This window comes from Elephas maximus, chromosome 9 (assembly GCF_024166365.1).
Source record: "Elephas maximus indicus isolate mEleMax1 chromosome 9, mEleMax1 primary haplotype, whole genome shotgun sequence".
Taxonomy (NCBI): Eukaryota; Metazoa; Chordata; class Mammalia; order Proboscidea; family Elephantidae; genus Elephas; species Elephas maximus.
The window spans coordinates 49,691,887-49,746,986 of record NC_064827.1 but is presented as its reverse complement, the minus strand read 5'-3'; the positions used below and the strand labels follow the sequence as shown (position 1 = coordinate 49,746,986).

The window sequence follows — 55,100 nt, the reverse complement described above, 5'->3', positions numbered from 1 at the left end:
AGACCCATCTGACATCAGCAGTAATATTCTTCATTCCACATCCTCTTCTGAATTCTGCTTGTAATTCTGGCAGTTCCCTGTCAATGTACTGCTGCAACCACTTTTGAATTATCTTCAGCAAAATTTTACTCGCATGTGATATTAATGATATTGTTCAATAATTTCCACATTCTGTTGGATCACCTTTCTTTGGAAAGGGCACAAATATGGATCTCTTCTAGTCGGTTGGCCAGGTAGCTGTCGTCTACATTTCTTGGCATAGATGAATGAGCACCTCCAGCGCTGCATTTGTTTGTGGAAACATTTCAATTGGTATTCAATCAGTTCCTGGAGTCTTGTTTTTTGCCAATGCCTTCAGCAGCTTGGACTTCTTCCTTCAGTACCGTTGGTTCTTGATCATATGCTATCTCCTGAAATGGTTGAACCTTGACCAATTCTTCTTGATATAGTGATTCTGTGTATTCCATCTGTCTTACTGTTCCTGCCTCATTCAATATTTTCTCCATAGAATCCTTCAGTATTGCAGCTTGAGGCTTGAATTTTTTTCTTTGGTTCTTTCAGCTTGAGAAATGCCAAGTGCGTTCTTCCCTTTTGGTTTGCTAACTCCAGGTCTTTGCGCATGTCATTATAATACTTTACTTTGTCTTCTCGAGCTGCCCTTTGAAATCTTCTCTTCAGCTCTTTTACTTCATCATTTGTTCCATTCACTTTAGCTACTGTATGTTCAAGAGGAGGTTTCAGAGCCTCTTCTAACATCCATTTTCGTCTTCTTTTCTTTCCTGTCTTTTTAATGACCTTTTGCTTTCTTCATCTATGATGTCCTTGATGTCATCCCACAACTTATTTAGGGTTCGATCGTTAGTGTTCAGTGCATCAAATCTATTCTTGAGATGGTCTCTAAATTCAGGTGAGATATTCCCGAGGTTGTATTTTGGCTCACGTGGGCTTGTTTTAATTTTCTTCAGCTTCAACTTGACCTTGCATATGAACAATTGATGGTCTGTTCAACAGTCGGCAGCTGGCCTTGTTCTGACTGATGATGTTGAGCTTCTCCATCGTCTCTCTCCACAGATATAATCGATTTGATTCCTGTGTATTCCATCTGGTGAGGTCCATGTGTATAGTTGCAGTTTATGTTATTGAAAAAAGGTATTTCCAATTAATAAATTGTTGGTCTTAACAAAATTCTATCATGCAATTTCTGGCATCATTTCTGTCACCAAGACCATATTTTCCAACTACTCATCCTTCTTTGTTTCCAGCTTTTGCATTCCAATCACCAGTAGTTACCAATGCATCTTAATTATATGTTTGTTCAATTTCAGACTGCAAAAGTTGATTAAAAAAATCTTTAATTTCTTCATCTATGGCATTAGTGGTTGATGCATAAATTTGAGTAATAGTCGTATTAACCAGTCTTCCTTGTAGGTGTATGGATATTATCCTATCACTGACAGTGTTGTACTTCAGGATAGATCTTGAACTGTTCTTTTTCACAATGAATGCAACACTGTTCCTCTTCAATTTGTCATTCCTGGCATATAGACCATGTGATTGTCTGATTCGAAATGTCCAGTACTGGTCGATTGCAGCTCACTAATGCCTAGGATGTCTATTTTCAAGTGTTCTATTTCATTTTTGACAACTTCTAATTTTCCTAGATTCGTATTTTGTATATTCCACATTCTAATTATTAATGGGTGTTTGCAGCTGTTTTGTCATTTTGAGTCGTGCTACATCAGCAAATGAAAGTCCTGAATGCTTGACTCTATCCACATCATTAAGTTCGACTACTTTGAGGAGGCAGCTCTTCCCTAGTCATATTTTGAGTGTCTTTCAACCTGTGGAGTTTATCTTTCAGCACTATATTAGAAAATGTTCCACTGCTACTCATAAGGTTCTCACTGGTCAATTTTTTTAGAAGTAGATTGCCAGATCCTTCTTCCTAATCTGTCTTAGCCTGAAAGCTCCACTAAAAGCTGTCCACCATGGGTGACCCTGTTGGTATTTGAAATATCAGTGCCATAGCTTCCAGCATCACAGCAACATGCCAGCCACAATGGTATGACAAACTGACAGACAATAGGTGGAGGAGGTCTTTGAACCTCCCTATTTGTGGTGCAAACAGTTAATGCGGTGGGCTTCTTACCAAAAATCTGGCGGTTCATTGGCTAGAGTCCACCCAGGGCACCTTGGAGGAAGGGCTACTCGGACGCAGATGGGGTCACCATGAGTCAGAACCAACTTAACAGCAACTGCTTTTTTATTTTTTGTGGAATAGGGAGTTCAAAACAATCTCTTCTAGATCTTAAGGAGCAAAGACTCCAGCTAACATCTGGGCTACAGTACAAATCAGACTTATTCCAAGACCAGCCCTATATACAAGTCATCCTAAAATAATGCCTATCATGAAACTATACTTCTCTTCTCCGAGTTGATGTTTCCACCTGTAGAACCGCTCTCTGTGGCTAGACAATAGTAATGTAATCTCTAGAAGGCCACTGTTAAGTGCCATCTGGAAAGGGAGAATGGCATATAAGACATAGTGCCCCAATTCCTAGCCTGCAAGACTGTAGAAATTACACCATCTCTGAAGTGGGGGAGTTGGAAAACAAAGGGAAGCTTCTGGACAGTAAGGGATCTTTTGTTTCTAGCATGTTGAGTTTGTCCTGTAAAAAAAATATATATATAAAGCACAGTAAGATACCATTTTATAACCACAGGATTATAAAAAAATAAAACATGACAAATCCATCTTTGGGAAGGAGAAGAGCAGTAGGAACTCATATGTTGCTGGTAGGAGTGTAAATTGCTACAACCACTTTGGAAGAAAATTGGTATTATCCAGTAAAGAAGAACATTTATGTACCCCCATACTCAGCAGTGGCACTTCTTGGTAGGCCTAGACCAGTGGCTTTCAAACTTTAGCATGCATGAGAATCAACTGGAGAACTTGTTAAAGCAGAGATTGCTGGACTCTCCTCCCAGAGTTTCTGATTCGGTAGGTTTGGGATGGGACCTGATAATTTGCATTTCTAACAAGTTACCAGGTGATGCTAATGCTGCAAGTCCTGGTATGACATATTGAAAACCACTAGCTTACAGAAACTCTTGCCTATGTGTATCAGGACATAGGTAAAAAAATATTCACAATATCATGGCTTGTAATAGCAAGTACCTGGGAAAAACTTAAACAGTCATTGACAGGAAAATAAATGAATTACAGTGTACTAAAAAGAGGTACCATAGAACAGTGAAAATGAATGAATTAAACTGAAATCAAACCCATTGCTGTCAATTCGATCCCAACTCATACCGGCCCCATAGAACAGAGTAGATCTGCCCCGTAGGGTTTCCAAGGAGTGGTGGTATTGAACTGCTGACCTTTTGGTTAGCAGCCGAGCTCTTAACCACTGTGCAGCCAGAGCTATCCAATATCATAGATCAATGTTAACCATAATTTTGAGCAAAGAAAAATAACAAGTTGCAGAAAAATATATACCTTATGATACCACTAGTAGAAAATTAAAAAAAAAGAAAAAGTAGCTCTATACAATAAACTGTTTAAGATTACATACATATGCAAGGAAATAAACCGAAATTCAGGATGGTGGGGAAAGAGTACATTCAACTGGGGAGGCATAGGGCGCCTGATGGTTCCTCAGTCAGGTGGTAAGTTCACAGATGTTTGTTACATCATTCCTTTGTATGTAATATTTTGTTTAAAATATTTTCCAATTATTTTATACTTAAAAAATATTTTATTGCGATTTTATGTTTATTAATGTTTCATTTTTTGTGTGCATGAAATATTTTGCTTTTTAAAAGGAGTTTTATTTTATTCCAATTTTATATTATTTTAATTTCCCGCAGAGTCTTGGCAGTGTCAAAACCAACAATACAAATATAAAGATGCACTCCTTTTTATAATTTTAAATCAGAAAAAAAAAAAAACCTAAAAATACATATATGGACAAGGAAACTTGAAAGCTGCTATGTTAGGATAGTATACTTACATGTGTATTTTTCTTCTTTAAACTTAACAGCACCTTTTTATAATCCTGAGGAATTGATTAAAATCTGGTGAGAAAAAATGAATAAAGGTGAGATGTTGGGGGAAAGAAATTAGGGTTTTAGGAATAAAAGATGGAAAATGTGTTAGGAGACACATAGGCTCAGTGGGCAAAATGAAGGCGAGGGTGCTGGGAAGAGAACAACTCTGAGAAGGACAAGGGCTAACTGGTTCTCTTTGTGAGCCCAGTACCTCTTCTCAGGAGCAAAGAAGCCGCATACTGGGGGTGATGGGGTTGGTGTTTGTGGGTTTGGTGAAAGTAGCCAGGAGGAGACAGAGAGGCAGTTGTAAGGTCCAAGAGGGGACAGCTTTGAAGCTTTTGACTCTAGAACCTGAGTAGACATTTCAATCACCTGGAAATTGAGAAGTTGATTGAAGGTAGTAAAGAGTTGTGAGGGGCTGAATGATGATGAAATCCACTCTGAGGGCAGAGAGAGGTAAGTTGAGATTAGAGCGGGAAGCACCAAAAAGGAATCCTAAAAGTGGAGCAGTGCCTTATCATTACAAAGCTCTGTTGGTCTAAGGCTGGTGAGGAACAAAGAGTACTGTAGAGACCAGACGGTGGGGGCTGTGAAACAGAGGAGTCCGAAGAATTACTAAGACAGGTGATAAGTTTGGCAGGGAGGACAAATGAACTTGAGTCGGAAGATAGGAGAGTAGTTGTGGTGCTCGGGTTGAGTTCCTTACCACAGGCTGATAAGCAAGGAATTGAGGTTAAATGACTCCTGTGTTCTGGAAAGGAGCAGGAATAAAGACAGAGCTCCAGGAAGGCAGCCAGGGGTAGTGGGGACAGACTGATGTGTACTGAAATGTCCCTTACTAGCTTTAGGATCTTGGGTGAAGTATTTAACCTCTCCTGGCCTCTTTCCCCATTTCTAGACTGGGGATAACAACACCTTCTTAGAAGTTGTTGTTTTTGTTCTTGTGGGCCATCAAGTCAATTCTGACTCAGCGACCCTATATGAGAGTAGGACTGCCCCGTAGGGTTTCCTAGATAAACTAAAACCAAAAAATTAAATGAGATAACAAAGGAAGGTGTTTACCAGAGTGCCCGGTTTAATGAATGTTAAGTCTCAAATACCACTATAGGACCAGCCTAAAGGTGGCCAGCATTATGGCAGGTAATCAGAGCAGGGATGCATGTTCCACAGGCTGGTTGATGGAGCCATGAAAAGGGTCAGTCAGAGACAAAGAAAAATGGGAATGACAGTGTGCTTGCAAACACAAGCCAAGCAAAACCCACAAACAAAAACTATTGCCCATGCCAGTGTCACAGTGCAACTCAGACACAATGCTGAGGAAGAATTTTCAGAAGCATTTCTCAAAGAATTTTATTTCCAGTGAAGAGTGTCAAATAATGCAAGGTGCAAAAACCCTCTTTGAAACTTGATAGGACTTTCATCCATTTGGGTGATGTATGGGCCTTTTCAAGGAGCCCTGGTGGCTGCTAACTGAAGGGCTGGCGGTTCAAACCTACCCAGCGGTTCGGCTGGAGAGAAACCTGACAATGTGCTTCTGTTAAGATGACAGCCAAGGAGAAAACGCTATGGGACAGTTCTGCTCTGTCACATGGGGTCGCTATAAGTGAGAATTGACCTGGCTTCACCTAACAACAGCAATAAATGGGCCTTTTCGGAGAAAAGTATATGGACAAGATGACAGACCAGTTAAGCCTTTTGGATTTTAGTCCTTTCAGTTTTTTAGCCTAGCCCTACAACAAAGGTTTATTAACAGCCTCATTGTGGAGCAATCTTGGGTGTCTCCTGAGAGAAAGGATGGAGGGGGGAGGCCCTGAAATCAGTGCCTAAGGCAAAAAAAAAAAAAAAAAAAAAACACATGCAATCAAGATTATCCTTGAAAAGCACTTAAATTGTACCTAAACTCACAAGTTAACAATTAGCTTCTTGTGTTTATCTTTGTGCATTTAACAGGTAGAAATTCAATTACAGGCAGGTGTCCCTATTACAGTCCTGCCCCTCCTGCCCCTCTTCCCCATTCAAGCCAGGCCATTATCCCTATTATTCGCAGCAAAGGGGCTTGACTCTCTCATTTTTTTTTTTTTTTTGGAGGGGGTGATCCAAGTACCTGTATTTGAATTCATATGCAAGACGGTGCTCCAGTATTTATCTCTCATCTTTTTCTTACAAATATTTTACAGTTGATGTAATAAAGGTGCTGCTGAGAAGCAGGAAGAAGGGTTTGGCTCCTAGACCACACAGCCTATACTTACCACACAGCCTATACTTGGAAGTCACAGAAAATACTTAAAGATGAACTGATGAAGTCATTAAGAAAGCCCCCACATTTCTCCTTTTGAGCCATCAACACAAAAAAGAAACATATTTGCACTGACTCAGAATACATGATATTTTGGGTAGAGTTGAATATAAGTTGTATTTGTATTACCCACAAAGAAGGGATTTCTAGGCAATGTAGTGGTAATGGCTCAAACACAATGGCAGAGAGTCCTGGCCACTCTTTGAGAACTCTAAATTAATCCTAGTTCTTATAAATTCTGGTTCACAAACAATTGATATCCTATCATCTCGATATAAAAATAAATCCTTCATATGCTTATAAATTCTGGTTCACAAACAATTGATATCCTATCATCTCGATATAAAAATAAATCCTTCATACCCTCAACGAATACTTTTGGGCAATATATTGTTAGCTTCGTTTTAAGTTATATATAATTTAAAGGAAGACGAGGTTTTCTGCACGGTACATGTTTGTATCTCCTCAAAGAACCCAGCAGTGCTTTATCCACAGGAAGCACTCAATAAATGGTTATTGAATTTAGAATGTTCTTCCCAATCTGTGAGGTTTAATATATTTCCAATTCACAATGCCTATGAATTTTTCAGCATTACTAAGCCTTTTAAAAAAATCCATTTGGGGATGTGTTTAAGAGTTCACAGCAAATACGATCTCATAAATGATTGAGAGAAAACTGTTAAGTGAAGCATGCTTAGTCAACACACCAGTAGCCATTGATAAAATGTCATTTAATTTAATCATTTAAATTTACATTGTTAATGTACAAGAGCATTTCTTTCAAACCACAGGTTAACACACACTAAAAAGCAATGCTGTTAGAGGAACAGAGAAACTTTGGAAACCTCTGCTGTCTGAAATAAAAGCAAGGCACTCTCCATTGGCAGCTGGTGGATTCCTGATTTCCTCCCACAGAAGGCATGTTCACACTGAGAGAGCTCTTCTGCAAGGAGAAGAATCACCTGCTTTAATTCTTGTTGTCCTCTACTGAGCTAGTGTGGTCATCCGTTCTGTATACACTTGTGTGTCAACATTAAGACAAAAATAAGAAAAAATAGTTGAACTGATAAATGACTTGGTAGGCTCCCGTAATAACTTTGGAAGACGGAAGCATGCTGGCTGTAATGTTTATTTTCAGCACTAGTGTATGACCTCTAACTAAAAAAAGTTCTTCACTCCTTTCAACCAATAGATACCGCGGCTAAAATGTCTTTTCCTTAAATCTGGTAAGTGTAAAAGTAAAAAGTAACAGCATTTCTCTAGGGCTCTGGGGTTTTGTTTTGTTTTGTTTTTCCTTTACAAACACGACAAAAACAAGGATTAACTTTCCCAATACAAATGGTGTACAAGAGGGTTATATGTATGCACAATGTCTCTAATTTATTCAAATTCAATATGAATTTGGTCTGAAGCTACCTTGTGTGAAATATTAGCTTTCCTGATACTGAATACTGATGTTTTCATATAAGCTCAAAAAATTAATGCAAAAGTACTACTTTACTTGTGGTTATCTTCAGGTATAATGTAAATATTAATGGTTATGTTTAAAAGCCTGTTTTCCTATAATGCAGTAAGTTGAGTAGAAAGGCCAGTAAAAGGGGAATGAGTTCCTAGCCTTGACCTTGGGTAAGTCCTTGCCTTTTGCTAGGCCCCCGTTTTTTCCTCTATGAATTTGCCATTTGGACTAGTTGACAAGTCAGGCCTCTTCCAAGACTAACATTCCAAGATCTGAACATTCCCAAATCCTATCATCTTAATATAAAAATAACACTCTTTCATAAAAGCTCACACAAACATAATACGTGATCAAATATCAGAATGGACTCTTGAAAAACAACACATATATGATTTGCTATCTGGGTTATCCTTTGCCGCAATTAGGCAATTCATTCATTTGGCATTTGTTTGATTGTATAATTTAATGGTAATATAAACAGCGTAGTTTTGTTATTTTTCCTTTAAAAAGACTAAAGCAAAAATGATTTAAAGCTAACAAAAACTACTGTGACATCAGTTTGACATTCAAAGTTTCTTAGCAAAACGACCAAAGGTATTTTGACTTGATACAGAGTATATAATATAAAGATTTTTAGACCTAAAAATCTTCAAACATTATTTGAGTTTAGCAAAACATAAGCAAAATTTTAATATCAAAGTGCTAAACAGTACTGCCTTAAAAGTCACTGCAAATGAGCCATAAAATAACTGCATGGGAAGTGACATTTATTGTACAAATGGTTAATAAAAAGACACATTATAAATATATATATGTAACCTGCTATATTTATATATATATATATATATATGTGTGTATATATATATATATGTTTATTTTTCTACTTGGTGTACCAAGTCACTGTGAACACCCCCACTTAAGTACTCTGTAACTCAGCATCCAAGAGCTGGTGGTCTTGCAATAAATACAGGCAAAGCTATTACAATATAACGTGCATACAAATGTTTATACAAATAAGGACACTATGCAACAAATTATCTCATAAGAATATGGCATTAACAGTATAAACATACAAAAGGGAGTACGAACACGGAATGTTGAAACAAAGCCCACTAATCCTTTCTAATACTCACATTCATACTATTTTTTTTTTAGTAAGACTTGCTTGCTCTCCAAAATTGTCTCTTTAGCTGATAGCAAAAATTAAATTATATATATATATATATATAAACCTTACTATCCCTGATGTTTACCCTGTATGATCCAGTTGCTACTTATTTGCATGTTCTCATCAAGGGATCAAATACTTGCCTGACTCATCTAATGTTCCTGTGGCTTCTGAATGGATGTGTCAGTCAATTGCTATAACTAAAGCCAAGTTTAGGGAACTCTGGCAAGGTTGATAGAATGCAACCAAAACAGTTGTGTACAATCCATTTTATGATTTGAGCCCCCTTCAGGACAGCCGGTCAGTCAGGGCAGGGATCTGGTTCCATCAAGATTGGCCAAAAAGTCTTGGATGGACCATACCTCAGATGGGTTCTACAGGGCAGGTGGACAAAGCCTTTGCTAGAAAAATTAGCATGTGTCATTTGTTAACATGACTGCCTCCTTTTTATTTCCATATAAAACAAAGGAGAGTTAATAAACAAGACGCAGTAAGACAGCACTTTAAAAATTGCACTTGTATATGGAAGCAAACAGCCATTATCATTTTGCTATGTCTGACTTCTGGGTCATCCTTCATTTTTCACCGTTTGTTAAAATAAAGGAAGAAAGAAATTAAGAAAAGGGAATTTCTGCCTTGTTTGTACCACATACGTACCCTTGATACCAGAAGCATATTCTAAAGGGATCAGTCTCAAGACACGTCCTACCCTGGTGAACAACCCTTGGCTGTTCTTGTTTTTAAATACAAAGCAACTCTAATTGTATTCCCCAGAAAGAGTTTTAAAACAGTTATATTATCCTTTTTTTCCCCCTGCTGGGAGAGCATCATCCAAAAGTGCTTTGTTAGCAATTTCTTAGAAAACCCTCATGAACTATACCCCCCACCCTCCTCCCAAAGCCTAAATATAAAACACAACCCCAACACAATACTCTGCAAGTTTTCTGGCTTTATGTTGTAAGGAAAAGTGCCAGAAGGAAAAAAAAAAAGTCTTTGTTTTCTGCAGGAGCTGCTTTTTCTCCTAAGGAAGGACAGAAAATGGTAGGTGTCCAGACTCATCCCTTTGCTGCCTGGCAAGCAGGTGCTAGCAGATGAGGCAGCTCCCTGCTCAGGAGGCTCCCGCTCAGAAAGGCAGGGTGTCCAGGAAGAGCTTGTCGATGATGGAAGGCGGAGACACCAGGTCTTCCAGCTTCAGGTAGAAGATGCGCTGGAGGCCCAGGGTGCAGATTTTCCGCAGTTCTACCAGGGCACGCAGGACCTTGGGTTCGGTGGGCTCCAGAGCCTGTCCCTTACTCTGGTGGTCTTTTAAGCTGCTTGTGATCTTGTTGCATAGCTCCTCCACTCTCTTTGGTTCTTGTAACCCATGTCGTTCTACAGAGGGATGGAAAAGGGCAAGTTTAGGAGGCAGTTCCATCTTAACAGGCCTGTGTCCAGTTCTGCCACGTGAGATGGCAATTTACAACCATGGTGCTCTCCCTCTTAGAGCAGGGCCTTTGGTATCAGGCAACACCGTGGCCTCAATTCCCATCCTGTCACTAGCTGTGTGCCCTTGAGTAAGTCTCTTAACTCCTGAACCTGGTTTCCTTATGGAGCCCCGGTGGCACAGTGGGTTAAGTGATACAGCTGCAAAATACAATAATCATACCCAATTCAAGACACACAGTTCCTGGCACATAATCACACTGAATGAATGACAGCATGGTTATTATTTTGCACACATTCTTCTCACGAAGACTCACCAAAGCCCAGTCAGTAGGCAACTCTTTTTCCGAGTGTCACGGAAATATATCCAGGCCAGTGAATTAACATTCCCATCTGGACAGACTCACTTGGTAGGGGCTGTAAGGTCTGTTTGCGAATGCAAGGGCTGCCCCCATGACTCAACACAAAGTGCACAGTTGTGTCTTCATGCTAACCAGCATCGAGAGGAATTCAGCTTTCCTTTTCTTTGTCCCCTCGCCACCCCGCGAAACACCTATTGACCTATACCTGGCACTCCATAGAAAATATACATGTCCTCCTGCTGTGGAGACGGCAAATTCAAAGAGAAGGTGGGAGGGGGCAAGAAAGATGTGGCATGGACATTTTACAATGTATCAAGACTTGAATACCAGAAACTTACATTTTACAGAACAAAATATAAGGTGATCCCCAAGTTAAACATTCTGATCTCTTTTTTTTATGTATAAAGTTAAGAGATTTTTTTCCCCCAGAGTCACATAGCTATTGAGAGCTAGGATTTGAACCCAGGACTGCTGAAGCAGAGTGTGTCCCCTTGGCCCAAAGTGATGCTGCGCCTCCCTGTCGTGAGAAAGGAGCCTGGACATCCAGTGCAAATCACTTTGCCCTCCCTCAGCATTTAGGTCTCAGAGCCTCTTTTCTAAGTGAAGAGCTTGGTCCCTGTTAACTTAGTCAAAGTTTTCATCTCCCAGTATAATTACATGTAAAATAATAATTCTTAAATGATATACGACATCCTTCCAATGGGGAATCAAGTATCAATTACTATTTTTTCCTATACTTTTAGCTGGTGATGTTTTTGTTAGGAAAAAAAGTTATTTTCTTAAAGCAAAAGCCAATCAGAAAAATGAAGCAACTATCTAGACATATTTCTCTTCTCTGGCCCCAAATAAAAAGGAGCCTAGGAACTAGGAAGTCTGCATTCTTCCCCCAGCTCAGCTACTTGTGTATGACTTAGGTGAGATCCTCCTTCTCTAGGGCTTATCTGTAACGGGAAGAGGTTGGATTTAAAGACCTTTAAGCAGTGTGCTTAGAGGTCAAGAGGTCAGCAGTCAAGAAATCAAATGATGCATTGCATTGAGCAAATCTGCTGCAAAAGATCTCTTTAAAGTTTTGAAAAGCAAAGGTGTCATTTTAAGGACTAAAGCGCATGGTGGCCCAAGCCATGGTGTTTTTAATCACCCCATATGCACGTGAAAGCTGGACAGGGAATCAGGAAGACCAAAGAAGAATTGACGCTTTTGAATTATGGTGTTGAGGAAGAATACTGAACATACACCACGGACTGCCAGAAGAAAGAATGAGTCTGTCTTGGAAGGTATCACATACTTTGTACATGTTATCAGGAAGGACCAGTCCCTAGAGAAGGACATCATGCTTGGTAAAGTAGAGGGTCAGTGAAAAAAAGGAAGGCCCTCAACGAGACGGATGGACACAGTGGCTGCAACAATGTGCTCAGACACAGCAGCGATTGTGAGGATGGCGTAGGGCTGGGCAGTGTTTGTACAGAGGATCGATATGAGTTGGAATCGACTCAATGGCACCTAACGACAACAACAAGAAGCAGTTTGTGATCAGCTACCAACATAAAGGTTAGCAGTTCAAACCCATCCAGAGGCACTGCAGAAGAAAGATCTGGTGACTGTTTCCTCAGAGATTACAGTCAATGCAAATCCAGTGGAGCACAGTTCCACTCTAACACACATAGGGTCCCCGAAAGCTGGAACTGACGTGATGGCAGTGGGTGTGTTTTTAAGGTCCCTTACTCTAACACACATAGGGTCCCCGAAAGCTGGAACTGACGTGATGGCAGTGGGTGTGTTTTTAAGGTCCCTTCCAGTTCTGATGTGTTATAATTAAGGCGCAACCATTAAAACGGCCAGCAACATTTCAGTGGATCATAACTGGCAGATGTCTCATCTCGATGCCACATAATACAGAAAAAAGGGCACAAACCTGAAGTCAGGCAGACCCGGGTTCCAGTTCTGGTTCTGTCACTTCCTAGCCATGTGACCCAAACTTTCTAAGGATCAATGTCCTCTTAGGACAATGGAGGTTATAGGGTGGTAGATATGCAAGTGTCTGTTGTATCCATCTTCATCCCTCTGTGTGTATCAATAAATTAAAAGAAAGAGTGAGGATTATGATAAAACCTGCCTCCATGGGTTATTGTGAAGCTCAGCTAAGACGATGTCATTTAAAAGTGGTTGTCAACTGTAGAGTGCTATACACATGATACAGTCAGCCCCAAAGACAATGTCTGACACATGGTCAGTGGCTGGCAACTGTAGAGCCAAACGAAAGGCAATAAAATCCCCTAATTCCCAAGCTTTGCAGTGCACGGTTTTGCTTTCTCCAGGAAGCTGTTAGCTAATCATCCCGGGCACAGCCCATCCTCAGTGGCTTATCTTTACTAAATACATTGTCCCCAGGTTTCAGTCTTAGACGAAGCACCAAAAGTGAACTTCAAGGGGAATCCTGCCTGCTGTGGTGTTCTGCCTAAAGTTTTTTTTTTTTTTTTTCTCTTTCCAAAAACAAAAAAGCAAACTGAAAATTTGGCAGTACATTTCAAGAGCTATAAAATGTTCATAGCCTCTGACCAAGTAATCCCACTCTTGGGAATTTACCAAAGGAAAAATCCAACAGAAGAATAAAACTGTATGCATGAAGATATTTGGTGCAGCATTATCTATTACAGAAGACAAAACCCAAAACAAAACAAAACAAAAAAACCTGGAAACAAATTAAAGATTGAAGAATAGGGGTGATGTTAACTGAGTAATGATACATCTATATAATAAAAGATCCTGCAGACCATCAGAAAGGACAAATACGGAGGCTACGAAGCAACACGGAAAAATCTTTCTGATATTAAATAGAATAGACTATTAAACTGTATCTAAGCTGTGATTACATCTATGCAAAAATTACTTCTGCATAAGGATGAAAGGAAACAGACAAATGAAAATATTCGGGGGTTGTTGGATAGCTTTTGTTCCTTTCTTTTAAAAATTCCAGTGCATGCTGTTTGTACAATAAACAATGTTAAAATAGAACAAGCTAAGATTTGGTCCTTTGTGAAGCCCTCTAGTGTTTTTTTTTATGATAAAAGGTACAGTATAGTTATAACATGATCAAACAATCATCTTGTTAACACTAAATTCTATTAATACTGAGATATATCAAATTAGATGCATAACCTAGGGAGAGCTGCTTTTCCCAGAATAAAATACCCATCAATTGATTTAAGCTTGCCCTTCCCTTCAGTGCCTCATGGCTGACATACTAGTCAAGATTCCATATTCATTATCAGGGTAAAGAAACTGAGCAATGTGTTGGCTGCATTTCGGGAGGCGGTTGATTACAGAACCTTGTAACCAGACTTTCTCATGGCCAGACTCACAGAAGGTGCCTCGGAGTTCTCCCTGCTCTCCAACCAGTTGTGACTGTTCAATAACCATGGCAACCATTATTTATTCAGTGAATTCAAGTGGAGATCGATACCTCCTGCCAGCTGGATCAACCCTAGGCCTGGAATTCCTCTAGGAATTCAGAGACTTTCCTGTTAGAAGCCAAAGGCACCTCAAACCTTCTTTGTTGTTTTGAACAGCTACTGGATTTGTGGCTTCTTTACTTTTTTAAAGGGCTGAGATAAAATTCAGTCTCCATGCAAACCACTGCCAGCAGCCTGCAAGATTTTCAATTCACTAGGGGAGTCGCTAAGTGTCTAGGACCTTCCTAGTAATTTGAAATTCCTTAAACCCCTGTCATTGACATTTTAGTTTAAGGGATGTCCCTTTCTTTTCACAGCTTGGTGAAAATGGCTGCAGAGCTGCTATTGAGAAAGAGTTCATAAATTCTGGGGCAAATGAGACATTTGGGTTTCCCTCCTTCCTAGAGAATTCTACAGAGAAGCTGTTAGTTTAAGATCTTTGTTCTTAAACCATTACACAAGACAAGCTTCTCGGTATTTGTTGTGTTTTGGGCTACATAATTTTCATCCAGTGCTTCAGTATTTTAACACAGGCATTATGCATTCAAAACTTTAAAATACAACTTATAGAAATGGTAAAGTCATACTCATAGCATAAATGAATTGGAAGGGACTTGAGTTATTTAGTTCAAACTTCTGCCTAAGACAAGAATCTCCACGATAAGATATACAAAGCAAGTGTCCACCACCAGCCCATCTGGGAGTTCACTACTTCACACTGATAATAAAAACACATCTAATAGCGTTTTATACTACGCTTTTACTGAGATAATTTTATCTCACCCTTATAACGATCCTATGTATTAGGCAGGGCAAAGATTACTTTTAATTAATAGACAGGAAGGCGAATGCTCAGAGAGTTCAGTGTCTAGCCCGAGGTTAAAATTAGCAAGTGGCTAATTTCTTTCACTCCAGTCCAGATATATTTCCATTATACCAGGCTGCTTTCCTGCCTCAAATGCCTCCAATTGTTAGAAAGTTCCTTCTCATCCTGAGATGAACTCAGCCTCCCTGTAACTCCCTCCTACTTTATATGTACTTAATTACCAACTAATTAATTAATTAATCAGTGAACTCTTTCAACATATATTTATAAAGTACTTATTCTGTGCCAAGCAGTGTTATGCCACTGGGGTTAGAGCAGGAAACCAGACAGACACACAACAGAGCACACCCCTAACCTGTGTGTGGTGTCAATATCTAAGGACACTGTTGGATTCACATGTATTTTAGCTATCCATGTCATAGACATCTCTGCTGAGAAAGAGAGGGAGAGAAGACGAGAGCTAGAGAGAAAGAGAGGAAGAAAGAGAAAAGAAGGAGAGGGCGGGAAAGAGGAGAGATTGAGTGAAACCGAGCTATTTAGGTCTGTGCTCAGGTTTTCCCTCTTTACTAGTTAAGATCTACTCATCTTTTAGATCTTAGATCAAATATTTCTTCAAGGAAGCTTCCCTTTCTACCCCCAGTCTAGATCGTGTTCTATGGTACTCTCTTCTTTCCCTTTGCACGACATAATATGGTTTGCAATCATATATCTTTGTGACTATTGCCTGCTTACTTGATGGAATGTCAGTGACAGGGGGTCATGGGCTGTATTTGCCCTCCATTGTCTCTCTGGCACCAAACCAAGCACAGAGGAGGCACTCAATGAATATTTGTGAAGTGAGTAAATGGATACATAAATGAAGGATCAAGGACCTATGAAAAATGTGTAGATTGCTCAGAATAAATATACAGGTTGGGAGTCATTAAGAAACTAACAACAGCAAAGAACTCTACAAAATCTAAAAATGAGCCACAAAACCTCTAAGAAGTCAGTGAAGTATGACATTTTAATCCTGCTTTTTCAAAGGGGTCCCTAGGTAGTACAAATGGATAATGTGCTCAGCTGCTAACTGAAAGGTTGGAGGTTTGAGTCCACCCAGAGACACTTCTGAAGAAAAGCCTGGCAATCTACTACTGAAAAATTAGCCATTGAAAACCCCGTGGAGCACAGTTCTACTCTGATACATATGCGGTCGCCACGGTTCAGAAAAACCTATGTTTTCATGCACTTTGCATGAAAATTAAACATTTCAAAATCCTGCTAAGTGTCTGAATTCCTTGTAATCCTGTTTTGATGCAGTCCTAGGAGACTTGGACTGGAGAATTAAGGCACTTGAGTTATAGTTTCAGCTCTACCATCAACTCATTGTGAGACCTCAGACAACCCCTCCCTGGGCCTCAGTTTTCTCATCAATAAAACGAGCGCAGTGAACTAGACCAGGCATGCATGCATTGACTCAACCTCTCTCTTTGCCATTTCAAAATCTGTCTCTCTTCTCTCCTCTTGCTTCCAGAAAAAGCTCTTCCCACATGGGCTCTCTATTCTTCTTGCCTTTGTTTGAAACTCTGTGTTGCTCCTTCAAGTTGTCATTCTCTTCTAGCTGCTTCCTCCTGTCCATTCAGTGCTCACGTCTCCCTCAGCCTAAAAATTACATTAAAAAACTTCTCTTTGACCCTCATCCCTGTTAATATTTTCCCTTTTCCTTCTTCCCTTCAAAGCCAAGTTTCTAGAAAGAATTTTCTGTCCTTCCTGCCTCCACACTTTCAAATCTGACGTCTTTGGACATAGTCTGGTTTTTATACTGAAGAGCTGCTCTCTCAAAGGTCGCAATCATCTATTTCCGCCTAATCGTCTCATCCAGCGGGGTCTTCGCAGGACTCATCATACTCACCTTCTAGTAGCGTTTGATATTACGGATAAACCACTTCCTTCTTAAAATTCTCGTGGACAGTACCCATCACACTGACTCTACTACACAGGGATCCTGTTTCTTCTACTGCCCTGAAGACTACTTTTTCTCGTTTCTAGTCCTTTTAGGTCCATAATCTAAACATTCCCCAACGTCTACCTTCCAAGTCCTCTCTTCTCCCTCTCTTGAGAAATCAAACATTACTTCGATACTGATGTCTATAAAATGTACAACTATAAACCAAAAGTTTCTCTTGATCTCCTGACCTCACCATCCATAAGCATGCAAGACACATCTCTGCTGTAATCCATTCCAGGTACTTCCAAACTGATCAATCATCTCGTCTCTGTAGTATAACATACTCCCCAACGTAGCCTGAATGTCATGAAGACAATTTGAACCTACTACATTAGAAGCTTTGAAACCAGATTGCCTGGATATAAATCCTAGTTCTACCACCTGTTAGCTGTGTGACTTAGGGTCTGTTTCCAGGGCTAATAATGGTACCTGTCTCATGAGTCGTTGTGAGAATTAAATGAATTAATCCATGTGAAGTGTTTAAAATAGTCTCGTATATATAATAAGCAAAAAAAAAAAAAAAAAAAAAGCGATCCTGCAGGACAGAGTAGAACTGCCCCATAGGGTTTCTAAGGAGCAGCTGGTAGATTTGAGCTGCTGACCTTTTGGTTAGCAGCCGAATGCTTAACCGCTGCGCCACCAGGGTTCCATATAGTGAGCACTTAATAAATACTAGGAAGTATCATTTATGTCCAAAACTCAACTCATTACCCTCCCTTTCAATCAGCCACTCCTCTTGGGATCCCCTGTTAACGACAACACAACCCTCCCTGTCACATGGGCTATGATTCTCATCATCATCTCTATTCCTTCCCTTAGCCTATCATATTTAATCAACTGCAAGAACTCTGGTTATTATTTCTGCAGTGTTCCTTGCATCTCTCTCCTCCTTTCAATACCCACTGCCTCTGGACCAGGTCTTCAATATCTGTTACCTAGACTGTTTTAATAGCTTTAACTGGTCTCCCTGTTTCCTGTCTCTGCTGTAACCCATCCCAGGTACTTCCAAATTTATTTCTCAAACCGAAATAAAATAACACATGTGAAGCATTTGGCACAATGCCTGGCACTGAATATTTAAAAATAGTAGATATTATTAATTTCATAGAATCCCAATTACCAACAGCTTGTCCCTTGATACTCAAGTGTGGTCCCTGGACCAGCAGAATCAACTTCACCTGGAAGCTTGTTAGAAATGCAGACTCTCAGGCCCCACCCCAGACCTACTGAATCAATATGCAATTTAACAAGATCCCCAGTGATTCACATGTACATTAAAACTTCAGAAGCTCTGCTCTAGTCAATCCTAGTCTCCATAAGATGCTTGAACCCAGTCCATCAAGTTTTCATCTGTTTGTAAACCTCATTTCCCAAGGACGCAACTCATCCCCCAAGCCAGCCTGTTACAATTCTGAACAGTTCTGCCTATCAGAAGGTTTTTCGTATACTGAACTATAATTTGCCTTCCTGTAGCTCCTAGTTCTGTTTCTTGGGTTCACTCAAGAAATGTCAAGTTCTCTTCCTCATGGCAGGGGCACAGAGTGAGGAAAGGAATGATAGGAGCCAACAGTAGCCTCATCAAGGACAAGCAACTCCTTCTTTTCTTGAGCAGGCTTTAGGGCACAGGCCAACTCAGGGTCAACAATACAGTTTTAGCCGGAGGGAAAGGAAAAGAGGGTTCCTGGAGGGAGATGTGTGTACAGTTCAAACACAGGCAAGCTGGACTTCCTGATCTGAGCTCCACTGCCTTCTCCAGGAAGTCACCTCACTCCTTCTTTTCACGTTAGATATCCTTTCTCTACAGACAGTTCTGGAGACACAGAGCTCATGCTGGTCAGGAAACCACAAGTTGGTGAGCAGCCTGTGTCGACGCTGTAATAGTGCTTCTCAGTCTGCCTGTCTTGGAGTGATTTATTAGAGTATGTGTCTGTCTTTCTCTCCAACAAGGCCACAAACTCCCCGAGGGTAAAGGATTATGGGCCTGGCACATAGCAGATGCTCAATAAATATTTACTGAATTAATCTGAATTTAAATGAGGCAGTTCTCAGGAATTCAGGCTATTTTCTAGTAACAAAGTGGTAGTTTAAAAATAATTAATTCAGATTTTTCTAATTTGGGAGACTTTTTGATATTCACAATTAACTCATTCATTCAATCCGCATTTGCCATGTACCAGATACTATTAAATGCTGAAGTAATTATCAAGATGAATAAAACTCCCACTGCCCTGAAGAAACCCACAGTCTAGCTGAGAGCAAAAGACAAAAAGAAATAAATTAATACAACATGTATACACAACAGTAGGGATGTGTGAACATTTTTAGAGAGGAGAACAGTTAGCTCTTCCTGGAAGTGTGTAAGACAAATAACATTTAAGGATAATAAGAATGAATGCTTGTCTGACATTTTATTCTCGACAAACTACACATTTGCACATTTCAATCTTTGTAATAAACCTCCAAGTAGGTATCATTATCCCCATGAGAAATGAGAAAACTGAGGTTCAGAGAGGGTAAGGGACTTGCCCAAGATCACACAGCTAGGAAGTGACAGGGAAAGGACTTGAACTCATATCTCCAAGTTTCAAATCCCATACCTTTATTTATTTTTTGAAGTATATTGTCCTGCCAAGTTTTACACTTAGTTTTCCTTGCAATGTAGCCGATGGCTATATTTGATACAAAAGCAGGATAACTAGGTAACCATTTAGAATAAGCAGGCGAACTCTGGAAAGACAGGTGGTGGAGGGCATGGCAGGATCAGCCACCTACCTTGTCCCGCCATGCCATTGTTACACAGAGATGCACTGCTTTTTGCCCCTAGTTCTGACCTCCTTCCTCTCCCTCAGTCTTAGAGCCCATGTTCCAATAAGACCAGGAGAAAGACTACAGGCAGAAGAGAAAGGAGTCATTTTCTTACCTGACCAAAGATCTGAGTAGGGAAAAAAATGCCATGGGGGACCATTCTTCTAGCATCAAAACGAAACCATGACTAATACTACCTCAAGCTTTACTCCAAAAAATGAGCAATACTCTGGACTTCCCCTACACTGAACTTGTCCCTTTTAAGGGCCTGAGCACTAACCACTGTACCTCACCCATTATACATGTTACATCAGAGTCATTTATACATGACTTCCTGGTAGACCATGCACTTCCTGATGGCAGAATTCACACATGGCTCATCTTTGCAGCCCTAGAGACTAGCCCAGTGCCTGGTACATGGTGGGCCCTCAATATTGATTTAAGGAATGGATATTTATAAAATTATTATTCCATACTGAATTTTTGTTTGGGAGGGGCTTCTTACTTATTAAACATAATTACCTACAACCGATATCACCTCATTTCTATTACCCCCATGCTAGGGCTGTGGCGCTGGCAAAAGGGAATGGTTAGGGTAGATGAACCGGGGACCTAAAAACATTTGAAAACCACAGCTGTGGGGAACTCCCTACTCATGGTAGGGAAGGAGAGTGATCTGAAAAAAACCATTTCCTGCCTCACCTCCCCCACCTAGTTTTTCAAGAGGGGCACAGAGAGAGGAGGAGGAAGAAGGAAAAAGAATTAGGAAAAAAAAAAAAAAAGCCATGCTTGTGAAAACCACCAGTTCTGTCCCAGTTCTTAACAATTTTCCTGGAAGCAAGACTGGTTAAACTTCTAAGACGCCATTTCCCTTTCATGAGTTCTCCGTGGTTGAGGAGCAGGCAATTTGGGGATGGATTTTCCGATGCCAATAGCCCAGCTGATATTCCACAATCACACACTGTCATCAGTGGAGCTTATTCAGAAGTCAAGATTCCATGGGAGCCCATATTCAAATGAAAATTAATATCCACAGCAACGCACACTGCCGTTTCCTAGGCTTCGCCTTTTCTGCCATGTCCTGATGCTTTCAAACATGGCAAGCCCCCTCTCAACCAGCAAATCACAAACAGAATGCTGTGAGCTCCAGAAATGAAAGAAAAAACAAACAAACAAACCAAACCTGTTGCCCTAGAGCTGATTCCAACGCACAGAGGGGCCTATGTGTCCTATGGATTAAAACCACAGCACCTATAACAACCTGCTTGCACAGGCTGGCAGGAATGATGGCAGGAACTGGGGCTGCCCCGTCAGGGGAGGCCTGAAGATGACACTGTAAAGCACTTTGTAAGCGCTCAGTAAGTAGCAGCTTAACTACTTTAATATCATTGTCCTCCTTCAAGCCTCTCTTTCAAGCATCCGAGGAGATATTCACCAAACACTGCCTTCTAAAGCACCACCCTGTTTTCTCATGCTTCTGTGTCTGATTTCAGGCCATCCCAGGGCTTACGCAAAGGAAAGGGGGAGGCATGTGCATGATTTGAGGGAGTCTTGAGTCTGAGGGTGAAATTTAGGCAGATTGAGGGACTTCTCTGAATACAGTTTGGCTACTTCACAAACCTAACTTCCTGTAGTTCTCACAGCCAATCCACAGAATAGACATTATTATCCCCATTTTACAGATGGGGAAACTGAAGTTCCGAGAAATGAAACATGTTATTCAATAGCACATAATTATTAAATTTAGGACTCCAGATTAAAACCTGGGGGTGCCAGATTCCAAAGCCCATGCTACTTCTGCCATGCCAAACTTCCCCAGCAAGTCTCCACAGAAATGGGCAGTGGGCTGAGCAGCCCCTTACCCGAAAACCAACCAACCAATCCACAATACACACATGCTGAGATGGGGGCACTGAGGCCCAAGGGTGGGGTGAAGGGGCTTGTTCGAGGACACAGAGCAAACTGGAGGCAGACAGGATTGGCACTCCCCTTTCCCCTAATTCCCACTCGTGTCTTGCATTGAACTGTAATCTCTCCAGGCTGGGACCCCCTGGCCTTATACATCCTGGCCTCATGGCTGTCTATTAATTTCCACTTAAAGAGTAAAACAGAGAAAGATGTAGGCCTCAGAGATCCTCCTCTTAAACCACAGCTCTTCCACCTGGGCTGGTCTCTTTCCTGCACTAATGTGTGCTCAAAACCACCTATCAGGGTAGATCTTTCTAAAATACAACCCTGGCCTTGACACTCCTCTGGTCAAAACCTTCTGTGGATGCCATTGCTCTCAGGGTAAGTGCCTACCAGTCTCATCTTCTGTCACTCTGTTTTCTAGTCATTTCCTTCCTGAAACACATGACAAACTGTCATATTTTCAAAGGCTTTATCAAATTTTTATTTATGTCTGGAATTTCTCACTGCTTTCATTTCAGCCTGGAGACATCCTATGCATTTATCAAGAACCAACTCATGTTATCTCTTTAGAGAAGACCACCCCCTGCCTGCCTTCTCTCGGCACTTTGTACACACTCCCACATCTCCAGCACGGCACTTGACACCCTCTTATCACATGTATTATTCTGCATGCCCTGTCTCCTTCAGAGGTGTGTGTTATCATCTCTGAAAACCTGCTGGCATGCAGCACAGTGCCTAGAATGTGAACATTTGTTCATTAACTGGACTCAACATCTATTTCCATAGAGATGTGGCTATGTGTTAATTTTACTTACAGAAAGCCAGAACTGGCTCTAGTTTTGTTTTTTTTTTTAATTAGCCAGACTTCATATTTTCTAGTTTTGAGTGTTAAATTGTCCTGGGAAGAGCTGAACATTCTAGAAGTCCCTGGAAGCTCCCATCAAAAGAAGCAAGTTCCTCATCTAGGACCGGGGAGACAGGAAGAAGTCTGGTTCCACTTGGAATACTGAGGGAACAAGCTAGTGTCTGATTCCTAACTGCAGCGTATGCCATTGACATTTCTTTGCTTCTGTGTAAACCATCAAATCATGAACAGCCTAGCTCTTGAGGTACAGGGGGGACGCATCACTTGGGTAATAGGAGATGTCCCAAGAAGGTGTGTATAAACAACACTTGGGCAAACCAATGCACATTTTTGATGCATCAGAAAGAAGGGCCTGTCTGTGCCATAGGATACAGTTGGTTGGTTGTGAAATTCACCACCTGTCTGAAAAATATGTTTCCTACGACCAAGAGTGTATCATATCTGAACCTTACTCTCAGTCCAATAGCCTAACCTGAGTCTGGGTCTGATGAAAAGGATGGGGGTGAGCCCCAGGTCTGGCTAGACTCTTCTGGGCCTCTACCCTAACACTGCCTCATTGTCCACCCCACCCCTGCAAAAAAAAAAACAAAAACCCACTGTCGTCGAGTTGATTCTGACTCATATTGATCCTACAGGACAGAGGAGAACTGCCTCATACAGTTTCCAAGAAGCAACTGGTAGATCTGAACTGCTGACCTTTTGGTTAGCAGCCAAACCCTTAACCCCTGCACCACCAGGGCTGCACATTGCTCCCTAGTCAGACCTAAAAGGGTGGATCTCTGCAGGAAACTGTGAAGGTGTGAGGGGCAAAGGGAGCTGGGGCCTGGGGCCAATAGAAAAAAATATCAACCATAAAATCAGTTGTCATGGAGTTGACCCTGACCCTACATGTGTCAGAGTAGAGCTGTGCTCCGCAGAGTTTTCAATGGCTGATTTTTTGGTAGATTGCCAGGCCTTTCTTCTGAGGCACTTTCACATAGACTTGAACATCCAGCCTTTAGGTTAGCAGCTGAGCATGTTAGCAGTCTCTACCACCCAGGGACTCCATGATAGTCACAGGAGGATGGTATTCCCTCTCTTACCCAAAATGCCTATTTCCCTTGTCGTTCCCCACCCCCACCCCCTGCCAGTCTTGGGAAAGAGAGACATCTAGGAGGAAAGAAAACATTTCATTTTAAAAAATAAAATATTTTATGCTTGTTGACTATGCTTTATGCTTCTGGTTCTTTTAAAGACCTGTTGAGTTGAACTATTTTCACTTCTTACAAATATATCCATTTTCCTTAGTTGTCTGCTAATCAAGCTTACTAAAATCAAGTTGTATTTTCCATGCGTGTGGTTCTTTGACATTTCTTTGGGTCACTGGCCAAGGGCTGAGGAGGCGGAGGGGGTGCTCTTCACCTCTGTATCACCAGAATAGGCTGCTTAAGGTAATCTTTCTTTGAAACCCTCTGTAAAAGTAAGTACTGAAGCAGACAGTCCAACTGTGAACATAGCTCATACGGAAATTCTGATTTCCAGATGTTTGCTTTGTTCACAACGGTACCTCAGGAGACTAGGAATCCTCTTTTGTAGAATCTCATGGCAGCAACTTGCACGTGTGTACTTCTTTGTTTGAATTGGGTTAAACATAGCAGAATTCAGAAAAGTGCCGGTCATTTACCTAATTTTCTGGTGTGTGTGATGGTCTAAGCCAATCTACCTTAACACAGGAAAAGAGAGAAAAGAGGGCCCGACTGTTTCAGGTGACAGCAGTGTGGTGCTTACCTGTGACCATGCTCAGTGCTGACAGGCATGCTAAGGCTTGGATATCAAGGTTCAGGCTCTGCAAATTTAAGGAAAAGTCTTTAATGGAGTCGAGCCACTCCCCAAATCCACGAAGGCACTGAAGTCGATGCAGGACAAGTCCATTGCAGAACACAAACTTATCTTCAGCAGTGTTCGACCTGCAAGACAAAGTCGTGGGGGGCGGGGTTAGAGACACATTAGATGAGTCTATCCAACAGGATAACATCATAAGGCACAGGCAGTAGAACAGTCACAGGGCAGCACTTGGAACCCAGCGTGGCGCTGGGAAACACGCCCAGACACCTGCGATGGACAAGGCTGCTCCTGGGAATAAACAACCACCACCATTCATCCGTGCTAACTTCCGTGAAGAGAGTCAGCCCAGGGGAAGCTGGGGGTGTAGGGCCTGCTCTCTAGTAGTACAGTCAGTAGCTGGCTTGCTGTAGGACAAGGCATGAAGAAGGAGGGACTCAGAAGGACTATGGTGGGGCAGCCCAGTGCACTGCCTCTCCTGCAGTGTCCACGAGATTGCCCCTTCTATGCTCCTTCACCAGGACAGGTCCCTCATTCTCTTAAATGTCAAAAACCGATAAGGCTGGAGGTTAAAACCAAAGCCAACCAAACCCATTGCCGCCAAGTCAATTCTGACTCATAGCCACCCTATAGGACAGAGTAGAACTGCCCCATAAGGTTGCCAAGGAGCGCCTGGTGGGTAACACTACAGTGCCACTGTGCAGATTCTAAAGCACCAAATCCCTGCAAGGGCCAGAGGTCAATCGTAAACTAAGACGTGGCCTAAAATAAAAAAGAATCCTTATTTTGTATGACCATCTCTGCTTTTAACAGTGGGGCTGTGGATGGCTATTTCTAAATCTTTCCTGAGAATTTGTATTATGTCCAGAATCATCCCATTCTTCTTTCGTGAAAGGTGCCCTGGATGTAGAGTCTAATGGTTTTATCATTATACAATGTCCTTCCTAATAGTGTTAACTTCCAGTTGGACATTACCTTTTAGCTGTGTGGCCCTGCGTACTTCTCTAATCTCTCTGGTTTCCTTTTCCTTATCTTTAAAACAGAAATTCTAATTGCTACCTCCTGAGATTGCAGTTCAGTTGAATTCTTGCCTTCCATGCAGGAGACCTGGGTTTGATTCCTGGCCAAGGTACCTGAGACACAGCCACCACCTGTCTGTAAGTAGAAACTTACATGCTGCTATGATGCTGAACAGGTATCTGTAGAGCTTCCAGACTAAGATGGACTAGGAAGAAAGGCCTGGCAATCTACTTCTGAAAAGCAGCCAATGAAAACCCTATGGATCACAACAGTCTGATCTGCAGCCGATCATGGGAATGGTGCAGGATCAGGCAGTATTTATTTTCACTGTGCATGGGATCTCCATGAGTTGGGGGCTGACTCAATGGTAGCTAACAAAAAGATTGTTGTGAGAGTTAAATAAAATAAAGAATTTGGAAGCCTACACACAGTGCCTAGTACACAGGAGGAACTCAACACCTAACAGAATTAGTTAGCCGTAACTGATTGTGAATTCCATATGGTCCTTATTCTAATTTCAGCTTTCCTTTAATTTTCAAATCTTCTGCCATACATTTATCTCTTTACCCTGGTTGGACTTACAAGTCAGTATCTCTTTAACTATGCTTCTGGGATGAATAGCTTTATTCATTGATTCACTCGGCAAGTATTTACTGAGCACCAAGTATGTTCTATTTGTGCAGCCAGGCCCTGGAGAAAACTCAGCCAAAAGGACACACATGGTGCCTGCTTGCATGGAGCTTATCATCTACTTCATCTTTCCTTCATGTCTGATAGTCACACTGCTGGCTTCACTGAGGTGTCTACCAGATTGGCTGTGAATTATGTTGATTTCTGGCACTCTGGCTGTAACTCCATCCCCTCCTCTCCCACAGATCCTCCGTCCACAGAGGTGCCACCCGTGGCACCGTGATTCAACCTCAGAGTGTAAAACATGGACCCCGGACCATCGGCATCAGAATCGCTGGAGCAGGAGTTAAAGACCAATCTCAGAGTGTAAAACGTGGACCTCAGACCACCAGTGTCAGAATTGCTGGAGTAGGAGTGAAAGAAGCAGATTTTTGGTCTTCTTCCAAGGTCTACCAAACTAGAATAGCTGGGATGAGGCATGGGGGTCTGCACTTTAAATGCGCATTTCTGGTAACACAGTACAAGATGAGGGAGGAGGTGGCAGAAGGAAAGAAAGAAGTGAGTGGGTGGATGCAAGATAATTATTTTTCCTATAATTTTTGGTGAAATGTTGGCCCATGCTCCTAAAAATATAAAACTGAAAGGAAGCAGGGAAGATGGAACAAAAATGGCACATGTGGAATTTATGAGAAGAGCTTATATACCAGGCTCTAGTTTTGAGAAATCACTTCCTCTTTGCTTTTGGTATCACTGAGTATGGTAGATTGAACCAGATCTGATCAAGAAGCAATTCTCTCAGAGTAAACGCAGAATTTGGGAAGCTGTGGGAACTCTTTAGCATTCCATCTGGTATACTAGAACAGCGACTTATTAAATAGAAACCTATGAGGTAAATGCAATCTTCCAAAGCAAACACTTGTTCCCAGGAAATACCTTATGTACCATGAGAATCTTCCTAGAATCAGAAAATGTTGGTGCTACAAGGGACTTCAGAGACCACCAAGTCCACCCTTCTCATTTTACAAAGAAGGAAACGAATTTCAGGTAAGGTAAATGACCTGCTCAGCATCATATGGCAAGTCCACATTAGGACAGGGACTAAAACCCAGGGTCCTGTCTACCCGTCCAGCACCCTTCCCATTACCCACTACTCAGTTTTTTAGTGCCTGATCATATTTCATATCTGATTCTTGATCAAACTCATTACCTATGACTCCGTTACAAATGCAGCAGGTTTCACACCTTCTTCAAAAACATACAGGTGGACTGGAGGAAGATAAAATAGTAGTAATTACCTGATGGAAAGTCTAAGAACAAACAGCTCCAAAAAGGCTGATTCTATAAGTAACGTCTGATCTTCTTTGGGGAGATCAGTAAATCCTGGAATCTTTTCTGCCCAGCTTCTGGATACGTCAATGGAGGCTGTCAGAAGGTTGTAGAATTGTTGTACATGCTCAGCATCTGTGCCTGCAGCGGCCTGGTCAGTGGAACAGTACTAGGATGCAAATCACAGCACAGCAGCGTTATTATCCCCATCCAATGGGATAACAGCACAGCAGCGTTATTATCCCCATCCAATGGGATAACAGCACAGCAGCGTTATTATCCCCATTCAATGGGATAACAGCACCATTTGCAAATTGGCCCTTCCAAAACCGTCAATGCCCAAATCCTTACTTTTAGGTTCCACAGTTCATAAAACTCTTTCACATCCACAATCTCATCCAATTCTCACAACAGGCCCTGTGATAAACTAGAGCAAATTTTATTGTGCCCACTTGCAAGGACATTTGCTTAAGTCCCATTTGTGCAGTGGTTTTCAACCCTGACTGTATACTGCAATCATCTGGGGAGATTTAAAAATTGCTTGTGTCTGTGTCTTACCCTTAGAGATTCTAATTCAATTGGTGTGGGGTGGGGCCTGGGCACTGGGAATTTTAAAAGCTCCCAGTTGATTTCAAAGGGAAGCTAATGTTGAGAATCACTGCCCCAGGGATTTGTGGTCATGTGGGCCTCCAGGATCTACTGCTTCCACTATGACACGGCTTTCTCAAAAGGGGATTCTAAATGAACTGGGTGATTCTTAAAAGTATGTCCCTGGACCAGCAGCATTAGCAATACCTGGGAACTTGCTAGACATGAAAATAGGTCCCACCCCAGAAACTCTGGGTAGGCCCAGAAAATGGTTTTATTGAGACCACCAGTGAATCCCATACACTCTAAAGTTTGAGAATCAGAGGCTTAACCAGTGGGAAGAGAGAATGGTTTTCGCATACTGTGGATGGATTTCTGTGAGATAAAACAAATTGGGGTGGGGGAATTCAGGCAGGTGTATGCCATCAGACTTAGGATTTGTGGCTATTTAAATTAGTTAAAATCAAATCAAATCAAAAATTCAGTTTGTCAATCATACTAGCCATATTTCATGCTCAATAGCCACAGTGGCTAATGACTACCACTTGGACAGCATAGGTGTTGAAGATTTCCATCTCTGAAGAAAGTTCTGTTGGACAGCGTTGATCTAGAGGGTTCCAAGAGAAGAAAGGTACAGGCAGGACACAAAGTCTCTACCCAGTTTTTGAACATTCTGGTAGAGCTAGGGTTTTGCTCTGAATCACTGAAGGAAAAAATTTCCTCCTTCAGGCACGATGATTAATATAGAAAGACTATAATCAAGATAGGACCAACAACACAGAGACTTAAAAGATATGCAGAAATTCTCATGTAAATACACACATCAGTTCCCTCATAGGAACACAGCTGAGTGTGCGTTTGCATCCCTTCTCTCAGTCGATCTGCATGCAGCAGGGATTTTAATCCTTATTTTGCACATAAGGAAACTGAGGCTCAGAGAAGGTAAGAGACTTTGCCAAGTTACATAAGCAATAAATAGCAGAGCTAAGCATGGGCCCTCTGATTTCAAATCCTACACATTCTGGCTGTTAATATGTCTGATGCTACTAACTGGTAGCCCATGGTACAGTGTTTGAAGTCTTTAAAAAACATTTAGCTTTCCCCTAGTTGGCGGTCTACTGATATTTATTCTTTGGTCCCATGTTTCTGCCAACACCATGGTGACTGGCACATAACTAACCTTCAATAAATAGTTGTTAAGTATCGTTCAATGAAAGAACTGTCAGGGAGTACCTAGGTTTGCTGCAATGCCCTAACCTGCCTGGAGAAGAAAGTTGTTAGCAGCCAGGTACTTCTTTATTGTAGAGCTACTGAGGAGGGAGAAAATGAGGCACCTGTCCTTAAATTGGGTCTTTTTCTTTTTCTGCTGTCCCAAGAGGCGCTATAACACTGGACAGGAAGCCCAGCTCCTTTAATCCTAGCTTTGGCCTGGCCCCTGATTTGCACTATAACACAGTTCTGCCACTTACTTTAGTTATCTGGGGTAAGTTACTTCATTGAGTTTTCTCCTCTGTAAAATAGGGATAATAATACCCTCCTCAAGATTTTGTTGCGATGATTAAACGTGATCATGTATGTGAAGGCCCTGACACATAGAACATGCTTAACAAATGACGAGGATGGCGATACTGATGACAGTTACTGGACCTGGAACCATCCCTGTCCCTCAGGTTTCATACTGATAAACTGGGGAAGGGGTCGAACTAGTCAGTCCTGACTTTCTGGGAACCTATCACATCAGGTCCAGTTTGGAGGCCTGGCTTCTCTGTTCTCAACAATACCACCTAGTGCCGGAGATTGTGTAAAGCCCTGGCTCTTCTACGATATAGCGAACCCTGGGAACAAAGCCTGCGAGAAGGAAATAGTCTTCATTCCCAAGGATATGCGAGGATGTTGGCATGATTCTGGTGTCACAGAAACCTGCCTGTACCTCCTCTCAGCAAACATGCTATCGAGGGGACGAGAGTTTAAAAAAAAAGTAATTTTTTTTTTTCACTTTCTTCTCTTTTATGTTAAAAAAAGAAGATTACAGCCTAGGAAATCCTATGGGGCAGTTCTACTCTGTCCTATAGAGTTGCTATAAACCAGAATTGACTCAATGGGACACAACAACAACCTCCCTTATGAATCTAATGCCATACACTCTCCAAGGGCAGAATGGAATTCAGGGCAGACTTGCCTTTTAGAAGCTGACAGCATTGCACGGGAAACTCCCAAGTAAGTGATAATATGGAGTAAAGTACGCAGGTCACAGAGTCCTTGTGCGCTGACTTGCTGTGCAACCCTAGGCAAGTCCCTTAACCTCTCTGGGTCTGTTTCTGCCTCTGAATAGGAAGAGACTGGATTAGGTGATCCCTCAGGCTCCTTCTAGCTCTTGCATTTGTTGATCCTATATTGTTAATCACACCAAATAAGAAACTGTTGCCTAGAATTTGACACAGATTAACACTATTATTAATTTTTTAAGTAGTGTACTAAATAGAGAGAAAAAGACAAAGGGATGTAAACCTGTCCCCGGGATTGGGACCTAATAGCACCCTTCCTGCACCAACTTCCCTGGAATGACCATGGCTGGCAACTCAACAATCTCTCTGCTTCCAATATTTGCTCAGATCCAATAGAGTGTTGCTTTCACCCAGAGACCCCCAGCAGGGCTCTGCCCCTGCTAGGCGCATATTTCATGCATCCTGCACACAGAGAAACGTAGACCCTGCGTACCCCGGGGCATTTTCGCTGATGGAGTCCAGCAAGGAAGAAGGCCAGCAGGACCAGAGCGCCAGACTCCAGCCAGACCCTCTGGGCTTCACCTGCAGTGATTTGGGTTCATGTTCCAGAATTCTGGAGCCAAACTGGATTCAGCCTGAGCCACCAGTAACTTGGAAGTGACTACAGGGTAAGCAGAAAAAGAGAACCAAACATTTTGATTCTTTCTCTTCCTGGCCTAGCAGTTTATAAAACTGCATCCAAGGAACAGTGAACTTGAAGTTGGAAGAGCTGGAACATCAGCACTTCTGTGCTCCCCTACATGGCTCTGCCTCTGGACTAGGCAAGCTTGTGGTTCCTCAGAGGAAATCTAGAAATATTTGTTTACTGACCATTTCAATTGAAAATAGGCCAAATACAGAAAGACTTTCAAAATGAACCTTTTTCCTGTTTATGCTAATTTTTTTCCAGCCTATATGGATAAATGATCCATCAAAAATCTGGCTTTAACACTAGTCAGAGACAAAGCATTCCCTTTACAGACAGCCAATGCCTAAGGGAGGTTTCTCCCAAGTGCCTACATGAGAATCTAGAGCTGCAAACAGCAACGGATGTTATTCAAAATAAAACTAGTCTGCTCATTTCATACAGCAATAACAGAGCCACACAAGTCAGACTTCAGCGACAGCTTGGGCCTAAAATAAGTTATATGAATGGTTACTGAGTGAAACAGTGGTGAACATGGGCCCTGAACAATCAGCAATGTGAATGCTTTCATGGCAGAGTGGAACCTCTTACTCACCCCACCTCACTGGTAGTCCAGGCTACATATGTAAATACCTGAAGAACATGTTTTCTCCTCTTAGAACCTTACTTTTCTTTTGGTCTTTACATCTCTAAAAATTATATATGTGATAATCCTACGAGCCAAACTACATACACGTATTCTTAGATTCTTACACTTTAATGAGTGACACTTTAAAAATTGGCAATGAATATATTTCTCCCCACCCCCCATTTTTTTCTTTTCCAATCTAACTTCTCTCTCCTAAAAACAAAACAAAACTGCATTTGCTGCAGTTATATGTATTTGTTTGCTTTCTCTCCCCCACACTGGAATGTAAGCTCCACAAAGGCAAGGGCTTTGTATTATCTTGTTCAACCATGGGACCCCCGCTCTAGAACAGTGTCTGTTACCCAGCAGCCATTCAATAAACATTTGTTACATTAATTAATTACTTTTGGGAAAATTTTTCAGTGGCTTAAAACATCATTTATTATCTCACAACTCTCTAGAAAATTTATACCTCTAGTTGCTCATCCATCAACCCCCAGAAAAGCTGGGAAAGTCAAGGTAAAATTGGATTGTTCTTATTGAATTATGTCGGTGGTTCTCAGACCTTAAACCAAACCCATTACTGTCGAGTTGATTCTGACTCATAGTGGCCCTACAGGACAGAGTAGAACTGCCCCAGAGGGTTTCCAAGGAGTGGCTGGTGTATTCGAACCACCAACCTTTTAGTTAGCAGCCATAGCTCTTAACCACTGTGCCACCAGGGATCCAACCTTAGCATCCAAAAAAGAAAAATCACCTGAGGCATTTGTTAAAACTCAGATTCCAGTCTGCCTCCCTCTTCACAAATCCTGAGTCAGTAGTTCTGGGTGTGGCCCAGGAGTCTGCATTTTTAAACAAACACCCTGGCTCTTTCTGATAGAGGCAGTCTGGGCAACATGCTGTGGGAACTGTTGATCTGCACTCACTGTGGAACTACAGCAGGCAGAGGGTCAGGGAATGAGAAGGCTGGAAGGGATCATGGGAGCACCCTTAGTCTAACCTGCTCACCATTCAGACGAGGAAACTGAGGCACACAAAATGGCAGGAACTAGCCTGAAATCTAGAGAACTAGTGACATGAGAGTCTTCTAAGTAGCTTCACGAAACCACTCTTCTACAGAGTCCTTGGGCTTCTTTACTCTGCAGGCCTAACATGTGTTAGCCACATTGTTTCTTAGGCTATCTTGCTAACACATTCAGATGCCATTTGTTGGTGCCTGGTTTTATCTGAGCAGTATCTCTTGTATTTGGAGTGTGTTACTACACTAAAAAAAAAAAAGCGGCACCAATTACCAACAAAACATCCTAGTGTGCTGAAAAATATTTGATATGACCAACTAATGAGAACATTAAGTATATTTTCTCACTAGTAATTACACAGGCTCTGAAGCCAAACTAGCATCTATATATACTTGCATTGCTAAATTAAAAGCAACTGTGGGACAGAGAACAGCAACATTTCATGGAGAAACAAATCAAACATGACATGTTTTGACTGCGGTGATATACAATGATCTGAGCTCACTTTTGAAAGAGGGGAGTTTGGCCCAAAGGAGAAGCCAAGGCCCAGAGCCGGGAATACTCCACAGAGCTGGGAATACTCCACAGAGCCAGGAGCTGTCTTTCTGGCCCCCAAAACTTCATTCCCTCCTGGAGTTGGACCAAACTCCCCTGCTCCCCTTTCCTGCAAGCGGGGGAGGACCACTCACCTACTACCTTAAAGGCACAGATGCTGATGCATGAAGAGTCAAGCGTGCAAGTCTGGCAAACATGGTCTCATTTCTCTTTTGCCTGATTCATGGGGGGAAGCGAGCACCTGTAACTAACTGCATCAGTGAAATCAACTGACTCAAACTTAACAGGAAAAACTCCTATTTAAAATGTAATAAATTATGGATACACTCCCAGTGGGATTACCAAAAACCCAAACCAAACCCATAGTGACTCAGTGGCCCTATAGGACAGAGTAGATTGGTCTCATAGGGTTTCCAAGGCTGTGAACCTTTACAAAAGCAGGCTGCCACATCTTTCTCCTGCACAGCAGCCAGTGGGTTTGAACTGCCTATCTTCCGATTAGTAGTTGAGCGCTTAACCAATATGCCACCAGGGCTCCTGAAGAATGGGATTAACCCACTGCCATCAAGTCGATTCCGATTCATAGCGACCCTACAGGACAGAGTAGAACTGCCCCATAGAGTTTCCAAGGAGCACCTGGTGGATATGAACTGCCGACTTTTTGGTTAAACAGCTGTAGCACTTAACCACTATGCCACCAGGGTTTCGGAAGATTGGGATTAGGCAGGTGTCAATGAAGAGGGGAGTCCCTCGGTAGCACAAACCGTTAAAGTGCTCAGCTGCTAACCAAAAGGTTGGAGGTTCAAGTCCACCAACAGGCACCTCAGAAGAAAGACATGGCAACCTCCTTCCAAAAAATCAGCCATTGAAAACCCTATGGAGCACAGTTCTACTCTGACATGCATGGGGTCACCATGAGTCAAGAAGGATTTGATAGCTACTGACTGGTAAATGAAAAGGAGACATCTTTTTTTTTTTTTTACTTTATTCACTTCTAAATCATTTGCATTTAAAAAAAATCAACATATAGTATATATTACTATTGTTGTAATTTTTAAATATCGAACAAATTCTTTTTTTTAAATATAGTAAATTGCCATTAAGTAGAAGTGGCAGTATAGTGAAATAGAAACATATCACCATGGGTGAGATTTGGGTCTAGTCCTCGCTCTGCCACTGACCTTAGGCAAGCCACTGAACCTTTTTAAACCTTAATTTACGCCTCTGAAAATATAAGGTTTGGATTAGTTTTATGAATGTCCAAATAGAAAACTTAAAGGAGAAGGTATTTTGTAAATTGGATTTTAATAAATGACATTCTTCTAAAAAAATTGCTAAAACCATAAATAATTCCCTACAAAGCTGGGACTTCAATGAAATTATGTAAGAATATAAGTGATGGTTCCTGGCTCAAAGTAGGAGCTCAAGAAATTCATTCATTTATGTACTAATGCTTTGAAAGAGAAAAAAGTAAGTTCAATCTTGTTAAATAACAAGTTACTTAACAACCCATATTCTTATAATCATTAGCACTTAGGGATAATAAGGCAAACCCCAGAACCATAAAATCTTAAAGAGTCAGAAGGGACTTAACATCATCCAATATAAACTCCCTCCTTGTAAGGAATCCTGTTGTGTGTTCTCTTTTATTACTTCTTGTGTTGGTGAACTCGTGGTCCCACAGCTGCTGTTGTGGCCAAGACAGCTCATCCACAGAGTGAGCTGGAAGGGGCCTCCCTCTGTCTTCCCCTAGATCTGTCCTTGGGAACCACAGTGCTCTTTTCCCCAGGGAAGCCCTTCAGAAATCCCAGGAGTAACCTAGTCCCCCTGAGTCTTCTCTCCTTCTGTCTACATCTTTCCATTTCCTCTAACCATCCTTTACAAGTTTCTAGAAACACTATGACCCTCTTAAATCTCAGCTTGGAACTGAACTCAGTCAGAGTCCGTGGGACCATCACCAACTTGGTTCTGGTCTCCATACTGCAGGCTAGGGTTATTAACCACCCCTTCCTTCCACTACACACATAACTTTGTTGGTTCATATTAAGCATATATGGAATAAACTCCCCAGATCTTTTTAACACATACCACTGACAAGCGAAGGCTCTCCTATTTTTTCTAAATTCTAAATGCTGAGCTTCACATTTATTCTTGTTAACTTTCATCATGATGGCTTCAGCCCATCCTGTTCCAACCTGTCGAAATCATTTTGAATGTTGATACTGACATCCATCATATTAGCGATCCCGCCCAGCTTTCTGTCATCTGCAAATGTGATTAGTATGCCTTCTATGTCTTCATCCAAGTTTTTGATAAAAACTCACTGTATTTTTCAAAAAGTCTTTTAATTTAATTGATTTGGGTCCAATTTTTGATACTTTTGTAAAGCTCTCTAGAAGCAGGAGAATCCAAGCTATGAGGCTCAACCTGATTCCAAAACAATGCAGTCAAATATGCTTTGAAAAATTGAGGTAGGCCCCAAAGGTAGTATCAGTGTGACCCAGACTCTGGCATGGTCAATCTGCAGCTTTGGACAAAGCTAACAATTAAATTGGATAAATGTTTGTTGATGAGGATGATGACTCTAGTCTAACGGACTGAACGGTGCAGAGGCGAGCAAACACACTGGATCGATTTTTCACTGTGGAGACAGTTCCCAGCTGGGACAATTCAAAGTGCTGGGGGAAGGTTTGCCACTGAATGACTAATTAGGCCATGTAGACCAATAATTGGATAATTTGGGGCCAAAAAGTCACTCTGGGGGCCTAAATTCTCTGGACTGGCTATTAATAGCCATTTCAAGTGTCCTGGAACAAGGTTAGGTCTGTGCTGTAACCTTAGCTTACGCAGCCAAAGGAAGCTTCATTAATTCAGAAGGGCTGCATAAGGAGAAGCCAGGGGTGCCTCAAGGAAGAAGTCTTTATTCCTGAATGCTTTTCCAGCACCCTCACCCAATGAAACTGGAGAGGCAGCAAAGCTTTGCATTTAGCACAGACTTTGGGGTCCAATATACTTGGCTTCTAATCTGAGCTCTGATGCATTAGCTGTATGACACCGGGAAATCAGTCCTTCAGCCTTGCCCTGTTTTAATTTCCTCATCTGTGAAACAGAGCTCATAATACTTACCTCAATGGTGCTGCCGCACAGTTACCGGACATGTGGTGCTCATACTCATTAGCACACTCAACAAACAGTGGGGTAACAAAGTTTGATCCAAGAGGTAATGTACAGGGCACTGTGCTAAAGCTTTGACAAGTATCATATTTAATCTTCATAAACAACCTCAGGAAGTAAATATATTAGTAATTTCTATTCCTATTACCCCCAAATCAGAGATGAGGAAACTGAGGCATTAAGAGGTTTATAGTCACTTGCTCAAGGTCACCCAGCTAGTAAATGGTGATGCTGGGATTACTTATTTTAACCTAAGCCTGCATGATACCAAAGCCTAAGCCCTTAACCACTGCATTATTCTTTTATGCTAATATTTGAGACTTGACTTTAGTTAAGCGATGCTACTTGTAATCAGAACAAGAGTTCTCAACCTTTGATATTAAGGGTTTACTGTACTTATATGAAATGTTGTGATGAGGTAGGGAAAGGAGGCCTCATAGTCTGTAACGAAGGTGTGAATGAGGCAAAGGGGCATGGAGGGCACACCAATCACCCCTTTATTGCTGTCCACATTGTAACCTAAAAGAAAGGCACATAGCAGAGACACACTCAACAGACACACTCTTTGCCAGCCACTGAACCTGAAGTTTGAAATGCTGATTAAACCTGGGGAGAGTCAATCTGGTAGTAGCTGCCAAGCCAGATTAACCAACCTGGCACTCCTGGACAGGCAACCCTCTCATTTGTGTGCAAACTGTGTTTCTATGTTTTCTGTTCTTGGGGTGAGAACTATTTCTATAGCTCACGGTTGTTGAAAAGATTAAATGAGACAATATATACAAGAGTGCCTAGTATCTTGCTCATTTGTGTGCAAACTGTGTTTCTATGTTTTCTGTTCTTGGGGTGAGAACTATTTCTATAGCTCACGGTTGTTGAAAAGATTAAATGAGACAATATATACAAGAGTGCCTAGTATCTTGCCTAGCAGGTAGAAATTGCTCAATAATTGTGATCTTCCCTTTCCTGCCCTCTTCGACCAAGACCCTGTTTTAATAGAAGTTTGCTTTTCTAAGTCCTTTTAAAAATTACTTTACGATAATGTTATACAAGGAGCCCTGGTGGCACAACGGTTAAGCACTCAGCTGCTATCTGAAAGGTTGACAGTACGAACCCATCCAGCCAGGTCTGAGGGAGAATGACCTGGCGATCTGTTTTCATAAAGATTACAGCCAAGAAAACCCTATGAGGCGGTTATACTCCGTCATACCAGGTCACTATGATTCGGAATCGACTTGACACTGCCGAACAACAACAACGTTTATACATTTGCTCAGAAAATCATAGCTCTTCTGTTATCCCAATTCTTGGAAACTTGCAGAGCTCAAACTGATGAGATTCAAAAACATCTCATATAAAATAAAATGTTGATGTTTTGGTTGACTTAAATAACAATACTGGGAATCCTTTATGGCTTTCAGAACATTTTCACAACCATCATGCTTGTGTGACTGACGTTTGCAACCCCCTCTGAAGTTAAATATTGTAATTATCTCCACCGTAGGCAGGAGGAAGCCAAGGGCAGAAGCCAGGTGACACAGTCAGGAGGCCCCAGAGGCAGCATCCATCCCAGGCCTCCTGCACCTCCTGACGTCAAGGCCAGTGCTTGCTCCTCTCCATCAATGGTCTAATCCCCCTGAATAAGCAGCAAGTCAATAAATGCCAATGCAATTGGGCAAAATGCTTAAGGGTAACTTAAGGCTCGCCCAGATGGTTTGATGGCAATACGAAAAAAACAGTAGTCACTTCGTCTAGACTGTGAAAGATACCTACAACTGTAATTCACCTGTGCAGATTTTCATTGGCACAACCAGCAGGAATCCTGTAACAATGGGTATGACAGGTGCAACACTGTCAGGGTCACTTATTAAGGCATTTAGAGATGCAATAAAGCAAAAAGTATTTCGTGCAACAGATGCACTGAATTGCTAGACGGAAAGAGAAATACAGAAAAGGTATGACAACTGTCTAGCACAGTGCCAGGTACAAAATCATTCAATCAACAGTCATTACTAGTATCATTCACAGAGAGAGCTCCTGATCATTGATTTGAAAGCAGGACATCACAAAACTTACTCTGGAATAATCAAGATCTCTGGGTGTTGAGTCTGTTAAAGCTCGGACAAGGGCATTCATCATACAGATCGGAGGAGAAGGTGGAGAGGGCTGAGAAGGTTCCTGCTGTAACGGGCTCTTTGGTTTGGAAGGCAGCCGACCTCTCCTCCCTTTTAGACTATCTGTTCGGACAACTGATGCCAAGAGAGAGAAAGGAAGAAGTCTTCAAAGATATCCATAAATAGCCATAAATCACAAAAAGGAGTCAAAACACATCACAGTTGAACAATTATTAATGAGGCTAACCATTTAACAGTGGCAATAAGTTTCAAGTAATATTCACACAATGATGTAAAGATAGCTGAAACAACCAGCATAAAAACCATTTCATGCTTATATTTGGTAATGAATTAACACTAATTAGAACACATATGTATTCTATTTCTTAAGCGGAACACATACTCATGTACACAAGCTTTTTATTGATTTTGGTGAAAAATTATTATCAGTAGTTCTCAGTTACTTTTTAAATGCAAACACAAAGCATAAAATAAAATGTTGGAGGGACAAAGGAACTACAAAAATATATTCCAACATAAATTTTTATCTTTTCTCATGATACATGAGAATACATATAAGCAAACTGGATAAAAAGCACTATACTCTTACCTTCTTTAACCATTCCGACACTGAGACACTTCTGAAATCGACAGTACTGACATCGGTTTCGACGTCTCTTGTCTACTGGACAGTTTTTATTTGCCAGGCAAACATATTTTGCATTTTTCTGCACCGTTCTCTGAGAAAATACAATACAGAGATAGTCAACAAATAGTTTCTGGGAAGAGGTAGGACCTGACAAGATGTATTTTAATTACAATGTGAAAAAGCGACAGTGCAATTCGTATAATTAGATAAATTTAATTTCCTAACACGCTAGCCTGCAGGAAAAACAATTTTATTAGTGTTCACTGCTGACAATGAAAATCATCTTGGATTGTTCTGAAGCAAGTCTCAGGAGACACCCAACTCTGAATGATAAAATCATATCTGAAATTACCAGGTCAACATACCATACCTTAGAGGATTAGATTATCTCCACTTTTAATATCCCTTTGGGAACAATTTCCTACTTGTTCCACTCCCCTGATTATTGCTGACCTTATTAAAATAAAATCAAAGTTACCCGGGATATACTTGTTTGCTATCATTATCGTAAGTCAAATATCACAGGAACTGGCTTTGTTACCCAATAGAGATGAAATCATAAAAATGCAAAATCAGTACTTGTGTAGTTAAAACACACAGGAAACAATGTTTTAATGCAAACAAAACAAAACAAAAACAAACCTATTTAATCAGCCTGTGTAGTGTGTTTTATCCTTAAAAGAAAGTATATGGCAGACTGACTATTTCTGACTTTGAAAGCAAAATCTTAAAATTTTATGCTAAACCCATTGTCACATCCAAGAAAGCAAAGCAAAAACAAAAACAAAAAAACAAAGAGAGAAAGAAGGAAATATGACAGCCATGTGTTTTCAACGTAAATTCCATTAATAGTTCATTTTGGTGTCTACTATTGCCATAGACACCAAAATAGTGATGTTGAAAAAGACACATTATAAACTTGGACTTGGATATAAAATAATGTGTTTTTCTGAATCACATGGAATTAAAAATGACAGGCGGAGAAATAAACATATGTTCTCATCTTAAAAGAATGTTTGAATTTCTTTATTAAAAACATTCGTGCAAATGGATGTATATTTACCACTTAGGGTACAACTGTTCAGAAATTACCTCGATCTACACAATTCCAAAAAGAGCAAAGTTGGTAATTATTTGGCAAGACTGGGCTGCATTAAAAAAAAAAAAAGAAATCCAGATAATTTGAGTTTTGTGTCCAAAATTCTAGATTTACTTTTAATCTTTACTTTCGGTCATCCATAAAGCCATGTATCAGTTCTCACTCTATCACCTTTTAATTTCATTTTAGGGGAGAGTTTTTAAACTGCTTACATAAAAGTTAAAAAACCTAACAAAGCCAACGTATTTCAAGCAAGATCCATTTCTTCTATTAGTTTAAAAGGCAAAATTCTAAAAACACAAACATACTCCTGAGTTTCCAACATTCAGGGTGTCTCCTGAATGACACATCCTATCACTGAACATACAGTAATTTCTAAAACTCTTTTCTTGCCATCATCCTCAAGACTATATACCAATGTGAGTGCTGCTGGCATTTTGCTTCAGGTATGCTGTACATTGTCCCAGTAACCTGAAACCTTCCCTGTATTTGTGTGTGCCTGCACAGTTTAAGGACAGGGAGAGATCGTTATGGTTCAATCACTGAATTCCCATCATTAACTGCACTTCATGTCACATTTTTAAAGAATTCAATTTAATGGTAGAAAGCCACCGGGTAGAACCTGCTCCTGTTCCCTTAATTAACAGATCCGTGGGGTAGTTCTCCTCCATCCCACCCCCCACCCTTTCAAGTATAGATTTGTTTTCAAGGGATAGCTGCAGAAAAGGGAAGCTGTTGGGGAACGTTTAATTGACATTTCTAGACTTGGAATGTATTACCACGCCTGTATTTTGGTCAACTCTCAATTACTCAAGGGTGATTATATTTGTGGGTTATTCGTGCTTCCCTTAATTGTTTTTCTTTCTATTCCCCCTTTTCTATTTATTTCACTGCCCTTCAGCATTTCCACTGGGATGCTGTGAAAATCAAATCTGCTAAAAGAATGCAGCTACTTAAAAGTAGCTCTGGTAAAACTTTGGTAGTTAAGACAGAAAAAAAATGGTGAAACTGAGGGATCCAGATTTACAGCAGCATAGCCGTGCATACCTGTACGCAGCCAGCGTGTTGCAAAGGCTTTTCATAAGCATTTTCTCATTTATCTGAAGGATTCAATGAGTCACATGGTTCCTATTCCCAGATCAAAAATAACTGCTGTTGTTGGTATGCGCACCCACAAACACTGGAATTTTTACCAACACAACGAAGTATTGCTTTTATGTTCTTTTAAAAACTATAAAGAGCTTTCATACGCATATTATCTCATTTAATACAGCCCTTCTCTGAGGTATGTTTTATTCACTGATAAGGAAACTGAGGCCTAGAAAGAAGTGTCCCTTTCAAAGTCATACAGTTAGTAGGTGGCAGATCCAGGACTCCAATTTGAGTCTTCTAATTCCAGCATGCCCCTGGATACATCCTACTGGCCTCCCAAATCCTGTACTCAATTAGCATCCAACTTCCCCATCCTTCCGCCCTGCCCTCCTCTGGACCAGGGAGTGGTTGTGTGTGGGAGAACATCTGTGGGCTTGAAAATGCCTTTGATAAAGTGAGGACAGTGGCACACAGAATTAAGTATCTGAAGAAGTTCAAGAGTCAACAGCAAAATGTAGAGCAGTAAGTAAACAAGGTTCATCCTCTTGAGCATGGAAGGAACACTGAGCTCAGGAGTCAAATGAAACCAGCTGGAATTGCCTCACTTGCAGCTTAAATTACTGTTTACACAGGCCGACACAAGGGTCCTCACCTCTCCAGGATTCAGCGTCCTCATGGGTAAAATATGGGTGATGCTGAAGACCCTCTCACCTGTATAACACTTCCCTGGGTCTATGAGATAATGAGCAATGCCCACACTTGGTATTGTGTGTGGCAGAGAAGTAGGGAAGTGCTCCTAGAGGAAACAGTGGGTTGGTGAGACCCCGAGTTCTATCCTCCACGGAGGGAGCTGTCCCAAACTGCATCTGGCTAGTTGCCTCTGTCGATTCTGCAGCTGCTGAGCTGCTGGGGTTGGCATCCTGCCTCCATCTCACTCCCTGGGTGTGTGTCCTACACCAGCTGGATAACCTCTTTGGGTCTCCATCCCTCATCAATGAAATAAGGATGATTAAAACCTATCTTCAAGACACTGTTAATAAGAACAGCTAGTGAGTGACCAGAATTCAATCCCAGGTCTGTCTAATTCTAGAACAGTAGCTCTTACTGGGAGGATTCAATGAGATATGAATGTCCAGGGCCTGACACAGAGAACCCAGCCCTGAATAGGTCACCCTGGATGGACAAACAAGGAATGCAATGAGGTTCCTGCACTTTCGAGGACAAAGATTCTTTTGAGAATCTGCTGAAAGCTCTCCCTAGAAAAACGCTCACACTCAATGTCAGGTCCATCCAGGGCGCTTCCTGTACATGGGCTTCAAGTTAAAAACCTCTGAGAACGTGGATGTGAAGGTGCTAGGAAAGGCTGCAGCAATGCACAGTGTAACAATTACACCTGTCACACTGGGAAGGACAAGGATCATCCCTATACCCACCCAAGCGGGTGGCCGAGGGGGCTGGTTGCGGAGGGGAGGGGGCGCCAGGAGGCGGCGCGCTCACCTTGAAGAAGCCCTTGCAGCCCTCGCAGGTGCGCACACCGTAGTGCTGGCAGGCGGCGTTGTCCCCGCACACGGCGCACGTCCCCTCGCCCGACGACGAGCTCCTGTTCGGCGGCGACGGTAGGCCGGGGCTTTCGCCCAGCAGGCTGGACGAGGCGGCGGAGGCAGTGAGGCCGAGCGGCGGGAAGGCTAGCGCGGCTGCCCTCTTGGCCAGCGGCAGCCCGTACGGGTGGCCCTCGAGAGCGGCGGCCTGGCTGCCCGCGACGGCGGCGCCCAGCGGCAGGCTGAGCGCGGCGGCGGCCGTCGAGTCGTAGCCTAGATGGTGGCCGCCGGCAGGGCTGGGCGCGGGCGGGTGTGGCGGTGAGGGTTTGAAGTGGAAGAGCGGGTAGCGCGCGCCAGCCACCGTGGGCACCGCCTTCATCGGCGGGTCCAGCAGCGGGCCGGGCGCTATGCAGCCTGGCGCCGAGGGCAGCGCTTCGTCCCACACAGCTCCCGCCTGCGGGGGAAAGCTCGGCGTGCTGGGGGTGGACGGCGGGGACTGCTTGAAGTACATGGAGGTGCTGGGCAGCACCTCGTCCTCCGGGCCAGAGGACGGATGAATGGGTTGTTGCTGCTGCTGCTGGTGATGATGGTGGTGATGGTGGTGGTGGTGGTGATGGTGGTAGCCGTGGGCGCGGCCCTCCTCCATCTTGATCAAGGGCCGAGGCCCAGATGGCTGCATTTGGTACAGGCAGGAAGGCTTAAGTTCGTAGCTGCTCGAGTAACCCTCCATGAAGGTACTGAAGCTGGGCAGGGAAGTGGTGGCAGTGGCTGTGATCTCGGTACTGCCGAAATCCATGGTCAGCTTGGTGTAATCGGGGTTCATGATCTCCGGGGTGTACTCCGAGCCGTACGTCTGCGCCGCATAACTGGAACCTGGAGGTGAAGGGCTATACTGGGCTTGCACACAGGGCATATCTGCACGGACAGGGGAAAAGTTCACTCAGAAGCAAATCGGTACTGGATTCTTAGCTAACAGCGTTGCATCCACTGCCCTCTAATTTAGGAAATAGAGAGGAAGTGACATCCTCCTCTCCTTCTTGTCTGACCTTGACATGTCCTTGAGAAATTTGCTTTCCCTCATAAGCCTACAGATGTTTAAAAAAAAAAAAAAGTGACTTTGAGTCCTATAAAGTAATTGGAGCGCCTCCTCAGCCACAAGCTGGAGGACAAAGAAAAAGCCAGTGAATGCCCTATTGGTTTATTTTTTGGGAAAGAGGCCACTGGCCCCCCAAGCCACACACGTTGATTTGTAAACCTTTGCGTCAGTAGAAAAGGTGCTCTATGTGGGACATACTGGCCGAGAGAGACAAAGACATTGTAACATTTTATGAGTGCCAGTGGAGACTGCCCACACACATTGTGGTCAACTTCTCCCACTCCCTCTCCACCTCCCCGCCCCTCCACAGAGACAAGCAGCCTGCACAAACTGGACCCCACCCCTTGCATGACTTCAACCAACTAGGTGGAGAGGTGGGAAAGTAGGCCCAGGAAATGGACTGGGGGAGTCTGTGCCATCTGCAAAGAAAAAGAGCAGCAGCTGCAACAAAATGCTCTCTAAACTTGCTTTCTGCCGTATGCATTGCTGTTGTTAGGTGCTGTGGAGTCAGTTTTCACTCATAGCAATCCTGTAGGACAGAGTGGAACTGCTCCATAAGGTTTCCAAGGAGCAGGAGCGGCTGGTAGATTTGAACTGCCAGCCTTTTGGTTAGCAGCTGAGCTCTTAACCACTGCGCCATCAGGGCTCTTACCATATATACGTATACACACACATACACATACATACACATATTTCCAACTCTGACTAATAAAATGTATCAGTGGCTGTTTATGACAACAGTTTACAGCTATTATGATAGGTGAGCTATTCTATGTACTTTCTTTCAAGAGAAGACTTAGTGCCCTGGAACAGAAGAAAGCCGTTTCTGAATAGCTCTGGTTTCTCTGCCAGCCCACAAAGCAACTGTATCCAAGGCGCTGACTCTTGTTAAGAGGGGTTGAACTGGGTGAGACTGTCCTGGGAATTACTGGATCCAATGGATGATTTATCTGATTATTTCTCTTTCTTTACAGCTAAATATAAGTGCTTAAATGGGCAGTTTTTGGTGGTTGGTTTTTCTGAGCCAAAGGAAAACCAGGTGCTAACGTCTCTTTGGAGCCTCTAGTGTAAAAGGTGTGACTAATAGAAAAGTGAGTAGTTCATATTTCCTTTGACATCTTTCTCTTACCCACATTTCCAAATCTGATTGAGTCATACGTGTATGGGATGAAATCTTGACTTGAAAAAAGGTGATGAGGGCCTGTTGGAAGAAGCAGTGATGAGGAAAGGCCGATTCAAGCCTTAAAAGCAGGGCCTTAAAGAGACACTATTTTGGGGTTAAAGGATTACTTATCTTGCTGTCCGGTTGTTAGGATGAAATGTCTACTGGCTGGTCTTTCATTTATTTTCCTTCTCTCTTTCTTTGGCACCTCTAGGATTTCTCTGTTAGTCTTTTTTTGTCATTCCTTCCTGACAATCCCTGCCTATTGCTCTTCTTTGTGTCTTTCTGAGGTTTCCAGCTAGAAAATGAACTTGCTGGGGCTGTGTTCTATTTGTCTGTGTCTCTCTGGTGTCTACACAGGCCTGGCACCTAGTAGCCTTTTAGTAAATGTGTGAAGAGGTTGTGGAAACCAAACCCACAATTCTTTCTTCTGCCAAACTTCAATTTAGTTCTTAGTTTTCAGTTTAAATGCCTTTTTCTTTTCCTCTGAACTTCAATGATCCAAACTTCTCCTGCACCCAAATGATTATGGTTTTATGAAAATGCTCTGTGTTGCTCTAAGTGACCCCATACTCTTCGACACATAAACTGGATATAAAAGGATGACAAAAGTGAAAACAGTAAAATGTATAAAAAAGGACCCTAATCTATCAGTGTATTTATATTTTTTCTCAGAAAAAAAATAATTTTGAGAAACGCAACGCTTAATTTAGTCGGCTGTTCCATTCGGTAGCAACAGGGTGTGGTATACAGAGAAGCTTCGTCGGAAGAAGCCACCTGTTCTGTGAAATGCGTGGTGCAGTAACCGCCTCAGAGCTGGGCAAGTTGGGGTGTCTGGCTCCCCAACCCACCTCTCCCTGCCCAGGAGGAAAAAGGGATCGTGCATAAGACCTACCTGGAGGGTATCTTGCGCGCTGAATGGTTGTGCTGGGGGTCTTTCCAGCAGAGGCTGAGGGTGGAGGAGGTGGGGATGTCCGGGGAGGCGAAGCGGCGGCGGTGCTGCCCGGTTCCGCTGAGGGTGCAGTCTCAGGGCCCGGGCTCACCGGGCTGTGCTCTTCCACAGTGGGCTCTGCGGGCACCGGGAAAGGGGGCAGAGGTCACAGTGAGGCCAGGGTAGGCCTGGGGTAGCTACAATCGGGGGCTGGAGGGGGCCTCTAGAAATGCTGTGTTAATTACAAAGAATTAAGAGGGTAAGGAGGCAGTGCTTAAGAGGACCTGCGTCCCTTGGCAATAAAACATTACATTGCCGCGGGGAAGCAGCGGAAAGGTGTCTGCACTCAATGCACTCACTGCCGTTTTGTGGCACCTGGGCTGTGGCTAAAAAATATGCAGCCAGTAGTCGCCCAGAAATTATTTCTGTGGCCTCACAATTTGTTCAAAGCTCGCAAAGACAGGAAAGCTGAAGACAGACAGAACACTTGAAGAACGAGTTCCGCCCGAATTCGGGGGTCTGTGGGTGTGCACGAGCGGAAAATAGCTATTTTCCAACTCCGCCCGCCCCCAACCCCTCAAATACAAATTTTACACGTTGCATAGGAAATGCACAAGGTCCAGAACGAATGCATGAATACCCGGAGGAATTATGAAAGTCTGCGCTTTGCATTCTAAATGCTAATGGTGCTTTGCTTCTATTAGCCGCAAGTTTCGGGGGCCAGGGGTCAAGCAAACAAAAGGGCACAGTGGAAATGAGGCCCGCGCTGAAAGCAAGGCAACGAGGCAGACGGCCCTCGCGGGTGGTGGGGCGGGAGGAGGGAGGCCCCCGGCACCCAGCCGGTGGCGGCCCCGAAGGTGGGCGGTTTCGAGGCTCACGCCCACCCCGGCCCAGAGGGGGCACATTCCGGAGCGCGCTGAGGACGGCTCCTGGGCGAGCGTCTCTTCGCACAGCCGCAGCGGAACTTTATAGCTGAAAGCGACGGTCGGCGGACTTTGGGGAAGGCTCCGGCGGCCCCAAACTCCGGCCTGTAGCGCCCCCTTTGCCCGGACCTACTCACAGCTCGAGGGGTGGGAACGTGGAGACGAAAAACCCCAATACCTTGGGGTGTGCGGGCCGGTAGGGTCGTGTAAGTTTCATTCCCCGCCGCCCTTGCGCCCCCGGGCTTGCCTGCAGGAAGAGAGAGCGGGGCCGGAGCCCCCGGGTCAGGGAAACGCCGCCTTAACGCTCTCGACGGCCAGGAAACGGGGATTCCCTTGCAACCCCAACCCCAGCCACAGTTGCTCCGACGGAAAGCTTGTGCTCGCTCCAGCGCGCGTACCGGCTAACCTCCCCACTGTGCAGCGTGCGCTACCCGCCCCGCCCGCATCTTCAATGGGGGTCTCCAGGAACACCCCCGCCCCGCCACCGCCAGTAGGTGCCCTCCTTCCCCCTTTCCCCGGGGGCCTTTCAAATGGAGACTTTCTCCGAGGGGAGGCCTCTGATTCGGGTCGCGTCTCCCCAAGCAATGGGTTCCCCTCGAGCGCCCAGCGCCTGCTGGAGAAAGCCCACCACCTTCCTACCGCTAAACCTAGCGTCTCCCGGCTCTCTCCGCCCCCCAAACGGCCGGTTACCTAGGCAAAGCCTCCGCGCCTGGAAACACGTTCAGCCGTGCCGGCTCGCGGCCGCCGGGGCTGGGAGCACAGAGCCTCGAGGTTGTAAATTAGGAAGAAATAACTACCTCTGTCAAAGCCCCTTTCTTTCTCGTGTGCAGACGAAAGGAACACCCCCGTGTTCCCCTCCCGGCGGTAAAGTGTGTGGAGGAAACCGTGAAATGCACCATTGTGACCCGGACTCCTCCGCGGAGTTTCCAACCCTGGGGGGCGGGGACCGAGGTTGGGCGGGGGCTGGAGGAGTGGAGGAGCGACCGACAGAAAGGGAAAGACAGAGATTCTCAGAAAAGACCGAGGGAGACGGCGACAAACCGCGGGGAGAATTTCTGCGAGCGCACAGTCCCAGGAGAGGGGGTAGGTGGGTGCGAGGGGGAGGGAGAAGGTGAGGAGGCTCCTGTGGACTAAGGAGTCTTTGATATTCACATTACGCACTTCTCGTTCAGCTAAGATAAACTCGCATAAACTCTAACTTCATTCATTGTATCCAGTAGCCCTGTTGGGCAGCTTTTACTTTCTCTGAGTTCTATCAAATATTTCTCCGTCGTGGTTAAAAGGGAGGTTCAGGGTTGGATTCGCGATGAAATAACTAAACGACTCCCTGTACCTCTCTCCCAGCACCCTAAGGCCCTGAGAAAACAGCCTGAGATTTCTCATAACCAAACTTCCTTACAGCTTTTCCCTGTGGAGAATCCGGAGGTAGAGTCAAAAGGCAATCTCCAAGAACGTTTTTTGGAATCTAGGAACAAATGCATTCTCCCTCACGACTGTCCTGAAGCCTCCAACAGGTTCTAGAGGTGCCTCTGGAAGGCAATCTCTCTGGCTGCGATCGCTTGACCACTCTCCGCTCACGACCGATCTTTTTCTACTGAGAGTAAAACACTCGGAGCAACTTCTCCAAAGGCGCCGAGTTCTACCAGTTAACAGGAAACCATTACTTTCCCACACCGAACCAAGGCCAGGAGGAGAGGGACACGGTTCCCACGAGTGTCTGGGCGCCGGAGTCAGCAATTACACCCGATTACCTCCGAAGGGAAAAGTGTAAACGGGCAAGTCGAGGACGCCGGCAGACGTGCCTGGCGGAGTCCCAGGCTCATTTCCATGCAATAAGGCACATTCCTACAATTACGCCCGCTTTCCTGGGATTCTCCGAGCGCATCTGCAAATACAGCCGCCGCTGCCCCGGCCCGTTCCCTCCTAAGCTCACTCCCAGTCAACTAGCTCCGGAGTCACCGCTAGATACCTTAACTTGGACCCACCAGAGCCCCTGTTTTCAATCCTACTTAAAAGGTAGGAAAATTACTGCCATTTATCACCGGAGCTGCAACTCCCTGCCGCTGCCGCCGCCGCCGCCGCCGCAGCCGAGAGCATCATTACCATGACAACTAGAGCCGAAATACCCTGAATTACATCGCTGGAGCTGCTACTGCACAAACCCCGGTCCTCCTCTTTGTTAGAGGCTTTCACCTCTCCGGATTGGGGGGGGGGGGGGGAGGAATCCCACGCGCTCCAAAGATACCCACGGGACGGCTCCGGGGGAAAAGTTTCAAATAAGAACCCACCGGCCGCGAGGCCAGCAAAGCTGGTGCTGGGAGGCGAGGGGGAAAACCCCACACTCAAAGTTGTCAATTTCAGGAGCTACGCTCCCCATCGCGCCAACTTTTTAGCAAGTCCCCCTATTAAGTAGGCGAATGTCATACGTACTTGAGTGCTGTGGCGATTCCGTCTTTAGAGCGAGTTTCTAGAGAGCTACCCCAAAATCTGCACTGACGAGGGGTCAGGGGGTCGCAGCTGCTGTCCGGGAAGAGCTGCCGTGTATAAGCCCAGCGGCTCCCAGAGGCTGTGAGAGGCTGGCGGGGGATGCTGCGATCCCGACTCATGGGAGAGCGCGGCCGAAGGGTTCCGCGGGCGTCCTGTCTCTGGCTGCGACCAAAGGGGAGGATGCCGCCGCCGTTCCCACCTCCACGGCCACCGCCGGCGCTGTCAGCGTTGCAAAGTGAGCCCGGGAGGGGCGTCCGGCTACGGCGCCGCGCTGCACCGGCGAGGGCGCTGGGCTGGAGGGGTGTGAGCGCGCGGGAGAGAGTGGAGTGTGTTTGCTGAGCGTGTGTGCGCGCGTGTGTCTGTGTGTGCGAGTGAGGGAGCGGGTGTGAGCGTGTCTGTGTATGGGGAGCGGAGGAGGAGCAGGAGCTGAAGGGGTGGGGGGCGGGAGGCAGGAGACTCCGCTCTCCCGGCTGCGCGTTCGCTCGCTCTCTCGGCACGTCATTTATGCCACAGGAGCCCTAGCGGCCTCTCCATAGAGTGCCTGGAATGCGAGACGTCAATGTGACGCCATGGGACGCTACGTCACCCTCCTCCTCCCTCTGGCCCAGCCGGTTCCGCGTGTGCGAGGGAGGGTGTGTGAATACGTGTGCGCGCGCGCGCGCGTTCCCCGGCCATTCGCACGTCTGCACAATGGAAACTGCGCGGCACAGCCCGCCTTGGCCCGGGGGCTTTTCTGACCCGCGCTGCCAACCCCTTTGCGGCGGCGCTGCTGGTTTCGGCGCTCGTCTGCTGGAGGGTGCAGCGGCCAGCCGGCGGGTCAGGCGGGACCGCCCGCCCAGCTGTCAGGCTCGGGTGGAGTAGAGTTGGAGGAGTGCTTCTGGCGTTCCTCCGAGGCTGCCCCGAGGCAGGGAGCCAGGGCGAGGGGGTAAGGGAGAGGGCAGCGCTTCCGAAAGGGAAGGCTCCGCCAGCCAGCTTCTCTGAGTGACCTGGCAGACGGTGCAGAAGTCAGGCACCAGCCCGAAGACTCCCGAAGGTGCAGCTGCGCTTTCCTGGTGCAAGGGTTCTCAAACTGTTAATGTCTCTTCGGCCCTGTGGGACAAGGTTGACGCCCCTCCCCCTCCCATCATTTGCGGGGTGCAAGTTTCTCATAGCGATGAAGAGGACTCCAGGGATAAGGTTTTATTTGTGTACATTTACGGTTACGGCGTGGGTTTCCTAACTGGACACATTATAACCCAACGAAGTGCACAGCCATCACCCCCGCGCGCGCTGCAGCAGAAACTACTTAATGTGTATAAAACAAATACACACGTGTTGAACAGCTGAGTAGGTCTGACTGTTGCAAACCATCCTCCCCCCCCACTAGAAATTGAACTCACAGCTCGCACTTTCACTTTTTGATGGCTGTAGACGGGTCCCCCCTCCTATCTTCCAAATTAAACATTTCGAAATCAATCAACAGAAGTTATTAGTCAGTCCCTCGCTAGGGGTTTTGCTCTGGTCTCCTGAAACACATTTGTCATGAAATGGTGTGCTGAAAGCCTGGGCGACTGTGTGAGGGAGAGCAATTTCTTCCTGGAAATGATGAATTTGAGTGTGGATTTTTTTTGCTCAAAACAAAAACAAAAATTCACCAAAGTTAAAGTATCTCCTACTTCCAAAGGTTGCTTCTGAGTGAAAACAACTTCTTTCAGAAATTAATTTTTGAGGAGGCGAAAATATTTGCGTGAAGTAATACAGACGTGGTCCCCATCTAGTCCGCTTGAATCAGATGTTACACTTTATTTCTTTGACCTGTTATAATCTTTGAGTGTGTGTGTGTGTGTGTGTGTGTGTGTGCTTGGGAGGGGCGGAGTTGGGGGAGGATCCCATTGCTGAAGGCACAAGTTTCAGAATCGAAGAAGGGTCGACCTAGAACCAGAAACTTGAAAACAAATTTGTATACAAATATAAAACACATGTATGTTTCTTCACCTCCACTTCTACTTCAGACAGAGGGTAGTGTGGAGAAGACCGTGGGAGGATGCTCCGAAAGTTGACCCAGCTTAGAAGACCCGAGCTTCTGCACTGTCGCGGGTCCCAATCCAGTCTTGGAAGGAAGGAGGGCGCTCCTACATTGTATCCATTGAAAGGCTGGAGGGGGGAGCAGGACCTGGAGCCGCTCCGCGCTGACGCACGCAAGGCGCGTGATTGACGCAGGCGATGTTACTAAATTCGGCGGTTGGCCTGGCCCCGCCGCCGGCGCGCGCTGCAGATAGCAGAGTAGGTTCCCCTCGGTCACCCCCGCCCCTTCTCCATTCAGCGCTGCCCCGCGCGGGGCGGGGCTGGCCGGGCGGGGCTCACGGGGCGGGGCGGGGCGGGGCGCGGCGGGGCGGGCGCGCGGCCGCGCCGGGATCCGGCCGAACCAAATACAGTATAGTCGGGCCTGGCTATTTTTAGCCGGGCCTCAAGCGCGAGCGCGCCGCGCGAGGGGGCGCCCTGACCCCGCGGGAGTGCGGAGGGGGCGGGGGCGGAGTCGCCATCTTGGGCTCCGCCGTGCCCTGTCCGATGACCCGCGACGCCGGTTCGGGGTCGGCGCCGGGGGTCGGGGTGAGTGAGTGTGAGGTGTGGGAGAGAGGGGGGCGCGGGACGGCTCTCCCTCTCTCCCGTGTGCCGGCTGCGGCGTGCGAGGCGTGTGAGGCGTGTGAGGCGCGGTGGCGCGGGCGAGGCGGCCGGGCGCGCGGCCGGCGGGCTGTGCGTGTGAGCGTGTGGGACGGTGATCCCCGGCCGCTGCTAGGCCCGGCTGTCCCGCCACCCGGCAGCCCGGCCGGCCCGGAGTCGCGTGGGGGCGGAGCCGCCCGCGGTCGCCGCTTCCTGAGAGCCGGGGATACCCCTCCCGGACGTCACGGAGGAGCCGAGGCGGCGGTGGCGGCCCGGGGCTCATCCTGCACTTGCATCACGGGTGCGGCAGCAGCTGCTGTTGCTCCTTTGTGGCTTTTTCCCTGTTGAGTAACTGCTTTGTTAACTGAAAATACCATGACGGGCCAGTGTGATCACCAGCTCCAGACCTCAAAGAAAGTGAAGCTGTCAGGCAAGAAGAGGGAGACTCCCCCCGCCGGCTGCGATGGTATCTGGTGGGTGGGTGTGTAGAGAAGCATTTGACAGTTTCCACGTATTACTTCTTGCCTAACTCTTCACCCCTAAGAAGGTTTAAAAATACTTTTATTTCCATGCTGTAGAAATTTAATCGGTGTTCTGCACCCCACCCATTCCCCCTTCAGTTTAAAATCTTATGCAGAGCTGGAATGACTGTATATCAGGAACCCTAAAATTAGGTACAGTTTTTTTTTTAAGGGAAAAATGACATTTTCCAACGATTGTCTTGAATAAGCTACACCTTTAAAAGTTTATCTGTAAAAGGCCCTTGCCCACTTTGAGCAGTTATGAAGCTACAAATCAAGTTTGTTCATATGAATTGGACTCAGTGATAGTTTCAAACACGTGGCCTTGTTTACCTTAAAAAAAAAAAAAAAAATCCATCCTTGGCTGAGAATCTCTCTCCAGGTAAAGCATTTCCCTCTTCGGGTGAGTGTGTCTTTCTCGACATCTATCTTGGTTAATTCTGTGCTCCTGCTCCCCTCCGCCGTTTTCCTGCCTGAGCAGACGGGCCACCAATCCGTGTTTCTTGGCTGCTCTGTTCAGCTGAGGGCTGTTGTCTGACCACGCTGAGCCAATCCACGTGTTCCTGGTTTAGTGCTCTTTTGGGTAGAAAGCTGGACTGACAGTTGGAGAAATTCCAGTAGTCACTGATAGGTGGCAACTTATTTTGCACTCAGAAGATCATGGAAGCAAAGATAAAGCTCTCTTATGAAGAGACTCCATACTGTGCTTATATCCTAGGTCCCTAAACATGAGTTTTGTTAGGTGAACTTGAAAGGAATTAATTCCCCTCCATTTATTTTTCCAAATTAATGTCCATTGCTCTATAACTTTTCAAAAGTCAAATTTCCTAGAAATCAGGCATTGCATTCTGTAAGGCATATGAAATATGACCATTTCAGCAATTTAAATTATCTTTTGATCACAATATTTTTCATTAAGTGGAACAATATTTTATAAGTAAGTCCTTCCTTTTTTGGAAATCAAATAGAATAAGGCTACTTTAAATCTGTGAAATGTTGAAAACTTACCTGGTTCAGTCCTTTTTCTAGAAGAGGGACATTCATGTGTGACCTAGTTTACACACACAAAGCAGAGAAAGCAGTTTCTGCTTTCCTAATACTTAGGGCAGCCAATCTGTTAAAAACTCTTTACAGTGTGAGGAAAGGTGAAATAAAAATTCCAAGCCAGAAGTTGTTACCTAAAGTGGAAATAGAGAGGAAAAGTAAAAGAATTGTGTGTAAATCCAAGTCTGTTCTACAATCAGTGTAGAAGTTACATACTATATTTAAGGTGCTTGTATAAAATTTGGTTACTTCAGTTTACATTGATTTATGCACTTAAGATATATCTGGCCCAGGAACCTGGAACTGCTGTAATGCTTTTCTGTCTGGTCTGTCTACATACTATCCGTTATTGATCTTGTCATTGCTAGATGAATCTTCCTAAAATGTGGATTTTGTTATTTCACATTCACGCTCGTAAGTCTTCAGCAGCTGGATGTTGTCTCTAAATAAAACTCAGAGGTTTCCACATTCTGGCCTCTTTTTTTTTTCCTCACAGAATTTCTCTCTTGTAGTCACACTGGTATCTTTATTGTTCTTCAAACATCCTTTCAACTTCCCACATTTACTTATAGTTTTCCCTTTTATAAAATTCACTTCTTCCCCTTCTCTGAAATCTTACCCTTCCTGTAAAATTCAGCTCAAGAAGTGAACTCCGATTGTGTGCTAGTCTTTCATGAAGTTCTTATTTTTACTGCCTTCTTTTTGTACTGCTGTCAGAATATATACTTCAGAAACGTGCCCCACACGTCTTTGAGATTTCTGTGGCACCTAAGAATGTTCAGCAAAGGTGGTAAATATCTGTAAAATATTCCCCCATCTAAATTTCAGTGTGAATAGATAGCAGTCGTAATATAATGTAAGTGACAAATTACATGGATTAGGAAATTTTTGGCATGAGTGGGTATATATAAGAGCATACATTTGTTGTTTTCTTTACCTCAACTTTGGATACTCCTAATTGAGTATAATCTTGTCAAGGTGCCCGTCACAAGCCCAGACAGCTGCACTGTGATACAAAGAAACGGTAGTTTGGCTTGTACTTGTTATATCTGCGTAGGAAGATTTGCTATGATTTTTTTTTCCCCCGGTAGACTTTTGATTTGACTCTTATTCTGCCCACATTCCCCCTTTTATTTGTACTTTCTCTTATGCTGCTTCCTCTCAATGATGAACTGGATGCTGTAGCCTAGGAAATGTTAATAGCAACTTCTTTTAGAAAAATGGAAGGTTTAGAAAATTGAGAACCATGACATCTTTGTATAACCAGCTGCTAAGTAGTTCAATATAAAAATCTTTGAAATTTGTTTCCTTTCCAAAATATGTTTAAATTGATTTGTGCGACACTATTATATGCAGAGGTAAACTGGGCAAAGAGATTTTGAAACTATGATGATTTGTTAGAATTTTTAGGTAGAGACCCATATGACTTGGAATATTAACATTTACTTTAACATGGAATAAGTAATAGATCACAAAAGACTTTCCATATTATAGAAAAATTTCAAAAACAGTAAAAACCTGAGATGAAAAATTACT

General features: G+C 43.9%; 1 protein-coding gene across 2 annotated transcripts; it reads right to left on the bottom strand.

Moving 5' to 3' along the window:
- Positions 1-7,067: 7,067 nt before the first annotated feature.
- Positions 7,068-47,258, bottom strand: NR4A3 (nuclear receptor subfamily 4 group A member 3). Of its 2 annotated transcripts, XM_049897280.1 has the most exons (9): positions 47,051-47,258; positions 45,914-46,087; positions 44,986-45,057; positions 42,720-43,675; positions 38,993-39,122; positions 38,345-38,517; positions 27,367-27,566; positions 24,368-24,546; positions 7,068-10,344 (listed from the first exon to the last, which is right to left on the bottom strand). In XM_049897280.1, exons 4-9 carry the CDS (start codon positions 43,671-43,673, stop codon positions 10,097-10,099), a joined length of 1,884 nt encoding a protein of 627 aa, XP_049753237.1. In that variant the 5' UTR covers positions 43,674-43,675; positions 44,986-45,057; positions 45,914-46,087; positions 47,051-47,258; the 3' UTR covers positions 7,068-10,096. The 2 variants fall into 2 exon arrangements, with proteins under 2 accessions (XP_049753237.1, XP_049753235.1); XM_049897278.1 differs by lacking the exons at positions 44,986-45,057; positions 47,051-47,258 and having other exon boundaries at positions 45,914-45,998.
- Between the last annotated feature and the right edge of the window lie 7,842 nt (positions 47,259-55,100).

Bases quoted from the DNA above. Each gene is read 5' to 3' on its own strand.
- NR4A3 (XM_049897280.1), bottom strand. From the start codon at position 43,673: ATGCCCTGTGTGCAAGCCCAGTATAGCCCTTCACCTCCAGGTTCCAGT. The intron at 38,518-38,992 runs GTAAGAGTATAG...TCTTGGCATCAG, and splicing joins TGTCGGAATGGTTAAAGAAG to TTGTCCGAACAGATAGTCTA. The intron at 27,567-38,344 runs GTAAGTTTTGTG...TTTGCATCCTAG, and splicing joins GAGATCTTGATTATTCCAGA to TACTGTTCCACTGACCAGGC.